Consider the following 72,089-nt stretch of genomic DNA (forward strand, 5'->3'; position numbering starts at 1 on the left):
AAGTAACCTATGTTCTTGTTCCTCTCTTTAATCCGCCAGATTGGGGCGCTTCAAGCACTCCTCTTTTCAACGAAATAACTACATCCAAATTGGCTCCAATGAGTAGCATTTTTAATTTGCTGGATAAAAATATTAAATAGCCGCTGTTTATTTTTGTGCAGTTCATCCTGCCGCCAGGTGACGCCATCGCTGTACCTGAAGTTCTTAGTTATAGTTCCTCCGATAGCACGAGAGGCACTTTTGCTCTTTATTCAGAAGAGGGAGCTGTTGCTCTGTCTAACGCTATATGTTGCCGCACCTACAATTTTGGCCTCAAGTGCTCGCCGTAGTTTTCAGGGACACTCGAGGAAGATGGCGGTGGCTGCAGCGGCCTCAGATGTTCACGTCCGGATCTGCCACAATGAACTCGTGAAGTGCGACCTGGAGATAAAGGCAGCTATACAGGCAGGTCCAATACAGTAATTGCAGAATATAGGGCTGCTTTCTACATTTTTTGCTGCGCCGTCGCCAAGCCCCGGTCTGCAGAGGAAAGGCAGCAACACGGTTGTGAAATAGACAGATGTTATATTTGTGCTGCTTTTCCCAGGGTAACGTATGCATGTCATTGGCCTTCCACCCCTTCCTCCCCCACCCCCCGGGATTTCAATGATTTCGAGTTACAAGAAAAAGCATATGCCCCAGAACATAAACTGCAGTAGACATTGTACGGTGTAACAAGAGAGCAAGCGAGAGGATTTTCATAAAAAACAACTGGAACATCTGTCCTCCAACACTTTAGTACGGCTGTAATTTACAGTGTGGTTCTAAGGGTTTCTGAGACTTGCACCCCACCGATAATTTACGGTACGTGCCACGACCTTTCACATTGGGTACCGGCTGAGCTGGTGCAAGACTCGTGTACTGCCAGGCGCCCGCTTTCAGAAAGACAAGAGACAGGGTATAAAAGTGTGATCAACAATTCTAAAGGTATCTAGGATGCGGTGTTCTAGACAAGAAAGTCTGCTATTCAAAGCCATGTCATTTGTGTTACCTTTAGCATCCACCCATTATAACATTCAAGGCAAAACATCTACTTCACGTACTGAAAAACTGTTGCACCAAGCAACTGTACCCCTTGTTTAAAAGAGCCATTTTGACCTGCCCAAACGTCATCTCCGCAATACGTGGATAATATGCTTATGATTTACATCAGTAGCATAAATGCACTGTTTACATTTCGATTTTACAATAGCTAATTCATTTTTTAAGGTGTTCAAACTATCAGGAGGTGTCTTCAGGACATTATTAAAAACAAATTAGGATTAATAAACATCTTAAGTGTCATCATGTGGATCATATATGCAAATACGCACTTCACTCGTGGCTTAGCGTTACACAAAATAAATGAATACGTTGCTTATTTATTGTTCTTGAGTTAGGGTGGGTCCTTTCATTCCAGGGCCTTTTCCATAGAACATCATGCGTGATTTAATGAGCATTGAACTGCTCATATGACTTGCACTCCATCATTTATTTGGTGAACCTGGCTACTATGAGTGGCAGTGGTCCTGATGAGGGCATAGTTGTCTAGTTTTCTCATTTCCCAGCTGTGACATTGCTATGTTTTTAGTGTGTTTGAGTGTCATTTTAATGTTTTACTTGTGACAGTTTGAATAACGCATGAATGGAACCGGGCAATTATGTTTATATAAAGAGCTTATTTTCAGAAAGTATGGCCTTTTCTGGATTAGAATGGTCTGGAAGGGCCTCAGTTGAGCTGACACAACCTGGGATGTTTGGTACAAGGACGAGTAACAGTGCAGTATCAGTGGAGCAGAGTACAATGACTTGGATCCTGTTGGCCACAGCCCGGCAGCTGAAATTCGGGTCTTTCTTGCAGTTGCGGCTGGTGACATTTCAAAGTGGTGGGGCGTAAAAGTTGGGGATGAGTGCCCTGTGGCGAGCGATCCCGACTGTGGGGGGATTTTTTTTTTTTGGGGGGGGGGGGGGGGGACGGGCGGAGATGGTGTTTCTTCCCTGGGAATTTTTTTAAAAAGAAGTGGGCAAATGAAATGGTGCATGTTCAAGCAAATTTGAGAAAGCAAGCAGGTTTATAAATCAGTTATGATAATGGAAACTTAAAATATTGAAACACATAAAAATGCATATCTTACTGAATTAAAATTGTTCAAGTTAGTGTAGTGTGTACATTCAAATTGTGCAGTGCATCAATCAAGCTTTGTAATTATTACCTGCACACATGGTTGTCTCTGCACTGCATCTGGTTGGTAAAGCTGAAAAATCTCCCCCCCATATTTATTATCTTAGAACAACAAGCATGGGTATTGCAAAAAAAAAAAAAAAAAACAATATGTTTTGAGCAAAATGGTAACAAGTTGTACTTAACTATGCAAGTACATGTATATTAAATGGTAGGATCATATGTTCTCTTTATAAGAACCTGTCTGATATTTACTTAATTCAGTGTAGTTGTGACATTAAGAGATTTCATATGATAATGGCATAGCTGCTTAATCAGCATATCAAGAAAACTTCTTCTCAGACTGAGATAAAAGTGCATTACTGCGACTATACATTTGTACTACTGCCTCACTCATTCTTCTATTTCCTCTCTTGTATCCTGCCTCTATCTGCTTCTCCCCTTTTCTCGCCATCTTTATCTTCTCACTCGCCCCTTGCACTCATCCTTTCCCTGCCACTCTGTGCTGCTCTTCATGCTTCTTCTCCTCAACAATTACATCTCCCCGTCATCCTCTAGTTTCTGCAATTCTCCACCTCTTTATCCACCCATATTTCTTGGTCTCCTCTCATTTACCACCGCCTTTATTGGTCTTGTTGTATTTTCCCCTTTTCTTCTCCAGCTCTTCTTTGCCTCACTCGTTCTTTTTCTCTCATTATCTTTTCTCCCACTTGCGCTCTTCTTCTTTCTCCCGTTCCACCTCGTTCTCTCGTCCCACCTCGTTCTCTCAAGCCTCGTTTTCCTCTCTTCATTTCTCATACTCTCCCTTTATGCCTCTCCTACTTATTCCTTTTACATTCCCAAGCTCCCCCTCCACCAAATTCTTCCCACCCTCTCTCCCTTTCACCCCCCCCTTCTCCAATCCTATGCCCATTGTGCTCTGTATGCCTCTCCCCATTTCTCCATTTATCCTATTTTTTCTCTCCTCCTCTACTTCACCCCTTTCTCCATCTTTTCCCTAGCCCTCCTCTCCTCCATATTTTTTAACTTGTTTCCTTCCCCCCTCCTTTCTCTCTTATGGTCTGCCTCCACCCTCATTCTCTCACCTTTCTTCCTCCTTCCCTTCCCCCTTTTTCCTCTCTCCTCCTTTTCTCCTATTTTTCTCCCTTTCGTCTTCTCCCAGCTTCCGACCACCTTTCCTGGTTTCACAGAAGTTAAACAGTTATCTTTATGGAGAAAGGTCTTGGGTTCGGCTCTGGCTGTTAGCAGAACTTTGAACTGGGCCGCCCACACTAAGGACACAATAGATGTGTGTTGGCGAGTTACCATTATGTACTACAGGTGACTGAGAGCAGATACCATCATACTGTCCACACCACCTCCAGACATTGGCCTTACTGATAAGAGGGAGATGGAAAACAATTAGTGCTTGCCGAACGCAAATTCCAGAAGGTGAGGGAAGAAACAGAAGAGCCAAAAGGAGGCATAAAAAATATCTCAATCAATTAGGAATTTGTAAAGCACACTACTCACCCATGAGGGTCTCAAGGCGCAAGGCAATAAACAAATAAAAATCAACTAAATGAACACAGACATAATTAAGGAACTGTGCTAGTGAAAGGAAATACAGATCCCACGCTGAGTTACGTGCTACAGCAGCCAGCGTCAACGTTGACTAAAACTCGGGTAGCGCCATTGCCAAAGGCTAGTTTATCTAATTAGCCACGAAATGACGAATTTAATTATAAACACTCATTTTTTTTACCTCCCTATATTATTATTTTTTCTTTTACAATATAGTGAACACCTTAGCAATTAGTAAACCATACTACTGACCAATTCAGACAGGATGCATGTAGATGTGTCCACTCCACTCCAGACAAAAGGGGATCTGTGCTGAGATCAACATGATCACCAAGGCTCAAAGTCATTGAGTCAGAGGAGTCAAGTGCATGGCCGCAAGGTCAGGTGTGGTCTTGCCCGTCGTATCTCCACCGCTCTCGTGTGTGTGCAGTGCCATTAGCAATGCACACAAAGAGGAGAGAAATTATGCTCTGTGGACAGGATCCTCCCGTGCCTCATGTGCACACCACTGCTCCAGAGGCCTAGTAACTGCATCTCTTCAGCCTATCTAGACACTGCTCCTTTGCTATCAGCAGAGCATGAGAGCAGCACTAGGATTGGCTTGAGCAGGCAAACTTACTAGGAGATCTGTGACTGGCTTTAATTCACCCCGGTTTACAAATTGCACAGGTAGAGACTCCTGTAGAGGGTTCTCTAATGGGCATATCGGGCTGGAGAAAAGCAGCAGTCCAACCCGACATGCACACTTTGCGGGCCTATGGAGGCTTGCTGTTGAACATAGTGTCTGCTTTCAATATGGTTTAAACCCCACCAACTCAGGCCCACATGCACTGGCTTTCAGGCTGCCTCGGGCTCAATAGAACAACTGGCCCACGGCTGAAAGCTCACTGCTGCAGCCAGAATGAAATGAACTTGTATAGGTTTATTCACATTTATTAGGGGGACGAAGGGGGAGCAGCATATGAGTGGAGCAAGGAATTGCCCCTGCTATCTCGCAGCTTCTCAGCCTGCCACAGTCAGACACGGGGGAGAGCAAAGAGGCAACTCAGAGCAACTAGACTTCGCAGCATGGCTCTTGTCACCATGAACAGATAATAACCTGACAGCCTGACTTTGGCAGTCCACCAATAGTATTTCTAGCACCATATTATCCCTGTGGTGAAGAAAATTCCACTGGTGGATTCTCTCCAGATTTATAACTTCCATCCAGAGTCAGCAGATGCTGCAAATGCTACCTTCTTCTAGATCAGTCCAATAGACTGCAGCATCGCAATGCAACTAAGATGGTGTGCTTGAGGCCCTAGCCGTCTTTCCTTCTTTACAGGGATGGAGACTCCTAGCAATCTCAGTCCTTTCTTTCTTCGCTAACCTTCCCATTCCCTGTTCCTCTTACTTTGCCCTATCTCCTTCTTTCCTTCTGCTTCCCACACTCCTACATTCATTCTTTCTTCCTTTCCCGATGGCTTGGTATTACTGTACCTCTCTCTCATTTGCTGTAACCTTCCTCTTTGATCCATCTTCTCCATTTTGTCTCTTAGTCCTTCTCCCTCTTTTCTTCCTCATCGGTCGAATTCTCTAGCACTTCTTTCCCTCCTTTCTCCTCTTTCACCCATCATTTTCAAGCTCATAGGTTCCATTGTCGCTTTTGCTAGCTAAGAATGGGAATTGGACAGCAAATTCAACATTGCTACAAAATGAGTATGGTAATCATTTGAAATTCTTGACATAGTGAGAACTCACATGTCAAATGCCATCTGTATGGGTAAACAGATATTTATCTGCGCTAATGTGCCTTTATACAGAACAGACTTAACTCAGCCTCTAACTCTTTGCTTTTACACTGTGACCAATTAAATGCCATACTAAATGTGACACACAAAAAAAGGGGAGCACACTGCCTCACACTCCAGCATAAAATAGCCCCTATGCATCATGGTAAATGCAGTCATTTGATTTAAAGATAGAGACATTTTTCAAAAAGTCTTTCACCTTAAGTAGGTGCAGCAAGTGCCGTATCTCTGGACACGTGTTTCTGGCTTTCGGCCGTCATCAGCAGAGAGAAAATATATCTGAAGGGGTTGCTTGAAGTGCCGCCGAACGTCTTCACAGGTTTTTGTACCACTCAGTAGGCGAACAGGTGCATCACCAGAGCTCGTCAGCTCGTAGGCTCACGGGAGCCGTCAATTAGACACACAAAAAAAGGGGAGCACACTGCCTCACACTCCAGCATAAAATAGCCCCTATGCATCATGGTAAATGCAGTCATTTGATTTAAAGATAGAGACATTTTTCAAAAAGTCTTTCACCTTAAGTAGGTGCAGCAAGTGCCGTATCTCTGGACACGTGTTTCTGGCTTTCGGCCGTCATCAGCAGAGAGAAAATATATCTGAAGGGGTTGCTTGAAGTGCCGCCGAACGTCTTCACAGGTTTTTGTACCACTCAGTAGGCGAACAGGTGCATCACCAGAGCTCGTCAGCTCGTAGGCTCACGGGAGCCGTCAATTAGACACACAAAAAAAGGGGAGCACACTGCCTCACACTCCAGCATAAAATAGCCCCTATGCATCATGGTAAATGCAGTCATTTGATTTAAAGATAGAGACATTTTTCAAAAAGTCTTTCACCTTAAGTAGGTGCAGCAAGTGCCGTATCTCTGGACACGTGTTTCTGGCTTTCGGCCGTCATCAGCAGAGAGAAAATATATCTGAAGGGGTTGCTTGAAGTGCCGCCGAACGTCTTCACAGGTTTTTGTACCACTCAGTAGGTGAACAGGTGCATCACCAGAGCTCGTCAGCTCGTAGGCTCACGGGAGCCGTCAATTAGACACACAAAAAAAGGGGAGCACACTGCCTCACACTCCAGCATAAAATAGCCCCTATGCATCATGGTAAATGCAGTCATTTGATTTAAAGATAGAGACATTTTTCAAAAAGTCTTTCACCTTAAGTAGGTGCAGCAAGTGCCGTATCTCTGGACACGTGTTTCTGGCTTTCGGCCGTCATCAGCAGAGAGAAAATATATCTGAAGGGGTTGCTTGAAGTGCCGCCGAACGTCTTCACAGGTTTTTGTACCACTCAGTAGGCGAACAGGTGCATCACCAGAGCTCGTCAGCTCGTAGGCTCACGGGAGCCGTCAATTAGACACACAAAAAAAGGGGAGCACACTGCCTCACACTCCAGCATAAAATAGCCCCTATGCATCATGGTAAATGCAGTCATTTGATTTAAAGATAGAGACATTTTTCAAAAAGTCTTTCACCTTAAGTAGGTGCAGCAAGTGCCGTATCTCTGGACACGTGTTTCTGGCTTTCGGCCGTCATCAGCAGAGAGAAAATATATCTGAAGGGGTTGCTTGAAGTGCCGCCGAACGTCTTCACAGGTTTTTGTACCACTCAGTAGGCGAACAGGTGCATCACCAGAGCTCGTCAGCTCGTAGGCTCACGGGAGCCGTCAATTAGACACACAAAAAAAAAAAAACTACCTACAGAGGTGAAAGACTTTATTACTTTCGGAATGGACTACGAATTCGACTGCATTTACCATGATGCATTGGGGTTGGACTTTGTTGCTGGAGTGTAGGCAGTGTGCTCCCTTTCTTTGTAATTTTGTCTTTGGACGGCTCCCTTGAGCCACGGCTGACGAGCCTTGGGAGGCACCTGTGCGCCATGAGAGGTACATAAACCTGAGAAAACATTTGGCGGCATTTCAAGCAAGCCCCTATACCATGCTGCTCCCTGCTGATGATGGGCTAAACCCAGAAACACGTGTACAGGGATAAACAGCACTTGCTGCACCTACAGAGGTGAAAGACTTTATTACTTTCGGAATGGACTACGAATTCGACTGCATTTACCATGATGCATTGGGGTTGGACTTTGTTGCTGGAGTGTAGGCAGTGTGCTCCCTTTCTTTGTAATTTTGTCTTTGGACGGCTCCCTTGAGCCACGGCTGACGAGCCTTGGGAGGCACCTGTGCGCCATGAGAGGTACATAAACCTGAGAAAACATTTGGCGGCATTTCAAGCAAGCCCCTATACCATGCTGCTCCCTGCTGATGATGGGCTAAACCCAGAAACACGTGTACAGGGATAAACAGCACTTGCTGCACCTACAGAGGTGAAAGACTTTATTACTTTCGGAATGGACTACGAATTCGACTGCATTTACCATGATGCATTGGGGTTGGACTTTGTTGCTGGAGTGTAGGCAGTGTGCTCCCTTTCTTTGTAATTTTGTCTTTGGACGGCTCCCTTGAGCCACGGCTGACGAGCCTTGGGAGGCACCTGTGCGCCATGAGAGGTACATAAACCTGAGAAAACATTTGGCGGCATTTCAAGCAAGCCCCTATACCATGCTGCTCCCTGCTGATGATGGGCTAAACCCAGAAACACGTGTACAGGGATAAACAGCACTTGCTGCACCTACAGAGGTGAAAGACTTTATTACTTTCGGAATGGACTACGAATTCGACTGCATTTACCATGATGCATTGGGGTTGGACTTTGTTGCTGGAGTGTAGGCAGTGTGCTCCCTTTCTTTGTAATTTTGCCATACTAAATGTACTAGGGTTCTGCAGCCGTCAGAAGGAATACTGAAATATTCAAGTGAAAATGGAGTAGTTTTTGGAAGTACATGACCGTGGTAGCAACCACCATGTGAGAACTCCAAAAGGAAAAAAGTTACCGGTTACCTCAGTAGGCATTATTATGTGCCAAGACTGCCTGACTGTTGTGCACACTCAAAGTTCTTTATTAATGTAAACAAGATGTTTTTCTGAATCCAACCATTATAAAGTGGGATGATGCACAGCATGTGAGTTCAAAATAAGTTCAAATGTGTAATGGTAAGAGTGATTTGGAGAGGAAAACATGGATGGCTTGAAAGGGCCCAACTAGCTGATGAAGACGGGTAAATTGGTGACACGGAATAGGGCATGGAGGGATGCAACTGGTAATCAGAAGGATAAACGGAAGGGTGGGGAGGGCAGCACAAAGGGATTCTCTGGAGTTTAGAGTACCTCTTCTCTGTAGTAAGGTGTACTTGGATCATCTGTGTAAATTAATTCACTAGATAAGGAAATAGGTGTAGTGTGCATTCTTGGGCCTGCCTCCTCCTCCTCCTCCTTTAATGCCTCCCACTCTGGAGGCATGTTTCATCAACGTTCTCGAGTTGTGCAATAGGCTGACCAGAAATTATAGATTTACCAGCACAGTCCTATCATCTAGGTATCTGCCCCTGCGTCCTAATGGTTTTCTTCAAATCACAAACATATCTCTGTTTTGATAAAGGGGTTGAGGGAAGCTGTGTTTAAAATGTTCCTCAAGCTCACACTTTCATCGGACCATCTCTTGATGTGTTGGAAAGGTGAAAATCTACTTACAAACACAGCTGTGTTCAGAAAGAAAGACGCGGTCGTAGTCTAGCTATTCAAGTGGCAAGTCACACAGGTTGTCACAGCATGTCAAACTTTTGTAGCATGTGCAGTTTCACATAACCATTGAAAAAAACATTTGTTTTTTGATTTGGAGACCAACCATTCTGGAAAACAAATAACTGTAAGAGGCCTGCGTCCAAGAAGTAAGGTCAGATAGTTGGCCCCAGTGGCTCAGCAGACGCTCAAGGCTCAGATTCACAACCGTAACCACATGTTAAATCAGCCACTCAACCCTTACCACATGTTAAATCAGCCACTCGTAATGTGCCGAAAAATGCAATGTTAAAATGGGTCATAAAATGTGTTATACAGATGGCATTTGATATGGCAGTTCTCATCATGACAAGGATTTCAATCGATTACCCTACTCATAGATTGTAACAATGTTTAATTTGCTGTCCAATTCCCATGTCTAGTTACTAACATCGAAGATAGGTTCCAGAAACCATGGCCAACTTTTCTGTTTGATTTTGACGTTTTGCCTTGTTTTCACTTGCAGGATATCCGGGATTGTCCAGGGCCTATGAGTAGACTCAATGAATTAAATGCAAACATGAAGGAGAAGTTTCAGCACCAGCGGCTCAAACTCCAGGTGGGCACTAAATGTGTTGTTCAAGAGTTTCTTGTTAGCTGAGGAACACTGGAGGAAGTGGCTCCCAGCTGCTTTATTTTCAGTGACTTTTAAAACCTCTTCCATTTAGTAATTTTTTTAATGTTTTTTTGCCTCCCTCCCCCTCCATTTTTCAGTGTCAGATGAAGAAGGAATATTGTCTGTGTGAACACATTTGACAGGATCCATTACATGTCTCCCCAGGTGCCTCCTGATTGGGCCAAAGGGCAATATTCATCTGTTGAGTTGAGTTGCTTTTTGTCTGTTGAACAAACTCCGTCTGTGTCATGCACAAACTCATTCAGATAGGCATTGTCAATTCCTTGATATTGTCTCCTGTTAGACCATATATAGTAAGCTGTGTTCTATTAGAGTTGTGCAGGCTCTGTGCCAATCTGAATTGCTATCACATGGCTGTCAGTCATCGGTGTTTCAGAGTACCCTGTGGCTTTCCTGAAAGGGGTGCTAAGGAGTTATATGGATCACATGTTAACTTTGTCTGGTGAATTGTGAGCTTTCATAGAGTTATCACAGATTCCAGTTACGGGGTGAGAAATAGTTGCAAAGCAGCTTGAGGCAGTGAGTATAACAGAATATGTATTGCCACTAGTCATCTTTTATTCTGTAAATATATGCCATCTTTGCACCACAAGGCCGAAGATATGTCCCTAGTGCTGCAGGGTACTGATTTTAGCACTCTTTTTTTAACTCAGAATTTTTTTTAATGTTGTTTATATTATGTTTTGATGGTAAGGTCACTCATTGTAAATCCTCTGTGCTCTACTGTTATTGAATTGTGATATGCCTCTCTTTCAGAGACCAAGGTTTGTTCTACTATGATCTCAGTACCCTTTTTCTCCCACCCTCTTCTACTGGTGTTTTATTGCTAGAATTCTGTTAATTTTGAGAGGCAACTGTCTCCTCAAAAGAGTTTTGACGAGACGCTGGGGAATGCACGAGCTCTGCTTCATCATTATGTAAATGTGTAAAATGTTGTGTCCGCCTTACTTAAGTTTGCAGTCACAGCTGCATTTTTAAATGGTAGGTCCAACATCCCACCTTTCTTCAGAATTCCTTATTATCTCACATAACATCCTCTCATTTGATTTGTAGATGTTACTTTTATTTTATAGAGAATATTTCCTGTGATTTGATTTAATTGTTTGGAGTGACAAGTAAAAATGGCCAGTTCAAAAACAGTCAACCATTACTGCTTAAGTACTGATTCGTTGCCACACCTATCCGACATTTCCCACTAGTGTTGCTTGAGCTGCCTCTGTCAGGACGGTGGGCTAAACCAGGACAGTAATGGAAACAGACCAGTCCTTTCCAATGACTACTATTTTACAGGCTTACCAATACGCATTGAAGTGCTTGGACATAGTTGTACTGCGTCCTGTGCCATTTGCAATGGGCTCTGGCGGCCTTTTGTTTTGGGACTACCAAACTTGAATGACTGCTAACAAAGTTCAGCATTAAGATCACTGAATACTACAGTTATTTAGTTTATTTGTAGACACTGGCAAAAATGAGTTTAGTAAGATGACTAGAAGACACAGGCATCCATTGACAGCATTAACGTCTGCAATCACGGTTTCCAGTGTTCATTCCGGTCTGTATTCATATTTCAAGGAATTGGAGCAGATGGCCAAAGAGCAAGATAAAGAATCTGAAAAACTGGCGCTGCTGAAGGATGTTGAGAACCACAGGAAACAAATGCTCAGGTGGGTGATCGTGCACTCTGGGTAAGCACATTGCATTTGAGCATCTCATGAACGTTTTGTGATTAGAATGGCCTAATGCCTCCCTTTACTTGATCGAAAAGTTATAGACTGGCCTGAAACTTGTCTCTGAAACTGGAAAGCACCACTCCTTGAGCAGTACAGTGGTCCTGGCCGCCGGCCCCAGTTGAGCAAAACTTGTGATGCGTTGCTCCGACAGTCTCGCTCATGTTATGATCTCCCGAGTACCAGTCCTTCTGCTAGCAACCTCCCTTTTAAATTGCTTAAAACAAAAAGGGCTTGATCTCTGCGGATGTCTGAAGACTGTTTTAAATATACCTAAACCATGCCCGTTGGTAAGGCCACAGTACTTTAGAAAAAATCACGGTAATTAATTAAAGAAGCTAGCAATTAAGAGCTGTGTAACCAGGCTCTTTGAAATCATTTCGGTGGATCACAACTAAAGGGTACGATTGCGAAACAGATTCATTATGGTGGAATATATTAAGCGGTTTAAAGATTACAAGTAGCTTTTCTGTGGTGCAAAAATCAAGATTATCAGTTTAAAATTTATGTTAAGAGGAAAATGGTGAGATATAATATGTATTACTTCTGAACTAGCTCTGAATTCATGGGCGGTATATTGATGATTTATTTTGATGTAATCGCCACAGTTTTACTTAAAGCAGCCTTTAAACCCAGAAATTAGATATGCAAATTCAAAGCTTTATTGAATAGTTACTTAAAACCATCGCAATGCTAAAAAAAAGTTAAACAGCAAGATTATAAGCTCATGCTTGTCACTCATTGTGAAGTTTAATTAGTTAAATTATATATACTAGAAATACAAGTTGCAGGAAATCTGCTTGGAAATCTGCAGTACCTTCCCTGACCACTGAATGTAAAATGCATGGCTATGGATAATCTCCTGTAAAAAATAAAATAGCAATATTCATTAGGTCAGTGTGCTTCGAATTCCTTCCTAAATTTCAATCTCACATTGTTATTGTACAAATCCCCATGTTAGTTGGTGGGTCGTCAAAATTGCCTTTACTGCTAGAGCACAGGTTCATCTGCGCAATCTAATGAAGGATTTTTTTTTTTTAGTATCTTCGTTCATTTAATAACTTGGTACAGCAACATATTATGTGCATAAGGGACTCCTTGCTGTTGTTGCAGATTTCACAGCGGTTAATAGGGTTTTGGTTAACCCAATATTGCCAGAGCTCCCCCAATAGAAATAAGTCTATACCTTTATCTTAGAAACTTCATTTTGCTAAAAGTCAAAAACCCATTTAGCAGTTACCACTGCTGTGTATTGGCTTTCGAAGTGCTGATCACTAAATCAGCAAGTTTTCTTTAGGCAAAGTGTTGTATTGAAATATGCTACTCGAAGAGTTGAATAAATTAAGGCTTTAATGTCTGAAGCCAATAATTACATGTCCGCTCCAGTCTGGCGTCAGCTGTCGTCTGCCAGCACTCTATATTCCATATAGAACGCTAGCTTAGATAGCAACAGCAGAACACCACAACGGAGCCTAACAAAACACATGCCCCAGTTCTGCACACACAAAGTCCTTGGGCCATTTTGGTGGTTTTCGCTCTCTCTCACTCCTTCCACAAAATTGGTTTAATTCAAACTTACATTAGATTTTTTTCCTTTCACAGTACTTCCTTCTTCCACCACCTTATCCATGTCTTCACATACATTCAAATTTTTCTCTTTTGCGTTTGATTCTCCTTCCCTTACATCATCATGAAACTCTGTGTTAATTATGGTTATGGCCTAAATAGTCCACCGCGCTGACTCCGATTCTGTATTTGTCCTTCCGTAAAGTGAGCTCTGCTCCTTTGAGCTTATTGAGGACATTGCATAGTATTTTATTGTGTTCTTCCACCGTGGAGCTGTAAATTAGGACATCATCTTGGAAACACAAGGTTTTGGGTATCCCCTCCAGAATTTGCTGCATTATTTTTTGGAATACTGCGGCCGCAGATGCCACACCAAACGGCATTCTGCTGAACATGAAAGTGCCTATAGGTGTGGTGAACGCTGTTAAACACCTAGACTCCAGGTGTAATTCTACTTGGTGATATGACATTGATAAGTCAAGTACGGAAAAACATGTGGCTTCGCTCATAGTACTTAGCATTTCATGGATGCGAGGCAGAGGATATCTCTCAGTACAAATGCTGTCGTTCAAGTCACGTAGATCAACACATAATCTGATGCCATCACCATTAGCTTTCCTGGCTAACACAATTGGGGATACCCATTCTGAACAGTCTATGGGTTGTATGACTCCTAAATCTTTTAGCCTGGTTAGCTCCTTCTCTAATGGGCCCCACATTAAGTGCGGTATAGGTCTTGTCTTATGTACAACGGGTTTGTAGTTTGTTTTCAACTTAATCTTGTGTTGGTACTGTTTTAGGAGTCCTAATTTTTTTTTTTAATACTTCAGGGAATTCATTGCATATATGTTCGCTTGCAGTGCATTGATCCACTAGTAGTACTTGCTCTGGGTTAATAGGATCTAATTTTATTCCTAATTCTTTCTGATGTTGCCAACCAAGGAGATGTGAGCCTTCTTGTATGTACTATGTACACTTTGCCAACGGTGGTTCAATCTTTGAAAGTGATGCGCGTATGAATAATGCCTTTCAGGGGAATCTGGTCTTTCGTGTATCCACTTGGTGAAATATCTGGGGATTCGACATCAGGATCGTTGTTATTGGTTATCAACTTGAAGTCGTTAATGTTGATAAGTGTGAAAAGTGAACAAGAGTCCGCAAACATTCTCACATTTAAACTAATGTCGCACACTGGATACCTTATTTGGTTGACTGTGCTGTCATCCCCTATTTGTAAAATTATTTTCTTTATACTTTGGGAATCTTCACCTCTCATACTATTCTCCTTGCCTCGTTAGTTCTTTGATAAGTCTCTGCATACTCTGGCAAAATTACCCTTCTTGTTGTACCTCCTATGGGACCCTTGGCTTGGCAATTAATATAGTTGGCCAAATGGTTACTGGTACCACATCGATAACACTTAGATTTATTCTGCATTGAATCGTTTTTTTGACGATGTTCCTTACTTGAATCATTTTTAATTGAACCTTACATATATTGCTTTCCAGATCCTCTTCTGATACTTTGGAAACCTGTTCACTTGCTGTAGTGACTTTCATTTCCTTCAAACATATTGCTGTGTGTTCTATAGATTTGGCAACTTCCACAGCCTCCTGTAAGTGTGGTTGTTATTGCAGTAACTTCTCTTGGAGTTTTACATTATTTGTACATCTAACTAGTTGGTATGTTATTAATTAATCAGTGAGATTTCCAAAATCACAGAACTTGCTAAAGCCTTGAAGAGCTGCAAAATAACTAGTTATGTTTTCCTGTGTGCCTTGTACACGGCTGAAGAATGTGTGATGTTCCAGAAAACTGTTGATTTTGTCACCATATCGATTTTGAAGTTTTAATAAAGTGATTTTGTACTCCTCTATGTCATTGTCCATTACTTCCGGTTCAGGAATCGTTGCAAAAAGTTTCCTGCCATGAGGTTCCAGGTGGTGCAATAAAATATGATGTTTTCTCACTGGGCTACATTTTTCTCCTCCTATAGCTATCAGGTAGGATTCAAAGACTTGTTCCCATTCACCCCATGGTTCGCTGGGTTCCCCCAGTTCATTTAAGAATGGTGGAGGTTGTAGCATACTGGCAGCTGCCATGGTGGTAAGAAAATATTAATAATTGCTGTATTTAAATAAAATGTATGAGCATTAAACAGTATGACCTATTTCTTCCAGTTGTACACAATTAAACACTAGAACAATAGGTCATTAATCAGGGCTGTTTCAAGTAAAATTACCTAAAATGTAGGATGAAGTTCATGATGTGTAAAACTGTAAGAATGATAATGCTGTATGTTCATTAAACATGTACACATTTCACTAAATCACATATGTATGTTCAAACCACCAGATAAGCTTAGCCTAAAGTAATTCCAATTGCTCTAAAATGCTTAGCATCAGTATTTGTTGCAATACATGCTTTCTTACTGCGGTAAAAAGGTCTATATGTGATCTTTAAATAACGTTCTGTTTCTAAAACATTTGCCCACAGAATAATACTGTCCCATCTGCGTAAATAGCCGATGCAGTTCTCACAGATACGTATTGCTGGGCATTAAATACAACTGCAGTCCACGCGAGGAGCAGATTGTTGAAAATTTTAATTAAAATGGTGTGCGTGCCACCGGCAATCTAAAAGGACATGCAGATGATACTTCAGAAAGTGAAGCAAATATGGTGTGCGTGTCACAGAGAACGTGCAAAATTAATACAGGGCATGACGCTTAATTGGCGTTTTACAATGCCAGGAATGCCGGTGCTTCAGAAGCAGGGCACGCCTCACGGAACGTGTTAGAGGCAGCTCTTCAGCGCTTGGAAATACGAAGACTTCATCATACCTCTTTAAGGTTCCGAAGAATAGGCCTCGTACTTGCACCCTATGTAGGTAAACCTGAACGGGCCGAAATAAATACAGTCACAGTACCTGTTGTGTAGGGGAGAGCATGGAGTAAAGTGCTCCCTCACTGTATATTTCCAGGGACGAGTGCACAATCCCACGCCAGGAAGCGGAGGCACACAGAAGGAGAGAAGACTGCGCTGCCCCCTTGTCAGACAGCTAGTCGCCAGTAAATGTTGTATTGAGTACCAGGGAAGACTAGTAGATTAGTAGGTGTTTTATTCGGTCCTTACTAGCTGCTTCCATCTTCCACTCCATCGCCTCAGCAGTCCCACACCAACGTTCTAAAGCAGCCTTCCTTGGCTCCAGGACCATTCCATTTCCTCATGTGTGGGGGGGTAGGAAGGGCTGTACCATTACTGCCCTTATTACACAACAAATGGTTCCACAGAACATAACCTAAACAATAATGCTAATTATAACATCGGTAGTTGTAGCTGAACCAGTGTTCACACAAGCGTTCTCCATGTTTTCTACAGCTTCGAACTCCAGCCATTGAAATTAATCTTTAGAGTTATAACTGTCTTGTTTATCCTTACTTTAGCTACTCATTTCAAATTCCATCCTTTCCCACTACTCACAGGAACTGCATTATTCAATACTTCAACCACTTCCTCAGGGTCATAGACTAGACTCTCCCTCTTAACAACCCTATTTGGTTTCTTTATTCTTATCCAGTCACCTACTTCAATGTTAACACCCGGTCCTTAGTCTTTTGATAGTAATGCCTGTGAACATCTTCCAGACATTTCTGCTTTGCGCACAATATTCACAACATCCTCTAATGGTGGACCACCACTCACCCATAATATTTATTGAATTGCCTGGTTATGTACATGCATGACTAATTGGTCCCTGACCAAATCATTCTGCAGTGCACCAAATTTACAGTCAATAGCCAACTTTTTAAGTACTGCAACATAATTGTCAAGTGACTCTCCTGCATTTTGTTTCCGCTGGAAAAAAATTGTTCCTTGTAACACCAATGCACGCTTATGGTGCAATATACACATCGAAGTCTCAATGCCACATTGAATACATTAGAATCTCCTTCAATTGGGGCTTTGAGCATTTGGTTATATACCTTTAACCTGTAAGGTCTGAAAGAATGCAACAATATATATATTTTTTTCTGCTGACATTTTACCAGACTCATCCACAGTGACTATATAGTTGACAAAGTACTTTTTCCACTCTGTCCATTTCGACTGAAGATTCAGTCCCAGAAGGCCAAAAGGCATGAGGAGGGCTAATACTAAAGTTTTGTGTAGCCATGTCAATTTATTTGTCAGCAAGTCATTTAAGGAATATATACTTTTATATAATTACTTTATTGAGGCTAAATACATGTTTAATCCATTAATTGTTCAGCACTGTATCCATTTTAGCTCTATTTTAACTCTGGCTTATTTCCTTTGTGACATGTATTCCCTGGTTTAAAGATGGCAGCCACGTTGGGTCACGCTGCGTGACCAACGTATGATGCTCTAGTCTCACCCAGACTGTGCTCACTTGCTCGCGCTGCCATGGTGCATGAACACGCATATTCAAGAACCGTTGGAGGCGACATTCAAATGGAGGAAGCAACTGCCGCCAGTAATCAACAGTCAGTCAGTAAAAGTGTAGCTGTACTTAACTCACTGCCTATCAGTAGTCACAATACCAGAATTCTTCTGTGACTTATCTTGCGGAATGTGTAAATTTGGGCGTCGATGAAAAAGACTGCGTAATGAAAGATGATCCTGCTAGAGGTTTAGATCTTTCGATGTGCAGGTTCAGGCTTCAGATGCTCGTCGCCACATTGTTGTGTTGAAACATGCCACACGAAGACTTGAATAAAGTAAGGCTTTAATATCCGAAGCCAATAATTACACGTCCGCTCAAGTCTGTTGTCAGTGGTCATCTGCCAGTGCTCTATATTCCATATAGAACGCTAGCTTTCATAGCAACAGCAGAACACCACAACGGAGTCAAACACAACTCAGAGCTAATTAGATCAAATCTGTTATTTGGCCTATAGATATTTTGTCAGTATCCCTTTAAATGCACAGTGTGCCAATCCCAACTCCCATGCCTCCTGCGTGTCCAATGAACGTAGTGCTGTGGATAGGTATGTGGGCAATAAGAGTTTAGGGTTTGCCTTTGAGTTAATTAAGTACAGGCTAAGCAGAATATTTAGTGTGCTTCGCTCAGGGTCTAAATTGGTGGCAAGTATGGACAAAATAGGCTCTATTCCCACTGATAACGTAGTTATGATAACTCCAGTCTAATTTGTCCTTTTATAGTGAAGTTGGGCTGCCTAAATATAATTCTGAACAAGCTACATGATTCAATATCCAGCCATCTTGAAAGCTTCACTATGGGTCAGAGAGGACAGAGATTTGGCCCTTACAACTGCCAAGATTGTTTTTTTTTTTCTGATGTGTCCAAAGGTGAGTAAATAATTTGCATAATGTAAGTGGTTTCTGCACTTTTCATTAAACTAGACATTTATGTATATGCAAGCTGATAACCAGGCTGGAAATAGCTTGGCCATTCATAGACCTCCTTCCTGGCCTCTTGGTCTTTCTGCCTCAAAAGAACATCATCTATCTTTGTATCTTATAGATCTTGCTGATATATTTGCAAAGCATGGTCAATACTAGTTCTGTCCAAAATGACTGGGTCGTCTGCATACTGTTATATTGCTGTTGAATTCCTCCTCAGCTTTGCGGTGGTGGGCAATACAGGGAGTGCAGAATTATTAGGCAAGTTGTATTTTTGAGGATTAATTTTATTATTGAACAACAACCATGTTCTCAATGAACCCAAAAAACTCATTAATATCAAAGCTGAATATTTTTGGAAGTAGTTTTTAGCTTGTTTTTAGTTTTAGCTATGTTAGGGGGATATCTGTGTGTGCAGGTGACTATTACTGTGCATAATTATTAGGCAACTTAACAAAAAAATATATATACCCATTTCAATTATTTATTATTACCAGTGAAACCAATATAACATCTCAACATTCACAAATATACATTTCTGACATTCAAAAACAAAACAAAAACAAATCAGTGACCAATATAGCCACCTTTCTTTGCAAGGACACTCAAAAGCCTGCCATCCATGGATTCTGTCAGTGTTTTGATCTGTTCACCATCAACATTGCGTGCAGCAGCAACCACAGCCTCCCAGACACTGTTCAGAGAGGTGTACTGTTTTCCCTCCTTGTAAATCTCACATTTGATGATGGACCACAGGTTCTCAATGGGGTTCAGATCAGGTGAACAAGGAGGCCATGTCATTAGATTTCCTTCTTTTATACCCTTTCTTGCCAGCCACGCTGTGGAGTACTTGGACGCGTGTGATGGAGCATTGTCCTGCATGAGAATCATGTTTTTCTTGAAGGATGCAGACTTCTTCCTGTACCACTGCTTGAAGAAGGTGTCTTCCAGGAACTGGCAGTAGGACTGGGAGTTGAGCTTGACTCCATCCTCAACCCGAAAAGGCCCCACAAGCTCATCTTTGATGATACCAGCCCAAACCAGTACTCCACCTCCACCTTGCTGGCGTCTGAGTCGGACTGGAGCTCTCTGCCCTTTACCAATCCAGCCACGGGCCCATCCATCTGGCCCATCAAGACTCACTCTCATTTCATCAGTCCATAAAACCTTAGAAAAATCAGTCTTGAGATATTTCTTGGCCCAGTCTTGACGTTTCAGCTTGTGTGTCTTGTTCAGTGGTGGTCGTCTTTCAGCCTTTCTTACCTTGGCCATGTCTCTGAGTATTGCACACCTTGTGCTTTTGGGCACTCCAGTGATGTTGCAGCTCTGAAATATGGCCAAACTGGTGGCAAGTGGCATCGTGGCAGCTGCACGCTTGACTTTTCTCAGTTCATGGGCAGTTATTTTGCGCCTTGGTTTTTCCACACGCTTCTTGCGACCCTGTTGACTATTTTGAATGAAACGCTTGATTGTTCGATGATCACGCTTCAGAAGCTTTGCAATTTTAAGAGTGCTGCATCCCTCTGCAAGATATCTCACTATTTTTGACTTTTCTGAGCCTGTCAAGTCCTTCTTTTGACCCATTTTGCCAAAGGAAAGGAAGTTGCCTAATAATTATGCACACCTGATATAGGGTGTTGATGTCATTAGACCACACCCCTTCTCATTACAGAGATGCACATCACCTAATATGCTTAATTGGTAGTAGGCTTTCGAGCCTATACAGCTTGGAGTAAGACAACATGCATAAAGAGGATGATGTGGTCAAAATACTCATTTGCCTAATAATTCTGCACTCCCTGTATGTACGTATGAGGGTATGTATGTATGGCCAGAGTGGCTCCTAAAGCTGTAATGTAAAAAAAGTACAAGTTAAACAACAGTTGAAAGATCACAGCCGTCTTTCGGCCACCCTCTTCATACAGATCATAGAAGGTAAGGCAGTGTGCCAACTTTTTGAACACCGGTCCAACTATAGCTGCTTGATGGCTTTCAGCAGCATATATTTGATCCCCCAGTTGTTCAGATTCTTCCATTATGATATCCTAACTAATTCCGTAATTTCATTGAGTGCCGTTTCAAAGTCATCAAAGCAGGCACACTGCCATTAATAATAACATGTGTGAATGGCAATGGACTGGGCTAGAATATTGTCTGATGTCCTGTTCTTAGTACGGAAGTCTATTTGGAAAGAAAATGGCAAAAGATTTTGGTGTGCAAGCAACTTTTCTAGTTTGTTTAGTACATTTTTTAACAAACATATCCTGAAGTGCAATGAGTCGACAGTTTGAGCAGTCCGTGGGGGTGGAGTGTTTTTTTTTTTTTTTTTTTTTTGTAAAAAAAAGTGTATCCCTCCCCATGAACCCAGCTGTACCAAAGCAAGAAACCAAACCAGTAATTTAAAGTGGTCTGAACCGTCTACATCAGAAATAAGTGTCTGATTTAAATAAGGCAGCAGGGAGCCCATTGGGCACTTGGACTCAAAGTGAAGGAGAGGCCTTCCTAACCTCTTCATCATTAGCATTGTAGTGTTTTTCTGGAGCTACTTCGTAGTCTGATTAATCTTGAACTTTAGTGAGTGTTAGGGTTTTGATATTAGAATCCCAAACTGATAGATAGATGACACAGTTGATGGTTTTATATCATCTTTGACTTCAAGCCTATGAATGTAGTTCCAAAATGGACTTGTCATTTTCTTTACATATCTCAAAAGGAGTTAACAATTATCTCCTTTTACTTCCGCCTTTGCTACCCAGATAGCTATTTTGTGCTATTTTCTTAAAAGAAGTTTTAAGTAATGACTACCAACTAAGGTTACATGATAAATCAGTTGTGCCTCTAAGCAAAGAGTACACTTAGAGTTTCCTTTCCTCAAAACTATTATTATTGACGTGAACTGCTTCTTTTATTTTGGTGCTAAAACCTACTTTCCTTTTTGGCGCCACAATTCAATGTAGAATTTTGAGGTTAATGATCGTTCTTTAAGATTAGCTGTATAATGAAATTCTCAATATAAGCAAATAGTCTAATTGACATAAAAGAATAATCTAGAACGCATTGGAGATCCAGAGAGTGCAAGTGTATTCCATCGTAGAATCTGTTAGGTGTTTTCCATTTAAGGTCCACAGTTCGAAGCTATAGCAGTTCAACACCGTTGTTGTACTTTCCTTGATGAGGTGATGTAATAAGGGCAATTCTCGAGAATAGATTCTGCTCTTCATACCCTTGATCATCTGAGCTATATGTCATAAGGATTAAGTTAAAATCACCAGTTCTAATCAACAGTGTAATTGTGTGCTGTATGTAATTGTTGGATAACATTTAGCGTTGAGATCACGCTGTGATGTATTTGACTCCAAGCAGGCTTCTTAAGGTTTCAGCGTTTGCTATTACTAGTAGCTGATAATAAGTCTGGTTTGAAAAGTACAAATAATGGTTCAAGCTTTTTTTTATGTGGGTATTGTTGTTTTTGTAATGACAAGGTTGAAATTGTTGCACATCTCCCATGCACATGTACTTATTTATTAACCAATAAAAGGCAGCTGAAGTCAGGGTTTCATAAGAAGACAATTAAAGTAGTTAACAATGCAATTGATTAGTGTTGTGAAAGAATAAACATTGCAATTTTTATGCTGCGTTGTAATGAATATTGACATTGCACTGAAGAATTTACCAAACTGTATGAATATGGACACGTTCCTCTATGCCACCTATTGCTGTATTAAACATCTGATAGATCAATAATGGCATAATGAAGTAATTAATTCAAATGACTATGCGCTCAGTTACAGACTTTGATCAGATCGGGCCTACTTACTATTCCGGAAGTATACAGAGACTAGTTGAAATTCCGGTTCTCTAACATTAATACTGAGAATCATGGAGCAGGTATTGTTTAGTGTGTTAAAGTAATCAGAGTATTTTAAAGCAGGCATAATGATATTAACTTGATTAACATCTTTTTAGAATCTGTGATAAAATTCCAGAAGACAAATTCAACAGCTGTTTACAGCTTCTGTGTTAGGATGAAAACTTTAGATTTATTTTTTTTTGTGAATATTTTAATGATGTATCTTTCGCAAGTCAGACATCTGAAGTATTGTAATGATGTTAATTAATCAATGCAATAACGATATTATCAAGTATGAACAAAAATAACCTGTCAGTTCGGATTCTATCAGGAGACCACGGATCTCTCCAGGTTTCGGGTCTGTGGATTGACTTTACCTGCCTCTGGCTGACTTCCCAATAGCCTCCTGAACTCTGCTTGAACCATATCCTGGTCCTGAGACATTAGATAACACTCCCATATTTTCATGGCTGTCTGGACAAACTCATCCACCCCTCCCCCCTCTATTGGTGTTCAGTGAGTTGATGGTGTAATTGCCTTGTTGCTGACTTTCTGTTAATGGCATGGATACAATTTTAATACCCAACACCCCCTCTTGTGTCAGACACAATCCACAGTGTTATGTTATCCCCTTTTGCAAATGGTCCAGTCTACACTGGTATGCATGTTAGTGCAATCAGCAGTCTGGAGGAGCCTTTCCCAAACATTTTGACGTTTCCAGTACAGAACATATTTTGAGTCTTTTTTTTAAATATTATGTTATTTGCTAAATGTGTTTATATGCTTCTCCAGATTGTGTTTTTGTGTGTAACTCTTTGAGCTGAGGATGTTTGAATTCCTGTCTCAGATGTGAGGCTGAACGACTGCACTAATTAACTGCTAAGGTAGTAGATACATTTATTTCGTCCTGAATGAACATTATCTCATTGTTTCAGGGCATGTGACACATCTGACCTGTGCTAGATGTTTGTGTGGTGGGCCATCTGGTGTGATGTTTTGCTCCTGATGCATCTTTTTGAGCAATTCAATTTAACATTTTACGTTAAATGTTTTTTGGTGCATCTTCTGGTGGGCACCATGATAGTTGACTACGTGGCGCACATAGGTAGTCCTAGGTGTGTTAGAAGGTAGGTCAATGAATTTAATAAACTCTTACCTGAATTTCTGTTGACACTGTGGAGAAGTCTCAGAGTGACTTATTTGGAGGATAGAAAAGTCTCCCAATTTTTTCCTGGAATCAAAGTACGAATTATATTTTTTACAGTCCATCAGTAGATCGTTCCACAGTTTGTTGATAAGGCCTGAAAAGGCATGACCTTAAAAGCAGGCCACACAAAAATAGGATCTTGAGAAGGTGTAGGTGGGAGGAGCTTAATAAGCAGGAGGGCACTCATTTAGAGCTCCCCCAAGTAAGAAATGATTATACTGAAGTAGAGTGACACCTGCAAACAATGCAAAATACTTTGAATTTTAATTGATTTGATGAGTAGCAACTGAAGATGGACCAATAAAGGCTTTGCTCTAGGGAGATGAAGTAGCTAGCCTGGCTGATTGATTTTGTAGGTCAGTTTTTTTTCCATACTAAACTATAGGGAACTGCAATAATCCATCTGCAAACACACCAGAGCATTAATAGCATCTGTTTTTCTTTCTGACATAAAAAAGGAACACTAGAACTAAGCTTTTGAATATGAAAGGATCAAGCAGAAGACAAGAGCAGTGACTTGGGATTTTTGAGTCAGCAACAAGTCCTAAACTTTTAAATAAAGTCTTGTTTGGGACAATAAAAGGACCTTGATCTATGGGCCAGACTTTAAAGACTTGAGAGTGGTATTGCCTCTTGTAATGAAAGCTTACATTTTCAACACAACTGATCTTCATTCAGGTATTTTTCATTGAATCTGTGATTCAAAGAAGGCAATCCCTTAAAATTCCTAAGTTGGAGGTTTGACACGTGAGGTGGCAAATTAAGTGGATATCATGTCATCTTCATATGAATAGAATTGAATATCAAAGCTACTTAAGGAGGGAGTGGATGAATTGGAGATCGAGTATGTAGGGAGATAAAGTGAACACCTGAGGGTCTTCAGAAGTGACTGTTGTGACAGGGGAAGCAAAATGTCCTTTCAGTGCTTTTTGTGTCCTAGCTCTTACAAACAATTGTAGCAATTATACACCATTCGTGGCTTGAGTTAGACTGGAAATCTGTCTGAGCATCACCAAAAAAAGAACAATTATCTAGGTGAGAGCAGTTTTTAGGGTCGAGCCTGCGTTGCATGCGCTCGCGCATGCGTATCGCAGCAAGACGCTTTTGTATTTAGAAAAGGGCTCGAGCCCTGTCAACTTCACATCAGTGTTTTTTATTGGTTTGTGGGCTTGCCTAATAAAATCTGCTTGCTTTCATTAGTCGAAGGCACGCACACGTCATGCCTTTTCCGGTGGCTAGCCCTCCTCGAGCGCAGAGACCAAGTACAGAAAACATGCGAGGCTCGCTGTTTTCCATCGGGCTCATGGACTTCTTTTTCTCTAATTTACGAGCGCGATCTCGCTTGGTAGAAGTCGAGCGCTTTACATAGTTAATTTCACTTTTTCGGGTTGTGTACATGAATGCACTTTTGCCCGATAGGTGAAAAGTCGGGTTAGGAGTTTACAACGCGATCAGCTCTAACATGAGCAAACGCGAGACCCGTGTTGCATTGTAAATGCTTGTTTATTTTAGTAACGTGCATTTCTTTAGAGATAGGAAATGCAGGTAGAAGGGTAATTGAGTGGTCAAAATTAGGCCTTTTTTTCAAAAGAGACTTGACATGGTGTTGAGATCAGAAGGGCAATGGCAGAATGGAACGAAAGGTTAATAATTGTTTTCTACACCATCATGTAAGTGAGCTGATCCTTGGTAGAGAATGCTAAATGTCAAATACCCTGTATGAGATCCTGATTTGCATTTCTTAAAAACAAATTTGCAGTTCATATTATGCAGCACTCTCCTTCAGCACTCCATCTTTCAGTTTGTACTAGGCACGCCTGTGAGCCTCCCCGAGGATTTTGTCCTCTAGTTTTGACAACATCCCACATTCCGTATTCGTCAAGTAAGGAAAGGGGCACTGTGACACATAGACTTTGTATATACCTTCAGATTTGTCAAATTATGCAGAATTCTGGATACCTTTTCTCTGCAGATTTTATCCTTATTGGAATTCTTCATTAATAGTGTGGGCCATACCTTTTCAGGTTTAAATGTGATGGCCATGCTGCTCCTCTCGTTCATTTTGTGCAATTATCAAATTATCACTCAGGAACAGAGGTTAGCAGCTCTCCTTCACAGAGACTGCTTGAATCGTAGACCATTAGCCAGGAGAAAACACCTGTAAGTGAATGGATAAGCTTGTCACAGTCACCTGTGGGTGAATGTTATGATGAATCTGAACAATTTTATCTATGAAAACATTGCAAACTCTTCCGAAAGTTTTCAGGTGGATGTTTGGCCATTCATTATTGAAAGTGCTGCTATGAGTATGGTTCCGTTCTTAAAAGGTCTTCTGTGTAATGTGTTCTCTTTAGGTTTGTCTCTGGCGTGTTAGTGAAAGTACTTTTTGGCGCCACATGTCATACAGAATATAGTTTAATTGGACATAGTTGGGTATAAAAAAGGTGTTCTACTGTATTGTATTGAGTGCTGTATGTGATTATTTTCTTAGTGGTTAGTGTGTGGGGAAAGATAGTTCATTTTCTCCACCGTGGAAGCTTCTCAGGGGTCCTAAGTAAAATAATTTTAACCTCCTGAAAAGACATATTTATCTTATTCTGTTTACATGTACAACATGCAATGTAGGCAGTTATTTGTCTTTTCTAATTAGGCTGCTTACCAGTTCATTTAAGGCAATCTTTTCCGTTTCGATCTAATTAATATTTTGCATCCAGACAAATTTAGAGTTATGTGGAACGAGTGAGCCTGAGAGTAAAAATAAATATATTTTTGTTCTCTGCAGAGGATATCCTGGCCCACACAGATATAGCAGGTTTTTGTTGTCTTTCCTGTTGCCCCTCCACCTTATATATACGACTTGCTGTCATCTATCCTATACCTTAAATCTGCGCTGCCATATGTCTGTCAGACTCCGATGCTCACCCAGCTTTCTTCTATTTAAGCCATGCCTAGCCAAATACAGTGCCCCCCTTCATGCAAATACTTCCTCTCTTTCTACGCCCACCTCCACCCGTAACAAAGGCTGTACTTCCCATCTTCTCGTAAGTTCAGCTGCCTCTTCCTGAACCTTATCCCCACTCTTGCACTTCATGCCCATCAGACCTATACCCCAGTTCCATTATCAGACTGTTTTTATATCCAGTATTAAGAGCCATAAATAATGAATAGTTGTGCTCACTAATCGGATACCCATGATGGCGAACTGGTACTACAGGTAAGTAACTGGAGCCCTCTTTTAACACTTGTGTGACCAGCTTGTATTTGGCTGAGAGAAAAGAGGCACAGAAGTAATACTTAGCCTTTGAAGGAGAAGGATGACTGCAGTTCCCATCGGACTTCAGCAGAGTCCTACACGGCAATCAAGAAACCCCAAAACAAGCATTTTATTTTTTGAACATTGTGGGAGCGTCCATTGAGGGAATGTGGGATATTGCGTATACTGGAAATGTGTTCATGAGCAAGAACTGCAAGCTATTTTGTAATGGCAATTGAATTATTTCTTCGCAACTTGGTGGCAATGTAAGTGGCTACTTCCTATCCCAGTTGTGGCCTGCTAACTTCATTTAGCAAATAGCAAAGCGTAAGAAGATTTCCTTCCATGGCGTATAGCACAAGCATCTGTACCAGTGTCGGTATTCCTTCTATTCTTACTTGAGGAACAAGTTTTGCGGGTGGGTTTCTGGTTGTTATCAATAGCCAGAATGCCATTCCACCAACGGGCATTGCAGAAACAGTAGGGGCTGTTATGAGCCAAGCAAATCCTTTTCACAGATTTCTTTAGTTTTGCAGAAAAGGATGTAATATTTTTTTCTTTTGTAGCAGAGTATGTTTTTTTTTTTTTTTTAACTGTTCACTGTTTTTTAAGCGTGTTTTTTTTTTTTTACTTTGCCATATTCTCACTGGTTGGTATCTGTCATGTTGGTGAAGTATGAGGAGGTCCCACTAACGAAAGAGCACTCCAGGAGAGAGTTGGGATCAGGTGACATTGCAATAGGAACTGCACTGTCACTGCAGGGGAAGCTGTGGTTCCGTCATTCGAACTAGTTAGGAGGGTAAGGGCAAAACACAACAATTCTGCACTGTCATGGAATATGCAAGCAAAATAAAAAATACACAAAATTGTTCCAAAATATTTTTAATGCTTAGGAGAAGATTGGCCCATAAAATGGACGTTCATATATTGATTTGTCTGCACCAATCTCAATAAAGAACGAAGAATAAGTGACAAAATGCATTTTTTGTTTTTTATTCCAGCAATCAGACTGTGTGGAGGAAGGCGAACGTAGCATGCAAGAATGCAATAGACAACTCAGAGAAGGATGAATTGTTGCAAGGAGGCGATTTTGTCAGGCAGAGGTAATGAGCAGTGTTCATATTGTGCTAAGGCTATTGCAAGTGAAGATGCAGTGGCGTAACAGCATGGACTTTCTTTATTACAAGCCCACGCCTCGGGTCTAGAATTAGTACCTCACTTACTATGCCAAAGAGGTGCTGCTGCCATGTCTGTCCAAGGACGATTTCTTGCTGTGTCTAGTGATAACCTGAATGGGATAAATAAATGGAGTACATCAGTTGCACTGACCTTGGCGTTCGGGAAGGCACTAGTGCTTTTAAAGACATGAAAACTGTCTAAAGTATAAACCAAATACAGCCGTACTGCACTTTTAAAACAGTTCAATCACAGGGCTTGCAAATAAAGGACTGCATAGCATCGAGAAGGCAAGAGGCTGCAGTTTATAGAGGAGAGCATTATCTAACAGAGGGGACAGTTGTTAAATCGAGCTATACAAAGGGTGTTCACTAACACATCTAAACATGGTAGGAAAATGCAAAATACTACATTATGATTAACTGTGTTTTCATAGACTCCTGCAACTTTCAATATTTAAGTCACCCTGATGTTTGTCGTGACATACTTTTAAGGTTAGCTTTCAGGATTTCATCCAGGAGGTGCTGTAATGAGAGCTTCTGCTATGATAAGTGCTATTCAATTGGAGTATAGATTGTGTAGATCTGAAGTGTTGTGTTCTCACCAACTGGTAGTAAAAGAGGCTCTTTTAGTGCATGCAAGTTCCAGCAGAGTATGAACCCATACCCTTCTGTCTGTTGTTTATTTCTGAGAGTAGTCACAGTGTAGACAGCATTCTTAGGTGCACATTATTTAATTTAGAATTTTGAAAGAGTTTGCAGAATTGTCCATTGTATGAGGCGATGCGATGTACCGTTTCTGAGGTATATTATTTTAGATTTCATATATTGCAGCGCTCTTCTTTTACAACTGTGTCCTCTCTGTTACTTCCCTTTCCTTTGTTGCTCTTTCTTAATTTGGCATCTATCAGCTTCAATGTCCATTCCCTGCTCTCACTGGCCAATTTTCCCTCAACTCCAGCTCGTGCCTTCTCTCGCCTCCCTCTTTCAACTGTCACATCTCCTACCCTCACTCCGCTTTCTCCTCCAGCCCCATCTCATCTCCCTCCTCTTGGTCCCTTTTAACTCCTCCTCCTCCTGCATTTCCATCTCGCCTCCTGACCTCCCTCAGGCCCCCTCCTGTCCTATATTAGCTTCCCATTCCCGCTATCTGCTTTCCCTCTGTTCTTCTGGTGGGCTTTCCCACTGCCCTCTCTCTTATCGTCCCTATTGCCCCTGTACTATTCGTAACTGTGCAGGATGAGCTAACCTGTTCACTTATCTCTCAACCTGTCCTTTCTTGAACCAGCTAAATAATCTCTCCCGAACCAACTGTGCATCCTGTTGGTTTCCTCGTGTTCTTTCTTCTCTCCAACATTCTAGAAAAACAACAAAGGAAAATTTGGCTGAGTCGGCCAGTGATATTACCGAAAGCCTGATGAGTATCAGCAAGATGATGTCTCAGCAGGTCCGCCAAAGTGAAGAGACTGTGCAGACGCTAGGTAGGTAATGCCATGGTGTGAGAGGGCACGGCTGCCAGCTTGGTAATGTAGTATGAGAATAAGCTGGCAGGCACTACATACAAAACTCTTTTACTTAAGAAGTGTAATTGGGCAGAATACTTCTGTTTATTATTCTAGCTCTAAAACATTGTGAGGGCCTTGTGTACAGTAATGCCATGGTCTTCTTGAAAGTATGGGTGGGTGCAGAGCTTTCAGGAGCTTAATCTAGGTGTTTTTCTAGAACATCGTATCCTTCTCTATTGACTGGGTAAAATGAGAATTCAAACACAGTGTATGTGCAGAGGTCAATGCATCATTGTAGGATTTAAATGAAGATTATTTCGGAGTCTAGTTCGTCAGGCTTCTGGACATCTGCTGCAATTTTTTGAGACTGGGAAGAGGTGAGATATGGCACCTCCACAAACTAAAGGGTCAAGTTGTTGGAAATGGAGCTGATTCCATATTCTGTGTTGCTGGAACAGTTTTCAGAGGGTATGTGCTGCCCATTGGTGCCATTCAACCGAAGTTATGGGTATTTTAAACTATTAAAGTGCTGAGTCACTCACTTCACCACTCTTATTCAGAAAGGTTTTGGCACATTGTACACTTGTTTGATGATTGCATGCGTTGAAACTGCCAAATTGTTGCTGGATGAAAGTGGCGGCCCTTTTGTCATCACATCGTTGTCTTTTTTGGAAAATCAAATTAGAGCACAAGGCACATTTTCACAAAAAAAATCTCAAATTCAATCTGGTATGGTTGGCACCTTGAAGAGCTCATGCTCTCTTTCCAAACAACCCTTTGATGCTGTAAAAGTAGCAAAAGCAACCAGTGGAAAGTCCGCTCAATGTCTTACCGAGCTAAAAATCAGATCTCTGTCACTTATCACAGTTTACGGTATCTACCTTTTTAAGATAGCTTTGAAAGTGTCTCATCAGATAAATGTGCCCATTTAAAACTGAATGTGTAAAGTAGATTTACTCAGTGCTCTGCTCTTCATACCTGCAATTACTTTCATGAATACCAAGTGTCAGTCATAGCTGTGCTACTTAATGTGTCCATTGGCTACGTACTCTAGGCCTGACAGTATCCTGGTCGAGTTATGATCTTCATAAGTGACATAGCAAGTACATTCTCTCGTGATAATACCCCAAACTCATGGACTTCTGCTATTAATAACACCTACATTCATTTACCCACAACTCTATTCTTGTCAATATCTAATGTATGTACATCTCTGCTCATTATAGAACCTAAACTGTGCCCTTATGATATATTGATCGAATACTTCACAATTTCCCTTAGTGCAGCAGGTGAAACTCCAAAAACTTTAATATCCCATCTTGAAAAAATGTATGACCAATTCACACTCAGAACATCAAATATGTGTATGTATGGAAAATTGTTGAAAATGAAACTTTGAGCAAAATCATTTATAACAATCATACCTTCAATGTAACGAAAAATAATACACTGCGAGGACCCTATGCACCTTTCAAAAACAATGCCATGTTTTAGTACTATGCAATGGGATAATGTACTTAAAAATGCATGAAATACACAAAACTGGTGGATGGATTGCTTGAACTGACCTCGGCCACCAGTAATTACACTAGTCAATTTCCAGTTTATCCTTTTTTTTTACCTCAGTGCGTCATTTCAGTGCGTGACCAACCTCATAAAGCACTGTTGGCTTTTCCATAAATCTCATGCCAAACAGAGACCTCACACGCTTGCACCATTGCATTTTAGCCAGATGTGGTTCCTGTGTATACTGGGGAGAGTCTTTAATTAACTTTCAGATCCCCTTTCCTGGGTAGGAAAGCTGGGCTTGGCTTGTCTCCTACCAAAACACTTCTATCTCCGATAGTCAGTTTACAACATTAAGACATTTATAATAACTTATTTTTATATTGCTCTTTTTACTGTGGTTGTGTTGTTCCTAGGCACTGTACGTTTTTTAAACAATTACCAAATGTAATGGTACTCAATTCTTTTACCTCAGAAATATGAAATGTTTAGCTGACTTGCCGAGTTCATATTTGTAGTCCACAGATTATACAAAAATCTGTAATAAATCTTTAACTTGCAAAGTCACATTCCTGGCTAGATGTTATAAATGCATGTTAATTGTTTTGTGCTGCAATTATTCCTTTTTGATACAACGTCTTTTCATCTAACATGGCAGATAGCTTGGTTTGTTAATTGATATAATACAGGTTTTCTAGTAACCAGCAGGTAATTAGCAATTAACACTTCCCTTGGTTTGCTAGTTCTCTGGGGGTTCATACACACATTCTTAAAATACTAGTACCCTGTTGTAGACAAAGAAATATATAACAATTCACCAGTCGCAAAGTGGTCTTCAAACCCTATTTAAGAGATGTAAATGATCGGGCCTTATTTGGAAGAAGTGTAAGGCTGTAGTTATGACAGATCCCAGTCTAGAGCAAGACCTGGAAAGTTGGAATAAAATGTGTGAGAGATTATGTGTATTAGAAGAGGTAGCTGAATGAATACTGTCTGATGCATACATTGGATCTGGCTGCAAATTGTAATCTGGCTTGTCAGTCCACACTACTTAACACTTATTTACTATTTGCTTTCAATGATACCTGATTATGTTGCATTGCTGCCTGTAATACCAAATTAAAAGTAAAAAAAAAAAAAAAAAAAGGTAGCATATGTCATATACACTTCGCCAGAGGGCTATACCTTTTGAAATACTTATACATATTGTAGGAGAAAAAGCAGATTTGTTTTACATTTTTTACATGTGTGCTTTAAGAAACCTTAGAAGTTACTCTTAGCCTTTGCCTTCTTCTGTGCCCTTGCCCAAGTGTTATTAGTTTCAAGTTAAAAAACGCTCATGTGTTGGTCACACAGTTGCATAAAACATCTGTTGCTTAATAAAATGGCATTTTGTTCTGTTTAAGAGTTCATTATGTCTGACAATTGACTCTTCAAAAAATCTGTTTAAACAGATTCAGTATAATGCAGCTTTGTTCCCTGTTTTCCTGAATTTTCTTGCAAGATATGAGGTTGTGCTGCAGCGCCTTCTAAACCTGTGGTTTTATTTGGGCCTGGAGGGGGGCTTACAAGGTCAGCTAAATGTGATATTTTGTAATCCTGCCTGGCAAGGCTAATTTAAAAGAGCTCAGTCTGAGTGAGAGAGGTGTAAGCTCAATTAGGATAATTCAGCATTGTTGAAGGAGAAATGGAAAATAGTCCTGGGTATGTAGTAGTAGCGATCCTCATGATGGTTGCAATGCAGTTGTTAGAGAGGAGATGTTACCAATATTAGTTAACAACTTTCTTTTCTAATTGTGCTTGAAGGATCCAGTGAAATAGTGTGTGGATTCCCTTGAAGTGAGCATTGTGTTTTGGTATTCTGAACAAGTTTTGGGGTGGGTCCTGGGGTTTACATGTGACCCACTCCCAGTTATCAGGTGTATTGTAGCGTGCTTGGTGCCTTTTAAATGTGCATTCCTGCAGTTCACCTGTATGCTGGTGTGCCTTGTAATGGTGATATGTGCAATGCTGTTCAATATCTTCGCTGTGTATGCAAATCCTGGGCGTAATGAGCATGTTTTCTTGATGATTCCCGTCTTAGATAATTCATTCAAATCCTGTCTGCCAGAAGCTGAGTTTAGTTAACCTACATCCAGTTTTTGCAGTCTTCCAGTTGCATATTTTCTTACACATCATTACAGGGCACCTTATTTGTGAGAACGGCAGCCCCTCAGTCTGTGGTGGTATACCTGTCTCCACTCTCTCTGCTGTGCCTTCCCCACCAAGTTAATTTCACAAGCATAGTCTGTTTCTTTGAGTACAGTTGCTTTCTCATAAACATATGGATGTGAGTCACAATCTCTTTACTATGCCTGGTTAGGTATATCCTTTGTCACTAAAGACCACTTGACTATGCCTGAATCTTCATAAAACTATATATTTCAGTTTCCTATTCAGCTTTGGGTTGTGATCTAATTGAAAGAACATCAACAGATCTCGAAAAATCTATTTGCTCACTTGCTATGGCAAGTCATATTTTATCAGGTGGGGCTAGTTTTAGGACATACTCTCCCCTTCTGGCTAGTTGACAAAGTTCAGGTGTTCTGTTCAGTCAGAAAGTGAAGGAGCAATAAAGACGCTTCTAAATCTTGTTATCTTTTCACATTTGTTCTGTGTTCAGAGACAGAGGACAAAAGTCAGTTTATCTTCTTACAATTAATTTTCCTTCTGACTGCAGAGTTCCAGGTTTTTGTAAGATGAACTGTCCGACCTGCTGTACAGTGTGAAATGAAAAGCTGTAGGGTGTCAGGTGTTTCCTAACCCACAACATTTAAATAATTAGGTCAGTTATACAAACATTTCAAAATATATTTTCCAGTAGTTGTGAAAGCCAATTTTTGTACTTCTGTGTGATGAAAACAAAGCATTTTAATAGTATGAAAACAAATTAGAACAGTTTACTTGATGATGTGCTAATAATAACTATGTTTTCTGAAACCCAATTCTCACACACTATTGTTAAAGAAAATTCAAATATATAGTTTTATCAGTAAAGCTGCAAGTTAGAGGGAAGGTTTTTGGCCATTTCTTGGAACTTACTGTCTGTAAATGACAGTGTGCTACCTCATCAAGCTTTAGTAATATATTTATTAAAATCTAGTCTTTAAGCATAAACTGAGAAACACTCCTGTCCTGATTGCAGTGCTACTAGTAAACTTAAGACGCAAGTCATGGGTCATGTGTAGGCCATAATTGGGCTAGATACTTTTTATACATGGACCAAGCATTTAATCTATTTATTAAGAAAATTCACATATTTGAGGGTGCACTCATATTTTGAGAATGGAGAAAATATTTACCTAGGAATACACAATTTAAGACCCATTTACAGGTCAAGCACATTACAGTTAGGTTGAGTAGATTAGATTATTCAGGTTACTCGACCTGCAGGTCTAGTAACATTTTGATGATTTTTATGCTATGATGAAGCCTGTTTCATCAGAACTCTGTCTTAAAGTCGTGGCAGATCAAAACTAAATGATTGCTTTCAAAACAGGATTTGACACATCTTATGATTTCCTGCTGCACCTTTATGGTTGTACAGATTCCAGTAAAGATAGGTCCCTGGCCAGCTCATATGGACTCCTAATATGTCTTTATCTCATGAGAAGGATAAAAGAGATACCGACTCACACTCTCAAAGGAGTCTAGATCAGTGGTGGCAAATTTTGAAAGTAGTGGGACACGTAAATGTTTAAAATGCTCATAGCTGTAAATGCTTTTGCTTTATATAAATACCATGTGCCCTGATCACTGCTGCAAAATAATTTAGCTTATTGCGTGTAGTTGTAAATAACATAATCTTACCTTGATCAACACACGTTCAGCTGCAAACCATTACAGATGTGCATTTTGGGCAGTGGTATCCCAGCCAATGCAAGCATATACAACCTAAGAGCAGTGCCAGGATTGGCTGGGACATTCAGACAGCTCTCCAGTCTGTCTTCTCTCAACTCTTTTGATTGTGTAAGCCTGAGCTGCGAATGTAAGGCTGACTATAGCGAAACACCAGCAAATGTGACATTCGCTGTTCAGGTGACCTAGCCTCAGCTGTTTGTGCCAGTCAACCAAAAGACATCCTAACAGTAATAGACACCCACCTAATGCTTTGGCAGAAGAGAGGGCCATGGCCCTACCCCTAAAGGAAGTAAAATGGATAGCCGTATGGCTGAACTTTTTTTTTTTTTGGAAAGGAAAATATGTTAATGAGATGGGGGGTTTCAGGGTGGGGGTGGGGGTCAACGCCCCCTTCCCCCTATGAATGTGCTTCCTCAAACTAGATGCTTTTAGCCATCTAAGCCATTTCGTACTGTAATGCCAAAAGCAATACAGTGTATGATTTGTCATTCTGCGTACACCCATCCCTTCTAAGCATGCCGCTATGGGTCTGTTAATAAGATTTACTTTATTTGTCAAATCATAATGAGCCCTAGGCCTATGGCATTCTCCTTGTTGAGCAATCCTTGTTGACCTAAAACTCATTCAAAGCCTGCAAATTAGTGGCCTTCAACTAAGGCTCCTTATGATCAAACGCATGTTTCATTGACATCACCCAGTCTTCTTCAGCCTGTGGTTCTTCCTGAGTGACACAGGACTCAAATTTAAACTAGGATGCCTAACATACAAAGCTCTTTATCTTTATAGGCTTCTGTATTTGGATAATCTGCTCAACATCTTGGATAAAGATTAGGAACTCTTTGTTATTGTAGATATCTTGGTACAAAACTATCCAAGCCCCAATATAAACCTTTTTTGAGGAGCAGGCACCTACTCTCCAGAACTCTTTCCCCATGGATTTCAGGCCCATCGCATTCACAGGACATTTATAAGTCCACCTCTTTTGATCATACCTAAAATAATCATGTTCTTCTGATTACCTTACTGAACGCATTATTTGATTGATCTTGGTTCCTTTGTAACATGACATGTCTATCTGTTTTTCAAATATGTCACCTCCACCTTCTTTTTCCACCCATTTTTTTTTTTTTTTTTTTGTTGAAAGCCTACTCAAAAGATTGAGGTGCACTAATTAAGACACATTTGACATTTTTTTTTAAATTATTTTGTTAGTTTGAAACTCGATTTAGTGGAAAAATGCGGTGTCGACATTTGTGTGTAAAGTGTGGTTCAGTATGTCTTTTTTTTCTTCTGTGCTACTTAAAAACAGTAATAGAGAAGTGATCAAACCACTTGCTAAAAACCAGACGTATACCTTTGAGTAGCATATTTTGGATAGATGAAAAACGAGCAGCAACAATAGGCTAAGAATGAAAGACCAGTCCAGCTTGCAGTGTCTTCAAGACAAGACTTACTCTGAAAGGAAACAATCAACCTCTAACAGAAAGTATAGATTTCATTCAAACATGTGCTTCTGTATCACTGATCAATCATTCAAATGTTACTCAAGATCGAGAAACTTATTTTCCCAGATGACCCACAAGTGGTACTGGAAAATAAAAAAGTCTGGGGTTGTGTTCCACATCGTTCAGTGCTGCTAAGAAGAATGGGGAAATGACACAGTTATTGGTTCCACATGACCTGAGCCAGTTCCTGGAGAGAAGCCTTTCTTTATTGGTGACTGTGGCACAATCTGGACACAGTGCCTATTTAGAACTCTGTTCTCAGGTTTTTTTTAGGTGGACATTACATCAGAAATGTGAAGATTTATTGTTAATGGAACGAACTCCATTTGACAAATTATGAATGTCTCTGGGAAACGGTGGTCATCTATTCTGACAGTTTGGAGGGGCTAACACTTGTAAAGCATTGTCCCCAGATTGGAATGCCCTAGTTGAGCGAGGGCATGTTTTTCATTTTTTTGTTAATTATTTTGCTATTTTTAAAGCCAATATTGTAAAATAACGCAGGTTGTACATTTATGTGAAAAATATACTTTTATATGCTATTTCATGTGTTCTACTTAAAAACAATAATAAGTTCAGTGATTGTAATTTTAAATTATATTTATATGTAGCTCTTACTACCCCCTGATGAATAGCTTTGCGGCGAGTAGCACACTACTCTGGAACAAAAGATTAGAGGTTAATAGTAGATTATTAAAAACCTTTCTTTTGTCTTTTTCATTAGTTGTGTTAGGTTTGTAGCCTTGTTTTCTTGTGTGTAAAGTGGTTTAGAGTAGGGATAGGATGATGGGAATGGATTCAAAAGAGGATAAAAGTTGTTTTTGTAAGTAGTACTTGTGTGTGCCTGATAGTTGGGTAACAATGCTAAAAATGGAGGGGAAACATTGAGAAGGAAGTTTCAAGGTTCATAGTAGTCAGAAAGGCTTGGGAAGAGTCGGAGGGATGGGACAAAGCTTGAAGGAATGATTTTGTTGTAGCTAAAAACTTAAATTATCTTATACATACATCAACGCACATGACACTTGGTAGGTTTTATTAGTTGGAGAAAATCCTTCCATATAAATACCCATATGTGCATTGAAGGAGCAATTTCTACATGGATGGATGTGCAGATTTATCTTGTTGTAAAGAGTGCAAATTGTTTCACTACATCTCTTAAGGTTTTGGTAGCAGGCATAAATCCCTCTATATATGTCTCTACATGTACATAGAAGAAACAATTATGGCATTCGTACACACACATGTATCTTGTGGTGTATTATATATTTTCCCCTTATATAAATGTATCTGTTTATAATAGGAATCATAGTTCAATATACAGTAACACATGTATAGCGACAACTTTATCTCTGTGTTGTGAGAAGAATAGTTGGTCATGTCTGTGATTACTGATTTGGTATACGGTGGTTATGATTATAGTTGTCATGTGGGGAAGACCCAGCTCGTGGCTAATCTTCCAAAGTTAAGATGGTTGTCAGTGGATCTTTTGTGTGGGTAGTGAATTCCACAGTTTGGCTGCTTGAACGAACAAAGAGGTTCCAACCATGTTTGTTTTTCTTGTATCTAGGAATGTTGAGGCAGGGTGCTATTCTTGAATGTAGACTCCTTTGTAGTATGGATTTGTTGATTTTCTTCCTGACGAAAAGTGATCCTTTGCCACGTATTGCTTTGTGTGTGAAACAAATCAGCTTGAAGGTAGATCTTCTGGTAACCAGTGTAGAGATCTCAATGCAGGGGAGATGTCTGCTTGTGGCTTTACATGTGGGAGGAGTCTTGCGGCAGCATTCTGTATTCTATGTAATCTTCTAATCTAATAGTTTAGAAAAGCAAGCCGTTATACAGACCATTATCGTAATTTAGTTTAGATAGGACAAGAGAGATGGTAGCTTGAACCTGTGAGGGAATCCTAGGAGTGGGAAAGTGCATCACTGTGGTTTTTAAAAACATTTTGGACAGCTTCACCCTACTTATCGAGGGCAGGGTTATATGACTTTTAGAGAACACTAAGTCTGGATCGCCTCTAGACCCTTGCCCACTGTGTTACTAATGGTCTCTAAGGCAGTGTACAAACATCTTACCAAACTTTTGAATCATTTTTTGACTTCAGGACAATTTCTAGTTACTTGGAAGAAGACAGTGGTGCCCCCAACCTAAAAAACCTTCCCTTTATCCAGTCAACACAAAAACGTATCCATTTATATCTCGATTACCATTGCTTGCAAAAATACTAGAAAAGGCTATTAACGAAGATCTTACGTCCTTTTTCAATGATGGTAATCTTTTAGACTCTTCTCAGTATGGCCTTAGACCTGTGCAAAGCACCAAATCAGCCTTAGTAGCTCCCACTGAGGAGATTCGAACACTGGTGGACACTGGAGCTGGAGCTGTGCTGATTCTTCTCGATCTCTCTGCAGCGTATGATACGGCAAATCACTCTGTGCTTATCTGGGCTGGAGAAAATCGGGATTAGGTGCAGCCCTTACTGTCCTCAGCTCCTTTCTCTCTGTTAGGGAACTGACTGTTGCCTTAGGGGATTTGACCTCAAATCCTTTTTTTCTCCCCTGTAGGGAGCTCCAGCGATCATCTTTATCTCTTACGGTCTTTAACATCTATGTCACCCCCTTGGCGAAACTTATTCGGTTCTACGGTTTCTCTGCAGTCTGAGTTGTGTCCATCTCATCTGATGTTGATGAGGTTGCCTTCTAAATGTAAAAACTGTTTGACACATGTTGTAATTTGAGGTGATCCTGTTTGGCAGCAACACTACTTTTTGGAATACGTCCTCTTGGCCCGCTAATCTTGCCCCCCTTCCATGTCCTGCTAGGAAAGTAAACGAGCATTTGCAATGCAACGGGTCTTGCATTTGCCTGTGTACGAGCAATTGGCATTGTAAATTCCTAACTGGACTTTTCTTGCCACATGAATTGAAATTGAAGTGTAAAACAGTTGACAGAAACAAGCCGATTCAAAGCACCAACACTGCCATGAGCGCAAGAGTTATTAGCTCCCAGGCTGAATATCTAGAAAGGATCACAGCTGGGATGTAAGGCAAACCAAAATGGGAGGAGGGGCCATTACACACTGTAAAAGGAGGAAGCATGAAGTGGTGTGATGACCAACAGAATTGTTCAGGAATGTTCACTTAGTTACCATGCCGGGGGAAATAACTCAGCATTCAAAGTAGGGAAATTTCACAAAATGCACCAATAAAAATGAAGCATTTAAGACAAGCACAACAAAGAATGAATAGCAAGAGTGGGCGTGGGTAAAAGCCCACAGAGAGATTACAACAGGCTCTAGAGCGCTTATGCGCTCGACCCTAAAAATCAGGTTATATTTGAGGAACAGCTCTGCTTCTCTGAGCAAGTCAATCAGGTCACCTGTTAGTGTTTCTATCTACTCGGAGTACTAAAATAAGTTTTCCCTGCTATACCCCCAGGCATGCAGGTAGCTCTTGTCCTATCGAAGATAGATCACTGCTGTGCATTACAACTTGGCATCCAGAAACGCCTGCAGTTGAAGCTTCAATCCCTCCAAAATGTGGCAGCACGTCAACTTTTAAAAAATACCTAAATTCAGTCCCACCTCTAAGAATATTTTTTACTTTCATTTGTTACCTGTCTGTGATACGGTTAAGTTTAAGACCCTTTGCATTGTCCATAAGGCTCTGAACAGAACAGGTCCCTCTAATTTTCAGAAGATGTTTTTCCTGGCACGTTCCCAACCGTAATCTGAGATCAGGTCTGTCCAAATTAGTTGTCATCCAAAAAATAAAGAAAGCTAGATGGGGAGGCAGTAGCTTTTCCTACCTTGCAAGCAGGCTCTGGGACACCTTTGTCTTTAAGAGCCCAATCTAACAGGGTACTTTTCACAAAAATTATGAAAACTTGGCTCTTTACCTCCTGTTCAAAATAGAGCATTCTTACGGTTTAGAAAATCCTTACTTTGTGAGAAAGCTTGATTTGGTCACCTTATCCACTTGTGCATTCATTGACAGCTTGGCATCCATTGTAATTTTGAGGTTTCTTACATCCTAGATTGTCAGGCAGGTGCAGACAGGGCCATAGGTTTTCCAGTCGCCATAGGTGAGTATTTCGATTTTGGGGGCATTCAATTTGAGGTGACTCCATGTCATCCATTGTTCACCAGCCAGAGGTAATGAAAGATTTTCTATGTTCCAGTGCCCTTTGGGTTTTCCAATTTCAGAAGGATCTGTGTCATCTGCCTAGTTACAGCAGGTGAAGTGAAAGCCATTGGTCAGATCTGGTAATGAGTTCATAAAGACATTGACAAACATGGGTGAGGTGATAAAGCCTTTAGGGACTCCTGATTTAATGCTGTATTGTTTAGAAGAGATTGGAGGAGTATGTGTAATATCTGTTCTGTTTTGTAAGTACAGTGTGATCCAAGTGAGAGCTGTGCCCTCTATTCTTTCTTTCTCAAGTTGTTGGACTAGTCTGTCATGATCCACTGTGTCAAAGGCTGCTGAAAGGTCCAAGAGAAATAAAGCAACCATATTCTGATCTACTGTGTTTTTAAGGTCATCCCAGATGGAGATTAGGGTCAGCCTCTTCCTGGACGGAATCCAGATTGGAAGTCGGAAAGTACGGAATTGTCTAAGTTGTGATATCTAGACAAAAGCTGCTCTTTCTATAAGTTTGCCCACAAATGCTCCATTTGCTATGGGTTTGCAGTTGTCAGGGTCTTGATTGTTCAGGTTAGGTTTTTTTTTTTTTAAGTCTTCTGGGAAAACACCTGTTGTTAAGGAGTTGATCAGTGTCTGACAAGGGTGGCTGTAGAAGATGATAGCATACTGTTTTTAAAGATTTGAGGTGGACAAGGATTAGAGGGGCAGCCTGCTGCTTGCTCGCTTTGACAAGATCAAGAAATTCAGTTGGTGATAGTTCTTTAAAGGTTCCTAGAGGCTATGTTTGTCTTTTGCTGGCAACTTTTGCAGGAAATGGGTTGGAGCTATTGGTTTTGCTGTTGTTTACATAAGAATACAACATTTGCTTTAGTTGTGTAGTGATTTGCTATTTTTTTGCAAAATTCTTGAGAAATGCTGTGGTCGCTTCTGTGCATCTTGGCTTACGAAACTCAATTCTGGGAGCAGTTTATAAAATTCTTTATTAACACCCTTTGCATTGTCGATTTAGTTGGAATAGTATAGTTTTTTTGCCTTTCTGATTGTTGTTTGTATAGGCATATCTTGCCCTAAGGGTTATTTGTTTTGAGCTAGTGGTGTTTAAGTTTAGCATTTTGTTTTTTGATCTGTTTTACTTCTGTTGTCATCTGAGGGGTGTGCTTTCTTTTGTTATGCACAAATGTTTTCAGAGGAATTAGAAGATCAAAAGCTTTCAGGAGCCATAACATAGTGTTCTACAGAATGTATTATGAGAGATCAATGTTGGAGGTGAGCAAGTTTTCTAGTTCCTCCAAATTCATCTTATTTCAAGGTCGATATGTAGTTGAGCAAGACGGTTTCATTTGAGGTGAGGTTTGGTGTCTTGTGTTGGAAGGCCACAAAGTAATGGGTAGACCACATGACTTGCGTAAGGCTTTGGATCTGACTAGGTCCGTGTTGGCAGAGATTATATTTACTGGGTGTCCAGTGTGGGGTTGGGAACAAGCTGTTATAGAATGAGTGTGCTTAGGCCAATGAGGATGATTCAGGGGTGTGCCATATTCATTTTGACAAATCATATGTTGAGGACAGCAAGGATGCATATGTTTGAGTAAATTGTAAAAAGGTTAGCGATTGTATTTAACAATGTGTCAGGAATGCTGAATTGCTAGATGGAGGTCTGTTTAAAAAGTAGCATGAAAAGGTTCGACTTAGGGTTGTATCTGTTAAGTAGGGCCTCACAACCTTGTAAGGAAACATCCTCATCTTTTGAGAGATTTGTTGTTTGTAAGCTGCCTCTTTTCTGCGTATTACAAGTTCCATAGGTTGTAATGGAATTGTAATACGGCGGCCGGAATATCCGTCACATTTGTGATGGAGTAGCTCCCACCCCCAAACTATAAATCAGGCCCTAAGTCAGGTCTTGTGTTTATTATTGGTGCAAAAATATGTTTTTTTTTTTTTTTTTTTTAAAATGAAACTAGCATTTATAAGTAGGTAGGCTAAAGAATTTATGTTTGATGTGGTATGAGTTTATGCTGCAGGAGAGTGAGTATTGTCCTTTGAAGTTGTGGGTTGTGTACTCTTGGTGGTGTTAGCGGTTGGGACAGAGAAGGTGTTGGGTTTATCATCTTCCTCCAAGAGGCTTAGAAGACTTTTTTTTGAGTATCGTTGTGTGCGTCGTGGTGAGTATCCATGAAGTTGAGGAATTGGGCTGTGAAGTTATGTGTGAAAGGTAGGTTTTTTGAGACAGACAAGGGGAAGCAAGGTTATGTAGAGTGTTGAGGAGTTCCTTCCTTTTGCACATGTTGAAGAAGGAGGGTGTTTTTGTGAGGGTTGGTGGTGGGGCGTGAGGGTAATGTGGTATGAGACTGAAATGTGCAGTGTATGTGAGCGAGTGTTTGTGGATAAGGCGATTGGTGTATTTGTTGTGTGGAGAATGTGAGGTAGAGATAGGTTAAAATGTCTGTTACTTTATTGGTATTCAGAGAAGAGTGGATGTTTGTAGATATGTTGGGCTGGTGGAGAGGTTGTGTGTAATGTTTTATGTGTGCTTGGTTTTGGTTTTGCAGGTTAGTATTATCTGGTGCTTTGGTAGTGATTTGAGGTGTAGGATTGGAGTGTCAATGACTGGTGAGCTATGTATGTTGAAGAAGATTGGGAGTAGAATTGTATTTGAGAGTAACGTTTCTGTGTTGCGTGACGGTGGGAAAATATATTTTTGAGATGTGGTTGTAGGTTGGGCAGGGGGATGAATTTTCCTTAGTGGAGGAGTGTGAAAGAGTGTTATTGGTTGTGATTGAGAAGAAGAGGGTGGTTTTGTAGTAATACTGTCTGATAGTTGGTTGCAAAAAGGGTTCAGAGAGGTGGAAAGGGCAATGCTAGGAGAAAGCACAGGGTACTGAAAGGGATTTGTTTGTAAAGGATAGGAATTTGTGGGATTGTGTGAGTGTTTTTCCTTTTATTGGTATGTGAGCAAAATGTGTAGTTTAGTTGTGTACCAGGTTGTGGTTAGTGTATTGGTATAGGGGGTACAAGGGTATATAGGAGTGTGTTAAACATCTTTGTAGAGTTTGAGTGGGTGAATGGTGGATTAACCTTGTTTGTTGGTCAAGAGTGATGTGACTTTGTTGTGAGCTAGTGCGCATGGCTTTGTTTGTGATTGTCTTGGAGAGTGGTGTAGTAGTAGAGATTGATGTGTGTTTGTTGTGATCTTGTGTGCATGGCTGTATTTGTTGTTGTGTCTCGGAGAGTGGTTGTAAAATGTGAAATGGGCAGCATCTCTGGTCCTAGGCCCTATCCAGGCCAAACCAGACAACACCCTTAACCTGTTGCCTTTTACCTGTATGCTAGGGCTGGATGCCCAGAAACCTAGGGTTAAGTAGCCTATGTCTTCAGGTTACCTAGGCCCAACGAGAGACTTAACCAATAAGTCTCTGCAATAAGAACACTAGCCCTGAGGTCTTAGAGTCAGTAGAAACCGTAAGGAGGTAATCAGCACCCTAGCTCTATACTGGATCAGAACCTGCACCCTAATCCCTAGTTCCAATAGAAACCCTAGTCCAAGAGCCAGTCAGAACCCTGGCCCTATGAACCAATCAGAACCTACACCCTAAGCCCTAGGCCCAATAGAAACCCTAGCCCAGGGGGGCAGTCAGAACCCTAGCCCTATAAACCTAAATCTTACTTGTCTATTTTGGTATCGTACACTTTATTTAAAGATCTGATTGAACAATACTTCCCATCAAAGCTTAAGCCCAAAGATTAATTTCACAGTAAATAACATGTTTACTACAATTCAAAATGAGAAATTATACAGTATAATCCCTATCAGGATCGAACCCCTACAGGGGTCAGACCCTAAGCCCTAGGTGCAATTGAAACCCTAGCTCAGGGAGCCAATCATAATCCTAGCCTTACCAATCAGTCAGAAACTAAACCTTAGGTTTTAGGCCCAATTGTAAATGTAACCCTGGGAATCAGAATGTGGATACAACAGCCAATAAAAACCTTATTCTAAGAGCATGTGACTTTAAACTTAAGAAGCAGTGCAAGGTTTGAGGGGAGGCAGAAGGCCTGCCTGTGTAACTGTGGCCCAATCACTCAACCAGAAACGTGTGCAGAGGGGAAAGGAAGTTCTCTTCAGCTCATAATCCCCATGGATACAGATTGGCCCAGTACACATTTTGTAGTTCCTGGTCAACCCTGCAGGTAAGTCTAAAATATGAAGCTAGTAAATAACGCTTTTTAAAAACACTTTTTTACCAGCCAAAAAAAAAGAGTGCTACACACATCCATACACAGTTTAAAGTACATAAAACAGACTAAGCAGTCTACACCCACTCAGGTTACAAGTGATCTTTTCCTTGTTTGATTGTATTTTGAGGTTGTGAGGGGAAGTTCGTGGCTTCTGGTAATCGTAGCACAGTTTAAGGGGCTGTGCAAAGTGAGGGGAGGGGAAAGACCAGCAAAAACGAGTGACACACACACACACACACACCACACCACACCACACCACACCAAACCACACCACACCACACCACACCACACCACACCACACCACACCACACCACACCACACCACACCACACCACACCACACCACACCACACCACACCACACCACACCACACCACACCACCAGTATCCACAATCTGAGGTTAGAGTTCTGGGTATTTTTTGCCTTTTTGAACGCATTTTGTGGATTGAGGGTGAAAGGTCTTGGATTCTAGTAACCATAGTACAGTTTAGGAAATACAAGGAAATAAGTTGCATGCAGAATGTGCCTGCTCTTACCACTTTTTCTGTGGCCATGCTCTTGGGCTATGATAAAACCACATGCTAAAACACAAAGAAATAAAACCTTTAACGTATATTTGATAAATGAAAAATGAGCAGCAACAAGGGACTAATAATGAACGATTAGAAGAGTACTATTATTAAGGCAATGCACAAAGAAAGGTTTAAAAAAAAAAAAAAAACACTTATCTTTGACCAACAACAGTCTATTTGAAATCAGTATCAGTACCATGCATTGATAAGGATGCTACTTTTGACGTGAAATAAGGTTGACATTTTGTGCTAGGATTTATCAAGAGATGTTTTTTGGAGCTACTGCTTACAGTGTAAACGACCAACAGCTGTCATAAATAAGCCTTGTCCATGAATATATAATTATTTTATCATCTTAAAACTGCACCAAAGGAATATTGGAGGACTTATTCAATCAAAGGGCTTATTTATACCCATCATAAAATAGTATAACGTCCAGTCAGTTATTCACAAGGGCCAAAAAAGAAATGTGCTGCAGCTTCTGTTGCCCCATCACAAACACATTAGGGTATAAGTAAAGCTTCATTTTATTGGTAACAAACAACACTGCTAGTCATAATTTGCCCCACCAGAAATCTAAATGTGACTGTCGAGCTCAGTCTGGATTTGGTCTGGGTCCACCCCGCGCCTTCCTCACAGGAGTACATCATGGTAATTTGGCTTGGCTGGCATTGCGTTCAGGACAGCTAGCTGAAGATCCTGGCTTCCATCTGCTTCCAGTACGACTTCATGAAGATTACATGATGGTGCTTTGATAGGTCCTTCATTCAACCCTTGAATTAGCACAGTTCAGAACCATGAACAGATATTTCACAGGGAATGTGCAGCGCTTTGTGACCTGCTCTCTTGTGGTTCAAAAGGTTTTTAGGAGAACTCCTGTTGAGAGACATCTTGGACTTAAACTTTAAACAAACGTTCAACAGTTTAGTTTTAAGTACTACAACCTAGCCAGTTCTACATACATGAAACTCAGCGTGTCATATTATGGTAGAGGATGAGTGCAGTACTTGTAAATTGTGCAATCTTGAAAGAAGATAGATATGTGATCACCAAGCTCCCACAGTGCAGTGTGTACCTCAAACCATTGGCCCACATGAATGACATCATATTCTCCCAATATCTAAATTCTTGATTTTCCCCCTTGTAGTTGGTTATTGACATATTTTTGCAAGGGCCTCTCACTTTTAAATCATGTTCCTGTGATTCCTCTTTTGCTTGAGCATATTCCACCAATCTTTGTTTTGTGTTTTCCCTTTACCTTATCCAGAAGTGAGTCTTATATTTTTATTTTTGAGAAATAGGAATAGTGATAAAATGGAAGCAAAAACAGTTTAACTTTGTACCACAACCATACTGACTTTATCCCTTGTCTTGCAGCTACATCTTCAAGGACCATTCTGGAGGCCAATGAAGAGTTTAAGTCAATGTCTGGGACAATTCAGCTTGGACGGAAACTCATCACCAAGTACAACCGCAGGGAACTAACGGACAAGTTGCTAATCTTCCTAGCATTGGCCCTCTTTCTCTCAACCGTTCTGTACATTCTAAAAAAGAGGCTTTTCCCTTTTTGGTAACTCAGCTCCTTCTCTGCTTTCTTTATGATGCTAAGTGTATGGATCCTGAGCAGAAGAGATGGTTTTTGAGCACTGTGACAGCATTGGGTCTCTGTTTCCACAGTAGTCTTGAAATACCCCACGCACTCAAAGAAGTGGAAGCGAAGCACATTACCAATGGAGCCTATCCATTCTCCACTATCAATGTTAACTGTGGCTTGTTGTGCACATTTTGCTGGAAACCCGAGTCCCATTTGTTGGGAGTTGAGAGATCAAAGTGTCTGACCGTGATGGGAGGTGTTTCCTGAGTCTCACCCGGGCACATCGTCTGCACATAGCTGGAGTTAGTACCTTTTCCTTACAGTGGCTTCCTGTGGGTCAATTCACATAGGTTTCACTGAACCCTGCATTCCAGGATTATTAGCCAGCTTTAGAGAGGGCGAGATTTTTGGATTGGGGCACTCAAGTTTGTCCATCTAAACTGTGTTGATAAAACGTAGTATGGCTCAAAGGGCACCACTCAGCAATGGTTTTATTGTTGATGTAAACCGATGGATGTGAATTTGTTGAGTGACACTGGAGTGGAAGTTTCTTTGTTCTTGATTTCTGTCATGCTTTCTTGTTTTCCTTCATTTTGAATTGTTCCTGAAATCAAACCGAGCAAGATGCCATGCTCCCTGGTCCTGCTACCCAGCTACCCCTGGTGGTTCTTGAGAGTTGGGTCCGTGAGAGGCAGGTTTGATGACTAAAGGAAGTTGCCATTATACAAGGGACTACTGTGCATACACTTTGTTAGGTGCAGTGCTTCAGGCGCAGCACCACTGCTTCTGACTCAGTCATTCAGCCCTCTTTATCCGTCACTGAGGGAAGATGGGTGAACAGCATATGTTGTCCTCTAAACTCTGGAGGTAATCAGAGCTCCCCTGATTGCTTTGCATTTTGTTTCCAGCTCATTGTATGAACCAGACCAAAGAGTGCCTGGTTTATGTCATCTCATGTGCGTCCTCTTGGTAGGATTTCTCTCCTTCACTCAGTGGCGCAATACAAAATCAAGGGACTCCCAGCAAAATGTTGTCTGGGATCACTTAAAAATTAATCGCATCAGACCACCACGAGATAGTGAGAATTGAATCCCTCTGCAGAATAGAAGCTGCACAGCCAACATTATACCACTAGCTTATCTTCCATGTCTCCTCCTATTACCATCCTTGCGTATTTCTTGCCACAGCATCTTCCTCCAGAAGCTCTTGTCCATAGTCTTCATAACACTAAATAACACGGGTAAGGATAACATTGAATTACTGTGGATGTCTATTTGAATGCATTCCATTATTACATAGTATTTCAAATGATCCTGGGTGCATTATTTGAGATTTTGTTTCCGATTGTAAACCATTTAGCATATTTCACATTGCGATTGAATATTAATGGTTAGTAAATTTAATTTGGTATGATCTAAATTAATGATCACCTTAGTGTCACAAACTCAGCCATTCAAACAGATGTAGGATAAACCTGCAGAGACATGCACAGGGTTTCACCTTTCATACTGGTCATTTAAAAAAAAATATCCAGTCTATCACTATGAAATTTATGGCATGGAGTTGAAATTTTACTAGTCTGGTTACAATTTTGACCATCTCTCTGCTAGTACGCTAATTATTTTGTCTCAAAAATTGCTAACAGTATTCGACTCAGTTCAAACCATTGTTTAGTATTTTCAACATCCGAAGAATTTAAATGGTTTGCCCAGTTTTCCCTAGATTTGTGATAGGCATCCACTGCTCAAGCAACCTAGAGGTGTCTGGCAAAGCCTGCACAGGGAAATTATAAAACGATCCCCACAGTAAAAACCAAACCAGTCACAATTCATTCACACAACCACTGAATCTCTCTATTGATCAGCTAAAATCAGAGGAATCAAAGGTAAGTATTTAATATAATTCCGGACAAATTCCCAGATCATACAATGACAGAACAAACACATAAATGTTAAAACATCAATGACACAAAATAAACATCAGATAAAATCCAATAAAAGGGAAACAAACAGAAGACATATACAGTAGTCTATAAAATGGAACTGTCCCAATATTGATAGGAATAGGCCTATCGATAATTATCAATACTCTTTATTCGATAGAAGCCTCCTTCTATGGGTCCAGTAAAAGTAAAGCGTTGATGCTTTTCAGTGGGCTTCCAGACCTTTTCCACCACCTTCTTCAGGACTAAATATTGTGTTCCCCAAAGTTGTTCATTCAGACCTCCAAGAAAGCCAGTACACAACATCCACACTGATACATATAGATACTTTCCTTAACATCCACAGTCTTTAAGGATTATATTTCATGGAGTCCAAATATATTCAGATAAGATAGGTCAAAACCAAAAATTAATCAACTGGTTCAGGCCTTAATTCTTAAAGTCGGCGTTCTTATTTTTATTTAAACGCTTAACTTTTTTTTCGTAGGCACAGGAACAGGGGCAACATTTCCATTCAGTAGTTTGGTACTTAACTATACACCCTTTGTCAGAGCAGGATATGATTTTACTCAGTTTACTTGCATTCCATGGCAATTGAAATAGGTAAGCATAAATTCTCTAACGTAGGTAAAACACATTTAACAGCCTGTACCTTCAATCACAAAAGGGCACCTTCTTCATCCCTTGTGGGTTTGCCTAACAGTCCAGCCTGGATAACATGAGAAATCTCTTATGCCTGTTGGCCAGTAATGTGGAAAGCTCCTCCCCCACCCCGCACACTGACCCAGAATCCCACCCGGTTTTCTACAACACCCAGTGGGATTTTCAGCCTGGTCAGAAGTTTCCATTAGCACACCACTAACTTACTGTTTACACATGTACACAGGAATCAGTATGTCTGTGTTCCAGTGACTCATTTATCTGTTTCTTGTGCCTTTTGGGGAAGGCTGTGACATGGTTGGCTTTAACGAATCTCTGTGGGAGGCTTTGGCCTGACTGCCAAGCCCCTGCGTCTCCCAAAGTCTGATCAATCTTCTTGGAAGGGCCCCCAAATGGGAATTTGGCTGTGCCAAAAGAAAGCCTTATGTTCTTGCTACCCCCCTGCCAAGTTTGTTGGGATGAAAACCAGGTCTGCCCTTATGAGTGCTTCTGCCAGCACTGTGCACTTAATTCCCTGCATGGGGAAGACAATTGAGTCTTTGAAAACATCCAGACCTTACGTATATTTACTCATCAGAACAACTCAATTCTTTCCCTGCAGACAGTCTGGACAAGGTTCCCCAAAGACAGTTACTCAAAATATAGAATCAGAACTCCTTTGTGTTGATTCCTATGCTGGATTTAGGTGCAGTAAGGAATTCTGCATTATGCAGAACTTGTGGGAAGTAAGTGGAATGTAAGCTGAGCCAAGACAATGGGGAAAAGGTGCTAATGATCAGACAAAGCTGACCTATGAGTTGTATGGTGCGTTCACCTAAGCATCCACAATTTTCTAAGACATTTTGTTTTGCAAATCAATGAGTCTGAGCAAATCAGCTGGAAGGCATTCTTTCTGTTCTGAGAATAATAAAATCTAGATAATGCACCAGATACACGTCTCCTAGAAATTATTGGACATTAATTTCCCTTTGAAGAATATTGACAATATTTCCCTGAGGACCTTAGACACAGTCTGCTGGTGTCTGGTATAAGACATGTAAAGAAAGCTGTTCAAAATCTGACAGCTTTATGTTAAAAGCTAAGGAAACTACATCTCCTTTACAGTCTGCTCGGCAAGTTCAGGCAATAATTTGAGTTCATATCACTGGAAATATTGTCATTGTGCACAAACAATAATAAGTTGCCTTTTGTATAAGACTTTTACCTGGCATTGTGATAAAATAACGATAATTTTCTCCAAGACAGCCACCACCTCCATATTATCAAGAAACCAATCATGTGGTGGGACAAGGTGGGGCATGCAGAGTAATGTGTGTGTCTGGACCAATTGTAGTTTGACTTGCATATGAATATGGGTTGCCTAGATGTCACCCGCAGAGGGGTGTCTGGATGAAAAGGGGTTCAGGAGGTCTTCATGAAAACCCAAAAGCAATGGTGCCAAAAAAGTGTGGCAATGGTTTCATATTAGAGGTAGCGGTGAGTGTTTTCCTAGTTATGTATTTCAAAATACCCACAATGATTTCTTCATTTTGCAGTTTTGCACTTCCTCCTATAAAGTTCCTCATCTGGCTTAGATACTGAGCTCTGAATTGGTAGCACCTTGAAGCCCTGCACTGTGGGAGTGCCAAATCATTGCAGAGGAAAAAGATTTTGATATATTTTGGACTGTCCACGTGTCTTTTCTTGTCAGTGGCAAACTTCCAAGTTGATGGAACCATCGCCGGCAGATTATCCAACCCTATTTTCTTCAACTATACTCTACGTGTAGCAAATTTGCTGCCTTCCAAGCAGTTGACCCACATTCAATTCCCGTTTAAATCAGTGCTAATATTTAGTTATAAATGGTAAGCATAGTTCCCTTCACTTGCTAGCACCAACTTAGGTTGTTTGTCTGGCACTATAAGCGGAGGTTAGGATAAACTGACCAGGGTTGTGTGAAGCTTGAAAGTTTATGTACATAGCATATGTTGCTGTAGATACAAAAATTCTGCATACACCTGCCAATGCAGTGTTGCGCTTCGACATTTGCAGTCATAAGGTATAATGTGACTCCTCCATTATTTGGCAATGAGCATGGGCAATGATGCTATGACAGATTGTTTTTGTTGCTGCCATTGGGTTCTGATGTGTATCACCGGAACTCCGAGTTTGTTGCGTTCCTGATATTCCAGTTTGGCTTCAACCATTGAATTACGCTCCAATTCTTGTGAAAATAACTCTGTAGTCTGTGTTGCTTGCCAAAACCTTCTGGCAACTGATCCATGATCAACTTCTAACCGCCAGAGGAGCAGGAGGAGAATGCACACAATGTGATGGAACGGACGCCCTTCAAGAACTGTCCCTAGTGCCACGTGATGTTGTGTGGACCAACCACTATAGGTGTGTAATCTCTGCCTCTTCCCTGACCTGGACAACACAATGCCCCAGGCCTGCCTCACCTTCCACTCAAAGAAAACTGTTCTGTATTAGTGAGAAGGAAGGTTGGGATAGCAGAAGATGCAGTGTCAAGCTGCTGAACACGCCTCAGACACCTTTATGGGAACATCCCTCGCCCACTGTCGAGGAGAGTGACCAGGCAGGCCCCTCCGGCATTCCACCCCAGTAGCTATTGCCCAGCCCAGAAGTAACGTTTTTCCTCTGACTCTGATCCAGAGGAAGAAGTTGAGTCCCCCATGCCTACATGCCCTCCAGTCCAGGGACGAAGACCTCTGCTTGAATCATGAGTAAGGTGAGAAAATGAGAAACATCCCAAACCTTCCAAAAGGCTTCATGTTGACGCAGAGCACCACCTCAATGAGGTAGGGCATCGAGCCCTCTGACTACTAGGGTGTATCCCTCTCAACCTCCACATCCCTAGAGCTCAGATCAGCAACAAAGGCTTCAAAGCCTGCAGTTCTTCTGTCCATAGGCATCAACACCTTGCAGTTGTCAAGCTAAAGAACCTCCACAAGCCTCCAGCCCCTTTGAGGCAAGAGACCCTCTTGATGCTGCAGCCGAAAATGACATTGACACTCACTCCATGTCTGAAGACCCCCATCTGCATTAAAGACTTCATCAATGCCTTTTTTGATGGCGGACTCCCGACATCTGTAAGCAATGCATCCTTCAGCGATTCCAGGAGGATTTAAACATGACAGTTCTTTCACCCCTGAACGGGGAATAGCTGTACAAAGCATGCTTCTACCAAAGCCTGTGGAGGCCTTGCTTTGAAAATGTTAACCTTTGAAGAAGAGCTGACTTTCAAGTCCCTCTTGGCTCATAAACACAAAACCGGCAGGGGCATCAATCCCCCGCCATTCCTTCCTCCTCCTCCTCTTTTCCCCACTATTACCTCCACCATCGCCTGTTACATCACCACCACCACCTAAGGGTTACTCACACTTTCACTAGGTGGAAGGCAGCACTTTCCACCCCATCAACACTTTTAAAGCACCGTTTGATCCAGTGCCTTTTGATGTTTGCGGTGTTGATCCCTTGGGAGATCCAGATCTGGATCTCTATCTGGTAAAGCTATCACCCCCAGATGATCCCACCCCTTCCCATAAGTTGATTCATAGGGCTGCCATCTTTTGTAAGAGTCAATATATAGGTCCTCCAAGAGGAAGATGATTTCCGAGTGGAGATACTATCTAGATCTGACATAACAGTACAATTCAGCCACATGCTGGTCAGCATGATACAACCTACCACAAATCCTTTTAAGGAATTCTTCAAGGTGAGGGTGGTAACACCACAGGTTTAGATAAAATAGAAGTCCTCCCTAAAAAATCCACCCTACAGGTGGTCCACATCGCATGCTAATGGGCTCCTGCTCAGGCCGCGGGCGATGCTCCCTGCCTAACAACGGGAGCAAGAAGCTTGATTCTGCTGGATAGAGGGTAGCTGCATGAACCACCTTTAACTGGAGGATAGCCAACTAAGTTGGCCTCCTCTCCCAGTAACATAGGGCCCAGTGGGATGAGATACAGGAACTGGTTAGGAATCTCTCGGAGGAGCTCAGGAAGATGGTTGATCAGTTAGTGGCAGAAAGGCAGACCATCTCCGATGCCACTATTTGCTGCTTCTTGGACACTGCTGACACTGCATCTCGAGAGGTCAGCACCAGCGTACTTATCAGACTCCATGCATGGCTCTATAACTCTGGTGTAAACTTGAAGTCCAGCAAAACCTGTTCAACCTGCCCCTCAATGGTGAACATCTCTTGGGCCCAAAGGTTGAGCAGATGCTTGAAAAAAATCAAGAAAGATATGGGTACCGCCAAAGCCTTGGGCACCCTCCAGACTTCTTTCACTAGAGGCTACTTGCCTCTAGTGAATGGGAACAACATGGGCAAAGGAGGTTACAGAAAAAGGGCTTCCACTTCAAAGCACTAACTCTCCCTGCCTGCTCCCTGATCACACAACACCTGTTGGGGCAGATTACAGGATTTCCTTCCTCACTGGAAGGTAATTGCATCAGACCATTGGGTATTAGTGGTAGTTCATCACAGCTACTGCCTAGAACTTTACACTCCCTCCCAACATCCCACCCTGCAACACACCCTCAGACAGAAATATCTCAACTTTCTAGAAGAGGAGGTACGAGCACTTCTTCAGAAAGGGCCATAGAACCAGTGCCCTCCCACCAGTGGGGCAAAGGGGTTTCTCATCTCTCCTTCCCCAGACCCAAGAAGTATAGTCCTTCAGTCCATTCTGAACCTCAGGCCTCATACTCTGTACATCCTCTCTTAACATTGCCATTCTGTAACACAGCTGGATGTCATCCCTCTTGAACAAGGCGACTACATGGTGGCATTAAATCTCAAGGATGTCTAGTTTCTCATCCCCATTCATCACGCCCACTGCTGTTACATACGCTTTGTGGTAAGTGGCCATCACTGTCAGTTCAAAGTACTTCCAGTGGGCATCACCACTGTTTAAGGGTCTTCACCAAGTGCAGAGCAGTGGTGTTGCCCACTTAGGAAGGGGGGCTACTACATCTTCCCCTACCTACTCGATTGGCTGATGAAGAGTGCAGGCCAGCACCAGTGTCTAGTACATATGAAGTCTGCCATCTCACTCCTCCACAGTTCTGGTTCACTATAAATGCCACCAAGTCTCACATACAACTACTCCAGCCCTTCTTACGGGCGGTACTCAATTCAGTCATAGTCAAAGCCCACCCCAGCTCGAGAGGGTCCATGTATTCCAACATATCTTACCTCCTTTACAGCCAGTGTCTCACACGCATACCTTTTACGCACCTCTTAGATATGATGGCCTCAAGTATTGCCATAGCGCCCCCAAGCCAGTCTTCAGACTGCCCGTTCCAGCAGTGACTTACATCCCAGTGATCAGAGGCAGAGGGTCAGATGAAGGATCGAATGTTGGTGAGTGCTAGTGCACATTGCTCTCTGTAGTGGTGGAACAACAACAACCACCTGTTGCAGAGCAGCACTTTTGTGGACCTTATTCTGCAAGTTCCCTTACCATCACCATGGACACCTCTCAAGCAGATTGAGGAGGGCATCTCAATCATACCAGTGTGCTGGGAGCGTGGACCTGACATCATCAAGGGCACCAGATCATCAGTCTTAATCACTTTGCAATACATATAGCCCTAAAAGACTTTGGGGGTCATTCCAAGTCTGGCGGGCGGCAGTAGCCGCCCGCCAGGCGGGAACTGCCATTTGGCCGCCACGTGGCCAAAATAGCGCTGCCGGCATTCCAACCTTCCCGCTGGGCCGGCGGACGCTAACCATGTTAGCGCCCGCCGGCCCAGCGGGAAAGAGGCCTGCAACACAGCAGCCGGCTCCGAATGGAGCCGGCGGTGTTGCGGGCGTGCGACGGGTGCAGTTGCACCCGTCGCGCTTTTCACTGTCTGCCAGGCAGACAGTGAAAAGCTTCATGGGGCCCTGTTAGGGGGCCCATGCACTGCCCATGCCAGTGGCATGGGCAGGGCAGGTGCCCCCAGGGGCCCCAGGACACCCGTTACCGCCAGCCTTTTCCTGGCGGTGAAAACCGCCAGAAACAGGCTGGCGGTAAGGGGGTCAGAATCCCCATGGCTGCGCTGCTTGCAGCGCTGCCATGGCGGATTCGCCCAGCCGGGGCAAAAACGGCGGGAAACCGCCGGCCCGGGTTTTCTGACCGTGGCTTTACCGCCGCGGTCAGAATGGGCTTGGAAGCACCGCCAGCCTGTTGGCGGTGCTTCCGTCATTCGCAACCCTGGCGGTCTTGGACTGCCAGGGTCAGAATGACCCCCTTTGTTCTGCTCATTCAGGGCAAAGTAATCTTCATCCGGACAGACAGTATGATTTCCATATACTACCTACAGAAAGAGGGCAGTACTCTCTCTTCCTCTGTACCTTTAGGCATGGAGTACCTGGCATTGGGCACTCGGCTACCACATCCACCTGATGGCGGAGTACCTTCCGGGGTGGACAAAGACCTCGTACATGCTCTACAGTTAGTATCCACAATTTCACGAGGGAGAACTCCACTCACAAGTCCTCAGCTAGTACTTTCGGCACAGGGGCACTCCACAGATAGACCTATTTTCCACTCCCGAAAACACTGAGGGCCAGATGTAGCAAAACTAGGTTTTGCGACTCGGATATTGCGACTCGGAGCGACTCGCAATTTCCGAGTCGCAAAACCATATGCAGAATGGTGTCTCAGACACCTTCTGCGAGTTGCTATGGGGTCGCAAAGACCCACCTCATTAATATTAACGAACCATGGGGACCCCTTCCCTTTTGAGAATGGGTTACCACCAGTGTGACACTGGTGGTAACTGCGAATTGCTTTGCGACCGCATTCACGGTCACAAAGCAATTTATCATAGCGATGCGAGTCGCATATAGGAAGGGAACACCCCTTCCTATTTGTGAGTCACATTCACAATTTGTGAGTCGGTACCGACTCGCAAATTGTGAATGAGCATTGCAAACAGCATTTTGCATGGCGCAAAATGCGATTTTCGCAGTTTGCACCATGCAAACTGCTTGCTACATCTGGCCCTAAATGCCCCACCTTTGCCTTCAGGTACCCACAGCCCACGGGAAACACATTATGGATAAACTGGTCAGGGGTCTTTCCTTACGCTTGTCCGCCCTTCTAAGTCCTTGCATTTGTGGTGCAGGAGATGTGTCAGAAATCTCAGACTCTCATCCTTGTAGCCCCCACCTGGGCCAGGCAGCCTTGACACTCCGCACCTCTCTAGATGTCAGTCATCCCCCACAGGAAGTTCCCAAACACGCCAAAACTTTTTACCAGGAACCAAAGTTGAATCAGACATAAAGACACCAAAAATCTCAGTCTAGCGGTTTGGCATCTTATGTCCTACAGTTTGCCTATTTACGTTTCCCACAGGAATGCTGGACATACTACAGGATTATGGGAGACCTCACACATGAGCCTGGTATACAGCAAATTGGAAGAGCTTTATTCACTACTACGTGCTACATCTCCAAAAGTCAGGCCTAGCCTACACTTCCATATGCCTCCATTTAGCAGTCATGGCAGCCTACAAGCGAGAGGGAACATTCCTCCCTTTTTCACATACCAGCCATTAAAGCATTCATGGCAGGCCTTAAGAGTCATTCCTCCTAGAGTTCTCCTGTAATCTTAAAATAAGCCTTACCAGACTTAGGGCCCCTGTTGATCTCCATTGATATTGGCTTATCCAGTACCTCTTCTGGAAAATTGTCTTCCAGGTGGCCATAACATCTCGTAGACGTATTAGTGAATTGCAAGCCCTCACCCTGCAGGGGCCTATCATTCAGGTACACAAAGAAAGGGTGATACCCAGAACTAACCCTAGGTTACTACCAAGGTGGTCTTCCCTTGCATCTCAACCAGACCATAGAGCTCCCAGTGTTTTATCCACAACCAGACTCTGTAGCAGAGAGAGCTTCCCACATCTTAGATGTTAAATATGTCCTCATGTATTATATTGACAGAATTAAGCCCTTTTGCAAGGCAGAGCAACTATTTATAGCCTTTGCTAACCCACACGAGGGACAACCATATCCAATGCAGGAATTGCCCGATGCATAGTCAAGTGCATCCAAACCCGCTATCCAACTTTATCCCTCCTAGGGGCACATTACATGTAAGAAGGCTATACTCCTGGCATTCCTGGGAAATATTGCACTAGCTGTCACATATAAGGCAATCACTTGGGCAACCCCACACACATTCACAAGCATTATTGCGGGATAACCGAACCAGACAGTAGGGAATGTTTAACTAGATAGCCTTTAAGTCCCTATTTCAGGCCTGTACATCATCTGCCTCCTATGGGAGAGTACTATGTTACAGTCCATGCAGAGATAGTATATATTCAGCAACACATGCTACAAACTGAAAATGTTACCCAGTAAGCATCTGTTCGTAATGCTTTAAAATCACGTGCCTACCCTCCTCTCCGGAAGCGTGTGGCTTTGATCTTAGAATGTTTCCTTTAGCAACACACGTGCACCATATTCACTTAGTCACTACTCTACTACTCCCATCCTCTTTACAAAGAGCAGTTTAATACAGGGGACAGTGCCCACGCACACTGCCAACTAAGAGAGGAGTCACAGTATGCCTTGTGACTCGAAACACTTCACAGAAAATAACCTGCAAACGACAAAGCCCAACACTAGATGGCAGAAGTAGGCAGAGCCTTAGAACCTACACCCCTACACGCTACAAACAGGTTCTTACAGGGTAAGTGCTACATAATGCTATGCAACTTTGGAAAGATTACAAAATGTTTTGCTTTGTCACCTTCATGTGAAAATTATAAGTTAGTATTCTTTTCCTACACAGTATTGTGCATGCTTACCAAAAAACAAACCTGCAAAAACAATTTCAGTGTATCTAGATCGTCTTAGAGTGAAAATTGTCTCCCCTTATAGTTATGCATTTTAAGGAAAAAAACATTGCTGTGTCGCAAAGAAACAGGAAACCATGCAGGCTTGACCAGAGGCAGAAATGGTGAATTTTGCAAATGTTCCTGGTGGAAAAAAAATCTTTGCACCACTGGCTTTTACCCAGACACTTGGGAAAAATTGCAAAGGTCGTGGCAAAGTCTAAGTGTAGAAAAAAAAGCAGGAATAGTCCACACATTGACATTATGTAGCAGTATTGACATTATGTTCTAAAACCAGCACTTAGATGTTAAAGGTCAGTGATTGTATCTTTAAACATGCCCTACAGAATCAATGCATTTTTTCATTGCCCCAGTCACAATTGTTTTTTTTTTATCAACCTCTTACACATTGCTTAATTTGTTTAATAAAAAAAAAAAAAGGTCCAAGATTCCATAGTTTTTTAAAGGAGTCTTCTTCTGGTGCTGCTGGATGCCAACATTTCTGATCACCAATGCTGCATGGTTTTGCCAGATTTGTTCTCACTTCAGGATTCTTTCTTTTACCGCATTAAACTTTCTGTCTCTTGTGGTTTCTTGTTCATGCATGGTATCTTCCGTTCAGTGGCGGCTCCTCCGTTTGGGCGGAGGAATGTCTCCCTCCTTGTAGTGCTTTCCTCTTATCTAGTTTTTAAGCACTAACATAACACAACAGAAATGCACTTCTGAGGTCAAAGAAGACTTTTATTGTTGTTAATTCTTCCCCAACCACAATATTTATGAATGACGAATTAGTAGCTTTCAAGTCCGCGTTAATCAAACAAAATATATCAGTTTGCAATATACACAGCAGGTTATATTTATAAGATATTGAATGCAAAGCAAAACAAATACTTCACCGTGTGGGAACCTATCTACAGCTTCATCTTTCTAAGGTCTGCAAGCTGATGACCCCTGTCAGCCGCGAGAAAGAGATTCATCTACCCACACGGGATTGCTGGCAGCTGGCGCCAAGCTCCAGCACGAGGTCCGGCAGATTCGAATCTGACCCTCTGCAGCCTGTTACATTCGTTACAAAGGTGTGCCCCCTCCTCTCAGACCTGGGAAACTGAGCAAGCCCTCTGGAGACTGGCCAGGTCTCCAAGACTACTCCTGTTCCCAAGCTCAAGCGAAGAAAAAACAACACCCATGTACTCTCTCTTATCATGTCTAGTCTACTGTGAGAAAAACATCTTGGTTCTCTGGTGCAAAAACACAGCTTGGAAAAATACAGCTTGGATTCTCAACTGCAATGTCTAACTCCACGTTAAAGGCAATGGGCAGCTAACCTAAATATCAAATGCAATGTCTAGTGTCATGTCAAAGCCAATAAGCATCTAAGTTGAATACAAAATGCAATGTATAATATCATGTCAAAGCCAATAGGCAGCGGAGCTGAATATAAAATGCAATGTATAATATCATGTCAAAGCCAATAGGCAGCGGAGCTGAATACAAAATGTAATATATAATATCATGTCAAAGCCAATAGGCAGAATATCTAATAGCATGTCAAAGTCAATAGGCAGCTAAACTGAATACATCATGTCAAAGTCAATAGGCATGCAATGTCAAAGCCAATAGGCGGCTAGACTGAATACAGAAAGTAATGGCTAATGCCATGTCAAAGCCCATAGGCGGCTCAACTGAATACAGAAAGTAATGGCTAATGCCATGTCAAAGCCAATAGGCAGAATACAGAATGTAATGACTAATGCAATGTCAAAGCCCATAGGCGGCTAAACTGAATACAGAAAGTAATGGCTAATGCCATGTCAAAGCCCATAGGCGGCTCAACTGAACAAAACATACCATGTGCTACTGGTGAACATTGAGCAACTAATATGCGCAGTGGTGAAACACAAAGTCATTGGTCAAAACAAAGTTTATCAAATGGCAGTACACTCCTCCAGCAGCTGCAGCTGCAAAACTTTCACCAGAAAACGATGATAAACTTTATGATCGTTTTCTGGTAAAGGGGGTGGGGTCACGGGGGTGAAGAGCAGCGAGGGGGAGCACTCAGCACTCCCTCTCACTGCACATGTATGTTTGGTTTGCCATCTCAGGCCGGGTAAACACACATGTGCAGTAGACTCTCTCGTTGCCGGGCTTGAGAGAGCCTGCACAGGCTCCCAGTCTGCCTGGGAGCGACCTGGCTGGGCGCTCCCAGCCAATCCTGTTGCTGTCCTGAGCAGCGTCAGGATTGGCGCAGGGCAGGCTGGGAGCCTGTGCCTGCAGCATCCGGCGATGGAGAGGAGCGGCGTGGCGGCGAGGGAAGGTGTTTTTTAAAATTAAATACATGTTTATTCCCTCCCTCCCCCCTGCGTCGCCCCGCCCCTTCAGCGCCCTGTGAGCTACTACTGCTTCCGTTGCCAACTTTTCTCCATCTTTCGCTTCCTCCTTATTTCTCTATTACTGCCTTTCTCTATCTTACCATTGATCGAATTGGTACAAAAATAACTAATGGTTGACCTGTAACCACCAGCACAAATTGAGCACTGTTTCCTCATAATGTTGCCAGCTCATCTTGTCAAAAATAAAGGCCCAAGTCTCTTGCTGGTGCTGCTGATATACTGCACAAACCCCTTAAAGAATAGCTGCCCACCCGTGGCATTAGAGAATGAGTGATACTGGAGCATGGGGGTGGGTGGATGCTGTTCTATACAGTGGCGTATCAAAGGCCTCTGCATCCCCTGCAGTGCGGGCCCCTCCCCCAACTCTAGGTGCCCCCCAGCACAGTGCCCCCACCTGGGTGCTCCAGAGGGGGCCCCTCCATGTACCTTGCAGGGGACCCCTTTTCAAGTTTTGTTAAGCCACTGGTTCTAGAATAGCTTTCCTACCCACCAAGAACCTCTTGCCACTGGTCTTACCCCGGAGCGTACACACTCGGGAGTAGGGGAGAAGCTTCCACTGCCCAAAGTGCACAGCCCATGATTAGTCCTATTCATGATTGTCTTTCATGTTAGTAGCTGGTCCCAGTGTGGGTGGGAAGGATTATTTTAACATTTTGGTGGGTGGAGACTGTAGTTTAGATGTCCCACTCTAAATGCTTCTGGCCAGTCCTTGTTATACTTGCTTCAAGTATGAGCACTAAACTATGCCCAGGAATGTAGCTATCAGTAGTGCACCAGCTGCAATGACACCTGGACCAACAGGTGTAGGGGGCCCACTAGACCACAGTTGTAGCTTATTTTGCTACCCATCCAGGGAGAGGGGATCATTTACTTTATTTCACTAGGGCTTAAGTCGACTTTGTTACTCTGTCGGTTCTGACCATCAGGAAACCACTGGTTATATATTTTAGGTTATCAAATATTGCTTTCGGGCTCCTATGAAACGTATGTAGGTTTTAACATCCTGATGGAACAAACCCTATTTTCTAGGGAGAGAAAAATAGGTATTTTCAGAGCAATGTCTTGTATTTGTTGCAGCCCTTTGCAACCCCTTTGCTGCTTGTGGCTATTGTGAAATAATAGTTGATGATCTTGAAACAGCCAGTAGTAAGGGAGGAACAGGCAGAGCTTGATTCTCTGGGGTCGGCAATGCCCACTTTTAGCCACCACATGGTGCTAAATGATACCGAATTCTGATTATGCACTCTGCCTGTACTGTATTGCACCATTTACATAGCACTTACAATCCTTACATGGGATACTGAAGCCGTTGCCTATATATTTGGGGTAGCAAGCTACACTGTGTTGGGATTCTGGTTGTTAGGGCGTTTTCTTTGTTTGTTTTATCCTATGGATGGAAAGTGTTTCCATGTCACACATGATAACCATTGAGGTGCAGTTATTGTATTATTAGACTCAGTGCTTGGAAGTATGGTGGATGTAGAGGTGTGACTGAGAGGTGCACAGTTTATGGTTGTCAGTAAGCTGAGAACATTGAGCAGCTCTACAGGTCCCCATTATGATATTTTTAAAGGTCATAGTCCACTTAGCTAGTTACTGTACTGTGTTGTCCTATATGGGTTATTTTGTTTAAGGGTTTATGGCTCTGAGCACTAATACCCACATAGAGCTCAGAAAATGGCATACACAATCCCAAGCAGAGAACCAGCCTATACACCTGAAGGCATTCTCATATTCTTAGGTCCTTTAAGCTTTTTCAACACTTTATGGAATTCAAAGAACTGTGTATATTAGTTCACAGTTTATTTTTGAATTTGAAACTTATTTTGTGGCAATACTATCCTGTGTGGTCTCTTTCCTTCGTGGTGTTGTGAGAAATAATTTATTTAACAGTTTTGTAGGAATAGTGGTCGTGTGAGTATGTTTTATAAGGGACCTCTGTCATAAGTAAAAAAAAATATTACAAGTCACTTCAGAGTTCCCTTACGTTATAAAGAAGCTTTCAACATCGTTCTGCCACATAGTCCTGCATTCCTCTGTGACTTTCAATATTCTTATTACATATGGCCGGGGTTACCTTATTCCATATATTTCTGAAAGAGCTGGTCCCATACAACAGTCATGGCTCAAACGCCTCCCTCAACACCGTCAATAATGGTGTAACCTGCAAAGCACCTTTGCCACCAACATGTGTCAGTTCCTTAGACTTGTGGGAATACTTTGCGCTTTGCTTCAATTAAACAACATCAAGATGCCAAAATAGCTGTAGCAGAACTTGCTTAAGTTATGTGTCTCCTAGCACTGATGTGGTTGCGACACGTTTCTTCCATAAAGACATTGTTGTAGTCCTAATGAGACTAATGGTCAATTTGCTTAATAAGTTCTTATTTAAGAACCTTCAATTTAAGAGAATCTTGTAAGTGAAGGAATCCATTTCCAATGTAATTAATCCAGCATGTGTTTTTCAGGCCCTCCAAACCTTGCCATTTATCAAATGTATGTGATTTGGTCCCCTGTTTCTGCAACTAATATGATACTTCTCACCAAAGACTATGATTGCTTACTAATCTGGTGATTTCAAATGTAGTGCAACGCTGCAATTTTGGGAGGGAAACAAACAATAGGAGACCATCCATTCGATTTACGGATGTATCAAATGTAGTGCAATACTGCAATAATTGGAAGGAAACAAACAATAAGAGACCGTCCATTTGATCTATGGATGTACCGTAAGGGGTTGGCCGGCCTTATGTGGCCTTTCAATGCCCTTAAATTATGAAAAATGAATGAAATGAGTATGGTGTTGTAGAACAGGTTTGGTTTGAATTCAATCAGACCAATTCTCACCCCTACAAGTATCTATTTCTGTCCCAAAGTCCAACATAATAAGGTTTGTGATGAAGTCTCCAGACACAAGATGCTCAAGGTACACACCCCAGAGAGATTTTCAATTAATTTTCTAAGCTCTTAATCACCTCTTGTATTTCCATTTCTCCTTGAGGCACATCTAGGTTCAAGATCATAAGAATTAAAGCCTGAATACATGGTATATATTAATCGCAGAAATCAGAATTTTTGGAAGTGGATTTTTGAGATATCAGAGTGGGTGAATGACAAAAATTACAATAAAAAAATATTTGGTCACATGAATATTGTGACAAAACTATCAGCACTGCAAAAACATTGAGTGAAAAAATATAGAATGTAAGAACATTGTTTTTAAATTAACTTATTACATATTAGTTCTTAAATTACTTTTTGGTGTTAATATTAATGTAATTACTTTCTATTTTTAAATATAGTTTGTCATTTTTAATGTGTAGTTAATGTTTCTAATTAGCAATTTGTTATTTAGTAGCAGGTTGTTCAGTTTATAGGGGAATAGGGTGGGAAGCTATTTGAATTATGTATTTTTTAATTAGTTTTCAGGTAAATTAAATGTTAAATTGGGGATTAACTATATAAGTTGATGAATTGAGTAATTATTTCAATTATTTGTGTGTTTGGTAATTTTGATGTATATTTTATTTTTGTTTAGTTAAACAAGTAATCTATATGTGAGTTGTTGAGTTTCTAGGGGGAAAGGGTACAATACTTTTCCTGCTTTTGCTTATGTTGGAGTGCGAATAGTAACTGTAGCCCCTCCAAAGTCCATCATATTTCCTTGCTTTTATTTAAATTGGAGTTGGAATTGTAAATCAAACTCAACAGTTTTCCTATATTTACTTAAATTGGAGTTACAGTACTTAATGTGACTACGTTTAAGTTAAATGATTATTTTAGTGTTTATTTTTGGTTATTATTTTTTTAATATTGTGTTTTTAATGTTTATATCATTTAAAATATGTAATTTTCCATTTACCTTTTGCTTTTTTAATATTTATTTTATTACTTGTGATGTTATGGTTAATACAGGTTTGTTAATTTCTAATTTGTTAATATTATATGCATTCAAGTGCTATTTTGTATATCCCAGGCTGCTAATGCATCCACCATGATCTTGATGTGTGTGTGTCCACTCAGGCCTTTGAAAGTGAAGCACCTTAATTCCCCCACTACTTTGTACAAAAACTACAACTTTCAGTAATAACAGAAGGTCAATAAGAAAACTATAACATCTCTCTAAAGTCCTTGTTGAAAAACAAAATCCACCATCAAGCACGCCTTCTCAAGGAATACCACTCTGATCTGGAATGTTCTTTCAACTCGCATAAGACTTGCCCTCTCCTTGCAACCTAAACTAAAGGACCACCTATTAAACCTGTCAAATACAACTAACTTTGTTTATGCCTACAAATGCACCCTTCTAATAATATCGACTTCACTGTTCAACTACAGTTGTATTGCTGATTAATTCAATTGTATAAAACCTCATTTGCACCACTACAAGCCACATTGGGTGTCATTATGACTTCAGCGGATGGAAAAGCCCGCCAGTGAGGCCGCCTTCCCCTTGGCCCCGTTAAGAGTTTTTCACTGGGTCAGCGGGAGGAAACTGTATTTCCGCCCGCTGGCCCAGTGGGAAACAGCCAACAGCATTGTCTCCGGCTCATAATAGAGCGGGCGGCAATGCTGTAGTGCGCAGGGTGCACCAGCACCCGTGGCGATGTTCACTGTTTGCAAAGCAGACAGTGAACATCGCGACGGGGCTGGCCAGTGGGGTCCCTGCACTCACCATGCCCAGTGCATGGGCAGTGAAGGGGTCCCCTGCACACCGTCTTTGCCAGCCTTCACATGGCGGTGGTACCTCCATGTAATCACTGGTGGAGAAGGGACTTATAATCCCCAGGGCAGCGCTGCCTTGGCGGATTACGACTGCCAGCAACGCCACTGTGGCCCTATCAGCCTTAAGACCACCAGGGTCGTAATGACCACCATTATGTCAAATTCCTAATACCATACAGAAGTTCAAATGCGCTCCGTGTCTTTTTCATGTACTCGCCACACTCTCACCTCAACCGCTTTCCCACAAATGCTATTTCATGCAAATTTATATATCTTATGTACCCTACTATTATACTGCTGTGCTCTATATGTTCAGTCATTTTTTTTCAAAAACTCTAAACATAAATACATTAAATGATAAGGTGGGAGGGTCCAGTTAGATGTTGGTTGGTCACATGCAGGAACCTACATATGGACTATTTGGTTAGTATTGGGTTTGCAATTTATCTTAAAGCAAACCAGGTTGTTACCCTTGAGTGTATTAGTTGTAGTGTTGAGTATACTCCATCCTTGCCAATATCTGGTATTTTGAGAGCCCCTTGTGGGTTTTTAGGTGTTCTAACACATAAGAATAACAAGCTTCTGCCTGATTGAAGCTCACATGGTGGCATCCCAAGAAACGTTCGATGATTGTGACTGCATTGGTTATCTTTACAACATATTTTACTGATAGCATGTCTTCTGATTTAATACTTTTCCAGTCCTGGAACTGTTTTAAGTGATCTAATCAGGTTCCCTGAGTTCGACATGTCATTTGAGCCTTGGGATTTCTAAAAATGTGTTCGAACCTGAGAAACTTAAAGGTTCCTTCCTCCCTTTGTGGTGCTAACATGCTTTTTAGGGTGGTTGGATCAGCCTGGAAAACGTTACTGGAACCTATTTAATAGGCAACACAGTTGTTCCAGTTTAACCACTGATGCACACATTATGATTCCTTCTTTATCCATTTGTTGATTATTTAAACCTGTACCATATATCTATTTCAGAAATACCCCCTTTGTAGGACTGTCTAGAGTCTTTTCCTTTGAGGAAGTAAATGGAATAACCGGTGGTAACAGATTATATCATGCTTATGATGCTCTCAAAGTTTGTACCCTGTAGCCAAGACCACAATTGTAATTCTGTCCTATTGGTAAAGCAATTGTTCTGTAGGTGTGGCTACCGAAAACACCTATCACCTTTTAACCATCTCACACACTGTTTTTGTCAGCAGATGTTCACAGGGGACACTACACCTCTTCCCTTTATGTGCACTTTTTACGTTTCCAAGTTAAATGTTAGTTACTTTACTCACCATGCATCTGTAGTTATTAAATCACAGGTAAATGTTTAAAACTTTACGTTGCAGGTTTTACTTACACACACACACACACACACACACACACTGTGTGCAGTTATGTAAAGTGCTCTAAATTAATGTAAATACAATAATGAGTTTTAAGTGTAATTTTAAATAATTGAAAGCTTGTAGAAATTAATAGATGAAAGTAAAAATATAGAAAGATATTGTTGGACATGGCCCTTCTTAGGGGATTTCCCTGACACTTTTTGCTTTTTCCTCCCATTTTTGTCTGACTCTTCTTGTGTGGCCTTATCACTCTGGGTATTTTTCCACTGTACTGCAGTGGGAAAGTGCATGCGTCATTCCTACACAATACTAGGAAGGAGCGCTTACATAATTGATTGAGGTGCTATACCCAGTAGTACCCTGTAAAATTGTATACCACATACCCAGGTGGGTATAGGCCTGGCGACTGGTGGGACGCCAGAAAAGCCTATCAAACATGTGTTAGGCCTGACAGTGCAGGCCTGTGGAGGTGCATTTGCGCTTGCGCTCAGGGTGGCATTTCCTACTCTGTGGGAAGGCCTTATGCTACCCTTAAGATCCCCCTGAAGGACGGAGCAGGTGGTAGGTGGAGGGCAGGACAGGGCAGGTACACAAGTATGTTCCATGCCCTTGTAGGTAAGAACCCCCACGTGGGTTTTCCCTATCTAGGTGTCAGCTCTTCCTGTAGGTGTTGCTAATGCTCTATTAGTGGTCTTGGGATCCTTGGCACTTTCCCCACTGTACTTACAGGGCATGCACACTTCCCACATATGTTAGGAAGTGGCGCTAACCAGTGTGCACACTTGCACAATGGTGTTAACACATATTGAGTCTGTCACTGTGGGCCATTGTGTGCACACCTGACGATTATGTTTTAATATGTAGTGAGCCTGCCACTGTAGGCCAGCATGTGCGCACTTACCCAGTGGTGGTTTAACATGTGCTGAGCCTGCTACTGTAGGCCAGTGTGCGTGCACTTGCACAATGTTGTTTTAAAATGTACTAAGCCTGCCACAGCAGGCCTGCGCGAGTGCATTTGCACCTTTGGGTGTTCTTAAATTTGTGTCCATCCTGCCCCTTTAGGCTTGTGTGTGCACCAGGGAACATGTGTCCAGGGAGTGAAGAATACCCATATGTATTTCACTTCCAAAGAGGATTGCTCTGCCCATAAGTTAACATGGGGAAAGTTTACCATTACTCCTACTTGCAATAGTGGATTGCAGTGAAGCAGCCTCATAACGTTTCCTATCATTGAATTTGCCCGGACAAACCACTTCTTATGGTAAAGGTGGTTTTGTCAATAATCACTAAGAAATGCCACTTCTAGAAAGTGGGCATTTCTCTGCTTTCAAATGCTTTGTGTACCTTTTTGAATTCGACTCTGTTCCACACTGGAGGCTGGGGAGCACATCTGTGCATTCCTCAGTGACAGGTATAAACCTTAGGCACATGACTGGAATGACAGACCTCTGCCATTTGAGGGCCTGGCTGGATAGATTGGAGAGAGGGGTTTTGATACTTTGCCTCTCAGGCCAGGTTATGGGCCCTGTGGGACCTGGCCCTTTTAGCTGGGTTATCCCCAAAGTTTTGTCCTCTTCCTCCTATTTTATCTGATCTGTTTTTGTTGGCTTTAGGACTCTGGGCATTTTACCACTGTTAACCAGTACTAAAGTGCATGTGCTTTCTGTCTAAATTGTATTGGTGATTAGTTTCTCCATGATTGACATATCTGATTTGCTGGTAAGTCCCTAGTATATTGCACCGCGTGTCCCCTGGGCCTGTAAATCAAAATATACTAGTGGGCCTGCAGCACTGATTGTGCCACCCACATGAGTAGCCCTGCAAACAAGTCTCAGACCTGCCAATGCAGTGTCTGTGTGCAGTTTTTTTTAAATATCCAAGTTTATTTCTTTTTGAAATAGGGAACAAAAAGCAACAACATTAGAGTGAGTACAGTAGAGCACAAGTACATTGAATGGATCCGTGCATGATTTGCATTTGGTAACCGAATACCCACTGCCCCGGCCCAGGGAAAATACATTGTTTAGTAGTTTTGTCCATGATGTGCCCTCCTCTTCCCCCAGATCGCCTCTTGCTTCCGAGGACAACCCCTTGCCTCAGAAATCGTTTTTTTCTACTTGAGGGCACCAGCCCATCCCCACTCGCCACTTCGTGACGAATGGTGCCTCTGGACTTTTCCATTGTTGCACAATGTCTCATTTGGCCACTAGACATGCCAGCCCAATGAATGTTCTCTCTGTTCGGGCCCCTCCCAATTCCTTCAAAAAGGCCCAATATCGCAACCTTCACATTCAAATCCATCAAGAGCCCCAGTACTGTAGAAAGTTCCTTTCCCACCCCCTCCCAGAAGTGGCACACATTCGGGCACTCCTAGGCAACTTGTAAGAGATGTGCCCCCACTTGATCACACCTTGCACACCCCGCAGAGGTCCCAGAACTCATGTGTCGCATGTGTAGCAGAGTGAGGTAAGTCATGTGAAAGTAGTTAATCTGCACCATCCTCAAACATGCTGATATAGACAGTTTCGGGGTGAAAGGTAGGCCTCCCTCCTATAGTCCTCATCCAAGTCGCCCACCCAGGCCGCCCACCTATGGGGTAGCCCGGCAAGTCCGTCTGGAGCGTTAGTGAGCAGTGAATCTTCTCAGTCTTCCCATCAAGAGTTTCGCCTCTAATCAGGGAGGGACAAAGCTCGAGACAGGGGAGTTCCCAGGGCGTAGCACAGTTGGAGGAAACGGAAGAACCGAGTGTTAGCCAGTGCATAATGGTCATTCAGCTGTTGGAATGACATAAGCCCCTCTGTATTTATCATGTCACCCAGTGCCGCCCTCCAGCACTTCACCACCATCTGTGTACAGTGAGAGGCAGCGCTGGGAACCTAGCTTCCGTATAGCAGTCACAGGAGGCCATCAAATCCCGCATGCCAGATCTCCAGCTGGTAAGCCGGATCGTCCCAACCCCACTTGAACCATTCATTAATGGGGACCATCTGGGCCGCCAGGTAGTGGATGTATAAGTCCGGAATTCCCATTCCACCTTCATATAGAGATTTCCGAGCTGAAAGCCACCCTATGTCGCCCTGCTGCCCATAATGAAGGAGGTACGCTTGGAAGTAAGGGATCAGAACCAGGCCCGAGGCACCAAGTACAGGATGTTTGTCAAGATGTATCGGGGGAGACAGATCATCTTGAAAAGAGCGTTGCGTCCAAGAGTGTTCTGGGGGAGGCGTTGCCCCCAGCCCAGGTCCGCAGACAAGGTCCAGGCAAGGGGTTGGAAGTTTAATTCCCAGGCCAGCTCTGGGATTGTCGAGAGGTGGAATCCCAGGTACTTGAAGGCATTACGCCTCACTGGGATGGTGGGATTCGTTCCCCCCTGCCTGTCTCTGCACCTCCACCAGTACTGATTTCCCTGGGTTCAGGTGCAGGCCAGACGCCTTGCCATACAGCGTCTGGAGCTCAAGGCATCAGGGGCCCAGAGTTTTGAGGCCTCCCCAGAAACACCAGAACATCATCTGTGTACAGGGATACACGGTCCTTGCAGCCGCTCCCCCATTACCAGCTCCCCCCCATAAGTGGGTACACCTGAAGGAGGCATGCCAGCGGCTCAATGGCCAGGGCGAATGGAAGGGGCTAAAGAGGACAGCACATGTGCGTTCCTGTCCTGATCCGGAAGGGATCTGACAAGATGCCATTGACTCGCACTTGTGCCGACGGGTCTGAACTTTGGGCCGAGACCCATGCGGGTTAGCACCTCCTCCAGGAAGTTCCACTCCAAGGTATCAAACGCCTTGTGGAAATCCACTAGGAGGAGCACCAAATCACCCTCCAGTCTATCTGTCTGGGAGAGTGCCACCTGGACCCGTCTCAGGCAGTGACAAGTACTCCTACCCAGCATGACGCCACACTAGTCTGGGTGGACAAGGAAGGGTGGACAAGGAAGGGCAGCTTACGGGCCAGTCGAGTGGCCAACACTTTCGTGAATGTCTTAATGTCTGCATTAATCAGCAAGATGGGTCAGTATGAAGAGCACTCGTTCCGGGGTAGGTCACTCTTTCGTATGACCACAATGGTGGCACAGTCCAGACCTGGGGGATCGGGCCCTGTCGAGCTGCCTCCTTGTAGGCGCTCACAAGATGGTGAACCAGGCGCAGACAAAACCTCTGGTAATATTCTATGGCGAAGCCACCTGGACCCGGGGTGTTCCCGGCCTGAAGGGCTGATACAGCACTGTCTACCTCTTCTTCCATCAGCGGCAGGTCCAGTTCCTTGGCTAAGGACGCCAGAATAGAGGGGTGTGGAATGTCTTTCAGAATGGGATTTTCCTGCTCTGCCGGGGGTTGGGGCACTCGGGTGTAGAGGTCCTTGCAGTAGGAGGCAAAGGTGTGCGATATCTCCTCTAGGCTCTCCCGTGCAACACCAGTCCGGTCCCTAATGAGGGCACCACCCGGGCCAAAACATCTTGGGTCGCCAACCAGTATAGCAGTTTCCCCACCTTGTCTCCTGATTCATAAACCGTCTGGGTCGAGGCCTGCCAGCACTGCCTGGCCACTGTGACTGATACTTGCCAAATCTCTGCGCGTAAGAGCTTCACCCTTTTCTCTGTCTCCTGGTCCCCGGCCCGCTGTACAAGACCCACTAGGTCCGTCAATTCACCCTCCAGGTCAGTCACCCTCTGTGATTGCCCGGCCTCCTGCTGTCCGACATATCCTTTAATGACACCCCTCAGGGAGGGCTTGTTAGCTGCCCTTAGGATCCCCACCAATGCCACCGTACCCACGTTTTCTTTGAAGTAGTGATCAATTTGTTGTTCAAGATATTTGACGCAATCAGGTTGTTTCAAGTACCAGGCACTGAAGCACCACATCGGGTGCATGGTCTGCAAACGAGTCCCCCAGGCCATCAAGATCGTGCGTGATCAGAGATCCCGTGCACCAGTTGTTGCACAGAGGTCAACCCCAAGAGGTCCAATGCTGGGAGCCATATCAGGTCAAACCATGCCTCTGGGTGGTGTGCCGCTGATTGATACGTAAATGCCCTTGTCTGCAGGTGCCACGCCCGCCAGGCATCGCAAAGGCCTAGTGAACCTGCCCACATCACGAGACTCGACGACATGGCTCGTCTACCGAGAAGGGGGTCGGCCGAGGTGTCCCAAAGCGAATCTGGTACCGCATTAAAGTCCCCTCCAGCAAACGTGGTG

At 42.3% G+C, this 72,089-nt stretch overlaps 1 protein-coding gene across 1 annotated transcript; it reads left to right on the forward strand.

Annotated features, from left to right (window-relative positions):
• Positions 1–328: 328 nt before the first annotated feature.
• Positions 329–50,524, forward strand: BNIP1 (BCL2 interacting protein 1). Its single transcript, XM_069244655.1, has 6 exons — positions 329–444; positions 9,694–9,786; positions 11,437–11,528; positions 27,856–27,957; positions 29,392–29,510; positions 46,776–50,524. The coding sequence occupies exons 1-6, from the start codon at positions 352–354 to the stop codon at positions 46,970–46,972; spliced, it is 696 nt and encodes a 231-aa protein (XP_069100756.1). The 5' UTR covers positions 329–351; the 3' UTR covers positions 46,973–50,524.
• Positions 50,525–72,089: the final 21,565 nt, after the last annotated feature.

This window comes from Pleurodeles waltl, chromosome 7 (genome assembly GCF_031143425.1).
Source record: "Pleurodeles waltl isolate 20211129_DDA chromosome 7, aPleWal1.hap1.20221129, whole genome shotgun sequence".
Classification (NCBI taxonomy): domain Eukaryota; kingdom Metazoa; phylum Chordata; class Amphibia; order Caudata; family Salamandridae; genus Pleurodeles; species Pleurodeles waltl.

What these genes read in the sequence shown, in the direction of transcription:
- BNIP1 (XM_069244655.1), top strand. Translation starts at nt 352, where the DNA reads ATGGCGGTGGCTGCAGCGGCCTCAGATGTTCACGTCCGGATCTGCCAC. An exon ending in CACAGGAAACAAATGCTCAG is followed by an intron (nt 11,529 to 27,855) that starts GTGGGTGATCGT and finishes TTTTTATTCCAG; the next exon opens with CAATCAGACTGTGTGGAGGA. An exon ending in AGAGACTGTGCAGACGCTAG is followed by an intron (nt 29,511 to 46,775) that starts GTAGGTAATGCC and finishes CTTGTCTTGCAG; the next exon opens with CTACATCTTCAAGGACCATT.